The 72,089-nt window shown below is 41.1% G+C and overlaps 3 protein-coding genes and 1 pseudogene across 3 annotated transcripts in view; 2 read left to right on the forward strand and 2 right to left on the reverse strand.

Moving 5' to 3' along the window:
* Positions 1-9,685: 9,685 nt before the first annotated feature.
* On the forward strand, positions 9,686-10,066 carry LOC147882046 (lectin-like protein LEC). The gene has a single exon (XM_087401506.1). The coding sequence runs from the start codon at positions 9,686-9,688 to the stop codon at positions 10,064-10,066; it is 381 nt and encodes a 126-aa protein (XP_087257632.1).
* A 21-nt stretch (positions 10,067-10,087) lies between these two features.
* Positions 10,088-11,719, forward strand: LOC147882047 (L-type lectin-domain containing receptor kinase S.4-like). The gene is made up of 2 exons (XM_087401507.1): positions 10,088-10,407; positions 10,783-11,719. Exons 1-2 carry the CDS (start codon positions 10,088-10,090, stop codon positions 11,717-11,719), a joined length of 1,257 nt encoding a protein of 418 aa, XP_087257633.1.
* A 17,127-nt stretch (positions 11,720-28,846) lies between these two features.
* LOC147882048 (L-type lectin-domain containing receptor kinase S.4-like) lies at positions 28,847-31,086 on the reverse strand (annotated as a pseudogene).
* Positions 31,087-69,633: 38,547 nt separating this feature from the next.
* The window catches only part of LOC147882049 (putative L-type lectin-domain containing receptor kinase S.7), a 2,994-nt gene continuing 538 nt past the window's right edge, over positions 69,634-72,089 (reverse strand). Inside the window, exons 2-3 of the mRNA XM_087401508.1 lie at positions 71,221-72,089; positions 69,634-70,868 (exon numbers count right to left, since the gene is read on the reverse strand). The exon at positions 71,221-72,089 is cut by the window's right edge and continues 304 nt beyond it. Of these exons, the coding sequence (XP_087257634.1) occupies positions 69,634-70,868; positions 71,221-72,089 (2,104 nt within the window). The remainder of the gene's footprint in view (positions 70,869-71,220) is intronic.

Raw genomic sequence — 72,089 nt, forward strand, 5'->3', positions numbered from 1 at the left:
CGTGCCACCATGTGGCGGGTCATGCAATGGAGATGTGCGATGTGGCCGCACCCTAGTCCAAACCACCCTACGGTGTCAAACTCCTCATCGCAAAGGACGCAAGTGGTGGTAGGAAGCCTGGCTATGACTGTTGCATCTATGGGTGTCCTAGTCGGCACATCTACAGGAAGGAGGAGTGGGGTATAGGGCCACGCGGGGGTCGATCCTATGGCGAGATGGATCACGACTAATATGTCTTAACTGCAAAATATAGTGCTCCGCACGATGGTATGCTATGCGTGTCCAAATCCTCTGCTCCTCCAAATCTGCCTCCAACAGTCGTACACGAGACTCCATATCCTGTCGCAATAGATGTGCCTGCAATGCAAACATGTCGCGTACATGGTGAGAATTAACCAAAAAACTTCAGTTCAAAACACGCTACAAAAAAATAAACTAAAATAATCAGAATAACTAACCTCGTCCCTAGACTCGGCCAACAATGCCTCCAACTCTGCAATCCGTGCGTCTGAAGTCTCCAACTCGTGTTGAGGCGGTGTAGATGTGGGAGGTGGTGTAGATGTGGGAGGCTCCATCGATGATCGAGGTGGGGGAGGTGGAATCGAAAGTGATCTCGATAGGGCAGAGACCATGTGGTGCAAGGATGATGCCACTGAATGAACATCCCCCCTAATCTGTCCTCCAACAGCTCGCAATGCCGGTGCAGGGATAGTGTGCAACTCTGGTGCCTCGCATCGACGCCAGTCTGACGCTCCTGACGCCCCATCCTACCATGTCCCGCTCCTGATCCTGGACGGGTACTAAGGTAGTCTACCCGATGACCAAGCACAAACTCAGCATATAGCTACATGGCAAATGACCTGGCTATCTGACGGTTGTGAGGCAATCGACCACCATTCGCAGCGAGATATCTTGGATAAATGTGTGCTGCTATGATGGGGTGCCTACAACGTAAAATATGCAAGGGCAGCCCTGATCGTGGTCGCATCGCCTCAGTGTGACCATCCCAAAACATATCCTCTAAGGCCTGCCTGTGATGTGACTCACGCTCAAACAACTATCGAATGGCTCTCCAATCCAAGCCATGACCAGTGATCTCTGCCTCAGCCTGTGCCTGAAGGCTATCCACAACATCCTCAACTGTGTCCAATCGACCCAGAGCCTCAATAACTGAATCTAGACTCGCAACCAAGTGAGGGGGTGCCCTAGCATCCTGTAGTGCCCTCATCTCAGCTCTCAGAATCTCTATCTGCATACGAATATCTGCATACGAATAGTGGTGCCAGAACCTGTGCGCTAGCTAGCGCATGCACAAAAAAAACACATGGAAATTAATATTCTATTTGGGTAATGAAAATAATATTCTATTCAATATGACTTATAATCTATTTACGTAATGAAAACTATTTGTACGTACTCCTTGATGAGGTAGGATGTCGTTGGGATCATCCTATGCACCTACCGGTAGATGGGCCAAATGTGTGGCTCAATATTATGTTTATCAAACTCAATATTATTAAAAATTCTTAATTTTGATTAAAATTTTTTCAAACTCTAGTTGTTGCATTTTTAAACTTAGATGTCTCAAATATTTTTTCCTTATATGTTTCCCTTTTTTTACTTTTTATCCAATTGATGGAATTAACTGTATGGCTCAATTATTGATGGGACTTTTTAATCTAAGCACACACACACTTTTTGTGTGTGTGGAATCTCTCTCTCTCTCTCTCTCTCTCTCTCTCACATACACACACACACACACACACACACACACACACACACACACACACACACACACACACAACACACACACACACACACATGCAACACACTCTTGGTAACCCTTGTATTTCTTTGCATTTATCAGTACTTTGAGGACCCTAGTAAGAAGACTCATTATGATCTGTGTTTGTTAACTATACAGATTCTGACAAGACTGTAGGTTTAAGAGATGGTATTGAGGAGAATCTCTATATTTTATTCCCCAAGATAATACACATGGTTGGGGCAAGTATTATTATACTTGATTAACTTATTTTCCAAAATAAGGAGAATTGTATTTTTTTTAAATGCCTTTCTTGCTCTTTGGAAACTTTTCCACGTGGTGTAAGGACCACATTGTCCACTTATGGCCCCTATACTAAGGACAGATAGTGGAGAGGTTTGGTTAATAAGACCTTCTTTGAATGCTTTACTACCTTGGGTTTGCAATAGATATGGAGGAGATAGAAGGATATCTAATACATTACTTTGAACGATACACAAGCAAGGCGCATCTAGTATTTCTCGGACTCCACATTAAAAAAGAGAGCGGGTTGACACTACAGACCTTTTAAAGCGAGAACTTTGAGAAAATAATTAGGCCTTTTCAATATTATCTATTTTGGTTGGGCAATCCACCTCAACTAGTGGCCATTCCTATAGATCATCACTTGGTTCCCATGCCTGGGGAGAGAGGAGACCTTTGGACAATCATTTACGTATGTGTTTTCCATGCGCTGATGCATTTAGAAGATCTAATTAGCCATACGCTTATGCATCTAACCACTCTAGTGTTGGGGTCTTTGCCCATGTGGTGTGGTGTTTTAGGGATAATGCCCATGTGGTGTTTTATACAGCCTACTTACTCTACCTAAATTATGAAACAACTCTTAACCAACTATATAATCTATAATATTCCACATGAAGATTGATAAACGCACACCGCTACCTTAAACTCTTATTTTCTTTTTTTTTAAAAGATGATTTCGAAGACTAAAATTTAAACGTTTTTTTATTTAAATAAAAATAGCACCAATTTCAAAAATAACATAAAACCTACTTTAATCTCTCTTTTTTTAAATAGATGAATTTAGAAAACAAAATATATACATTTTCACATTTTAAATAAAAAATTACGTAATTAAAAAAATTATTTAAAAAAACTTTAAAATGCATTTGAAATTTTGAAATATTTTATAATTAGATTACATATTCCTATAAACTAAAATACTATAAAAGCTACTTTAAACTCTTATTTTCTTTTTCTTAATACATGATTTTAAAAAACAAAATTTAAACGTTATATTTAATTCAAAACTTCAGTAATTTATAAACTTCAGTTATAAATTTTTTTTAATAGATGATTTTAAAAAACAAATTATATACTTTTTGACATTTAAATAAAAACTTCACTAACTTAAATAACTTACATAACATAAAAGCTACCTTAAACTCTTATTTTCTTTTTTTTAAAAAGATCATTTTTAAAAATAAAATTTAAACGTTTTTTTATTTAAATAAAAATAACACTAATTTAAAAAATATCTTTAATTTCTTTTTTTAAAAAGATGATTTTAAAAAACAAAATATATATATTTTCACATTTTAAATAAAAAATTACGTAATTCTAAAAATAATTTTAAAAAACTTTAAAATGCATTTCAAATTTAGAAATATTTTATAATTATTCCTATAAACTAAAATTTAAACATTTTTTTTATTTAAATAAAAATAGCACTAATTTAAAAAATAACTTTAATCTCTTTTTTTTTAAAGATGATTTTAAAAACAAAATATTTACATTTTCACATTTTAAATAAAAAATTACGTAATTCCAAAAAAATTTTTAAAAAACTTTAAAATGCATTTCAAATTTAGAAATATTTTATAATTATTCCTATAAACTAAAATTTAAACTTTTTTTTATTTAAATAAAAATAGCTCTAATTTAAAAAATAACTTTAATCTCTTTTTTTTTAAAGATGATTTTAAAAAACAAAATTTTTACATTTTCACATTTTAAATTAAAAATGTCGTAATTCAAAAAAAAAACTTTAAAACGCATTTGAAATTTAGAAATATTTTATAATTATTCCTATAAACTAAAATTTAAATAAATTTTAGCAAAAAAAAAAAAGCTACATAAAAAAAACCTTACCTGGACTCTCCCGCTCCGTCCATCTCCGTCGTTGTCCGTCGGTCGCTCTCCGTCGCTGCCGTAATTCCGTCGACCTCCCACAAATTCGAAATCGGTCGATGAGGAGGAGCTCGATCGAGGTATGAAGAATGAGGGGGGTCACTCTCCTTTTATAAGAAAATTTAGGGTTTCCCTACCTCGATCGAGGTATTTCACATGCAACATACATATCGCTCCATCATACCTCGATCGAGGTATAGACATGCCACGATACCTCGATTGAGGTATTTTGACATGCCCATACACATCGGTACATGTACCTCGATCGAGGTATTGACCTGCCATGATACCTCGATCGAGGTATGTCAGCAGCAGCCGGATGCCACATGTCTCGATTGACGTATTCGACATGCAGCCAAGTCATCGGTCCAGCATACCTCGATCGAGGTATGTCAACTGCCCTGTCGGATGGCACATACCTCGATCGAGGTATAGCTGGACATGCCCCAATACCTCGATCGAGGTGAGATCGAGGTATAGTTGGATTGCCACGATACCTCGAACGAGGTATAGGTGGCATGCCAGCAGACCTCGATCGAGGTATAGGCTCGGTTCGGTGAAAAAAGCCCAGCACCTCGATCGAGGTATCGGCTTGGCTCGGTTGTCCTCGTGTGTGATTTTCATTGGAGATAATACCTCGATCGAGGTATTATAGACCGAAGCAAAACCTTTGTATTTTCACTCGAACGGGTGTCACACTCACCCGAAAGTGGTCCGGAAGTGGGCACCCTTAGCTTGCTACCACCCACGGATCATATCTCAACAAATAGAACTAGTAAAACTTGCCAAAATATGCACAAGGTAACACTAGATTCTAGGAGACCGGCCTTTAAAACCTTCTTGATAGGTGTTGACCTAGAAGATAAGGAGCTCTGTGAACTAGTAGAAGAAGCAAAGATGTTAGGTAGGAATCTCCAAATTATGGAAATTGGGCAAGATAGGTGCAATATGAAAAGCCTGACAAATCACAACAATCCAATAGATGAAATATAGACAACCAAAAAAGCATAGAAGGAGGGAAAGATTTAGTTGTCATTTGCAACCAAACATATACTTGCTACGATACCAATTGCAAAAAACATAGTAGCATTAGATTTCCTAGAGTAATGGGGCAAAAGAGATAGCGCCTTCACATAGAATACCTCTAAGAACCAAAAGCGGGACTTCATCACATTGCTTCCTGCTACTAGTCCAAGGTCAATCTTGCTCAAGATACACTTATCAAACTCAATTGATTAAAGACAAGGAAGAGGAGAGATGGAAGATCACTCAAAATAGGAGCCAACACATAAGAATAGTATTAGCTACCAGCCTTCATAACATAGAAGGCTAGGAATGATCCACATCGTACGAGGCGCTTGGGGGTTACATAAGGCCAAGTCCGTATCCAAATCCTATCTATAATCTACATGAACCAATCAAGCTAATGTAGATTTATACCCCTCTAGCCACCTAGATATATTAATCTCAACAATAATAGTCAACACCATGGGTGTAAAAGTAGTTTGGTGAAGAAGAATATGTATATCATGATGACGACAATAATTGAAATGGAGATGGAGATGGGTTTGAGAAGAAGATAAGAATTAAAACCAAGATGGTTACTCATTTCAAAATAAAAGTAGCTTAAAACTAGGAATAAGAGAAGAAAGAAGGTGCCTCTGAAGAATCCCATGATTAAGTACAAGTTAAAAGATACAAAAATGAAGATCACAGGCATGTTCATTGTCATTCTTTTTCCCTATGTGTGAACTTTACCAAACTAATCACCATCTTCTTTTTTATTTTTGTCTTCACAAATCACCACATAAAAGTAGATTGTCCAAGAAGGCAAAGACTCATTGGAGAAGAGAACAATAATAAAAAAGTTTGTGATTGGTTTAAAAGTATATATAGAGTGATCTTGATTAATCAAAGAAAGAGGTTGCAAAGGAATAGGCTCATGAATACAGAAGGAAAAAGAGCAAATGGATAATGTAGGCAACAAAAAATGCAAAGCTGAAAAGCACCCACCAAATCGATTACTCGAATTGATTCTTTTTTAGAGTAGGAGTTAGAGTAGTAGGGTGAATGGGTGTTGATGAAGAGTAAAAGGTTGATGAGGAAAAGGAAGGTGGCCTAAGAGAGAGTTACTTTATTTTATGAGGAAGAAATAGAGGCATACCATTGTTGAATTTGTTGAATAGTAGGGCATGAGTATCCCTAAGGAGATACCTTTTCAAATGAAAGAATGTTTTACGAGGGCCTTGATTGAATGTATTTCTAGTTAAAAAAGGAGACTACCTTTGGAATTAAAGAATGCGCGAGGTATTAGAAGAGGAGACTAGCTTTCGAATTCAAGAATCTTTTAGGTTGGCCTTTTATTACATGTATAACATAAAGGCACAACTAAGAGATCCTACATTTTCTAAAAGGTGGAGCCATGCATGAAAGGGCCATCTTAGTATCAATGAGAGACTCCGAGCCATCTTTATTAAATGTATGACATAAAGGCCCACCTAAGGCATCCTACAACCCACCCAGTCAGCCATTACTATTCAAAAATTTTCTCTACATGGGACACAAGAGAACGTGTGAAATCTAGTGTACCCATACGAGTGTGCTTTAGAGGCCTTTCCCATGATGGGCCAGCCCAGCAAATATGATGCCTTCCCAAGCACACAAGGGCATACCTAAGCGTTCATCCCCATCCTTTATTATAGCTTGATGTCAAAATAGTTTTCAAAAATGGGGCCCATGCAGTGCATCTAGTAGTTACCAAATGAAGCCACCAAGTTTGCTCTCACAATTGTTATGCCTAAGTGGAGAGAGATTTTCTCTGTCTCCAATGGGGCGATGGAATGCTAAGGCCTGGCAAAAAATTTTCAAAGGTTTGATGTGGAAATAGGCAGGGCAGTGGCATATTTGAGCATATGTGCCTTCGTAGAGTGTCATGGCCGAAGATGGATACCTGGGGAATTTCCTAATAAGGTTCTAGTTCAAAACGAGTAGAGCAATAACTAGAACCTTGTTAGGATATTTCATAGGTACATCCTTTAGCTAACAGCACTTACAAAGGTGCTACAACCCAAAGAAACCATAGTAGCCAATAAAAATGAATTCTTAGATGGTGCAATAGAGTTGGCGACAGAGAAAGAACATATTCTTTAGAAGCCCACTAACAAGAAATGTGTGGAGCAACACGAAACAAAGGAGACTCTTTTGGGAAAAACATCTTGTTGCAAGAGATTAGGGACACTACAACTAAATCTCATTACTTCTTGGAAGTTGGTGATAAGTCAGCCATTTGAACAGCACGAACCTTTGCTTATGGATCATACCTCTACAAATAGAACTAGTTGAACTTGCCAAAATATGCACAAGGAGCACTAGATTCTAGGAGACCGGCCTTTAAAACCTTCTTGATAGGTGTTGACCCAGAAAATAAGGAGCTCTATGAACTAGTAGAAGAAGCAGAGATGTTAGGTATGAATCTCCAAATGGAAGTCAGACAAGATAGGTGAAATATGAAAAGCCTAACAAATCACAACGATCCAGTAGATGAAATACAGACAACCAAAAAAGCATAGATGGAGGCAAAGCTTTATCTAGCATGTGCAACCAAACATATACGTGCTACACTCCCAATTGTAAAAAACACAGCAGCATAAGATTTTTTGGAGTAATAAGACAGAAGAGATAGGTCCTTCACGTAGAATACCTCTAAGAACCTCAAGCATGACTTCTTCACATTGCTTGTTGCTACTAGTACAAGGTCACTCCTGCTTAGGATACACTTATAAAACTCAGTTGATTAAAGACTTAGCATAAAAAGCTAGTATGAAGTCATTGTGAAAAACTTGCAATCAACTCCTAGAGAAACCCGTGAGCAAGCCGTAACAATGTAATAGCAACAACCCCTCCCACATACATGATTTTTGCTGAAATAGGTGCAACAAATGGTGGAGAAGCTTCATAAGGTTGAGGGATGCCGAAGTTGCAAATGGCAAGAAGGAAATGAAGAGGGAGAAGAGCAACCCAAATGCGCTGATACTAGGTTGCAAATTAGAGTGCACAAGGAGAAGCTCACAAGGAAGAGGAGAGATGGAAGATCACTCAAGATAGGAGCCGACACAAGAATAGTATTAACTACCAACCTTAATAACACAGAAGGCTAGGAATGATCCACACCATACAAGGGGCTCGGGGGCCATTACATAAGACCAAGTCCCTATCCATACTCTACACAAACCAATCAAGCTAATGTAGACTTCTACCCCTCTAGCCACCTAGATGTATTAATCTCAACAATAATAGTCAACACCATGGATGTAAAAGTAGTTTGGTGAAGAAGAATATGTATATCATGACGACAATAATTGAAATGGAGATGGACATGGATTGGAGAACAAGATAAGAATTAAAAACACGATGGTTACTCATTTCAAAATAAAAGTAGCTTAAAATTAGGAATAAGAGAAGAAAGAAGGTGCATCTGAAGAATCCCATGATTAAGTACATTGAGTTAAAAGATATGAAAATGAAGATCACAGGCGTGTTCATTGTCATTCTTTTTCCCAATGTGTGAACTCAACCAAACTAATCACCATGTACTTTTTTATTTTTGTATTCATGAATCACCACATAAAAGTAGATTGTCAAAGAAGGCAAAGACTGGTTGGAGAAGAGAACAATAATAAAAAAGATGGTCATTGGTTTAAAAGTATATATAGAGTGATCTCGATTAAGCAAAGGAAGAGGTTGCAAAGGAATACGCTCATGAATACACAAGGAAAAAGAGCAAATGGGTCATGTAGGCAACAAAATGCAAAGCTGAAAAGTACCCACAAAATCAATTACTCGAATTATTGATTCTTTTTTAGAGTAGGAGCTAGGGTAGTAGGGTGAATGGGTATTGATGAAGAGTAAAATATTGATGAGGAAAAGGAAGGTGGCCTAAGAGAGAGTTTCTTTATTATGAGTAAGAAGTAGAGGCATACCATTGTTGAATTTGTTGAATAGTAGGTCCAATAGGGCTCACAGACCGACAATGTTGTTTTCATACGGACAGACTGGCTGCTCATTGGACAAGTCTCCTGTTTTTTGGCCAGAAACTCTCACAATGGGAGTTTCCTGGAGCCATCTGCTCCAGGAAAGAGTTGGACGAATCGCTATCTTGATCGAATTTATCAGTCGGAGGGACGATCAAGAAATGATCAGTGTAGTGGAGGTCCGGGTGCATGGGGACAGTGAATGCGCTCTAAGACGCGTAGGTCAACAAGACTTCGGCACAGTGACGCCCTGCCGTTCAAACAATGGTGTGCCTCAGCTTCTTACTACGACGAATCCGTTATTCGATTGCAAGGTCCGTGTTTAACAACCGTGATCTCTTTGGGCTGCTGATGACGCTGCAGCCTTTCTGCAGCGGGTGTTCGAAGCCTGCTGCATGATGCGGTTCTTCCGTGTCACTGTTCTCTAACTCCATCAGTGCCGGTCCGGCTGCATGATTTGGTAATTGGTTCTCACGTTGCAGACGAGTTTGAATATCAATACATGGGGTTATAGGTGAACTAATTCGGCTTGGTGATTATGTGCAATGCAACAGATCCGATTAGAGCTGCTGCTACAGACTGCTAGCTCTCGCACCATTATGATCAAGTTGAGCTTCAAGCTGTTGAACCATTGGTCGATTTGTCGAGCTTGAAGCTGTTGCCACCATTGATGAGGAGCGAAAGTATATTAAGCAAGATGGGATCTCGGGTGGACGCTGCAGTACTGGTATTTCTGGCGGTGATTGGAAGCTCATCAGGAACTTTTGCCATAGAGTTCAGCTGGATGAGTGCTCCTTCTAGTTTCCTGAAGACCTTCGGGAACGCTTCGATTAGCAACCATGTCTCCCTCACTAACGACATAACCACAAGCAACGCACAGAGCGTCCATGTCAACACTGGCCAGCTTCTCTACCTCAATCCTGTCCGACTTCTCGACCCTTCTTCTAACGTCTCTGTCTCCTTCAGCACTTCCTTTACCTTCAAAATCACCACCGTACAGGGCTATGGATGCAGTGGGGATGGCCTCGCATTCATGATCATCCCCCACACTTTCTCAGATTCCACACTAGCCTTGTAATCTGGTCGTGACCTTGGTCTCATGCACGGCGATCCCCGACCGGATGCAAAGCGCCACTTCGTTGCTGTCGAGTTTGACACATACCAGAATCCCTCTCTGAACGATTCATCGTCCAGCCATGTTGGGATCGATATCAATACGGTGGTATCCTCAAACTCTACCGACACGGGAATCGATTTTGGTCTTCCCGATCTGGACCTGTATTCCAACTACACGTTCACTGCTTGGATTGATTACGAGAGCTCTTTGCAGCTGATCGAGCTCAGGATGGCTCGGCACACAACCTCTGCAGATCCAACTGAGCAAATCGCCAAGCCCGACTCTACAGTGGTCACGCTGCAGTACAGTGCTTAAATTTGCTGCGCAGATTGAGCTTCATTAGACTTTTGGGCTTCATATGACTCCCAAGAATTTCACCAGCGCAGCATTCATGAAGCTCAAGCATATCTCCAAGACTTCAACATATAATGTACATACATATAGTTAGTAGTTAGAATTTATCTACTATACTACTAATATGTATCCCAAATAATGTGAGTCTCCCTGCTCTAGAATCTCGAGGGCTTGGCATTAGTCTCGGAGTCTGTGCAATTGTCATCTTCAGCTTAAAATGGGATTTGTATGGAGTGTTATTTCATTTTGAAGCTTAAATTTTTTTCAAAGACTTCACGAAAAATTGCCTAGAGGTGTGCAGCAAATTTAAGCACTGCTTGCAGCCGCTTGCAGTGGGGTGGCCATCGCGTTCATACTACATTGGAAGAAATCACAGCGGCTCCAAAGGGAATTCATCTATTCAGATTGCATCCTCGTCGTTATAGCCACAGGGAGTTGAGCAGAGCAACTCGTGGCTTCAGCAAGGAGCTTCTTCTGGGCCGTGGCTCCTTTGGCTGTGTATATCGAGGTTCTTTCGGGTCAACAGCACTGGCAGTCAAGAGGCTGATGCAATTTACAGAGCATGGAGAAAAAGCGTTCCGCGCAGAAATCTCCATCATTAGCCGTGTTCGCCACAGGAATATTTTGCCGCTGCGTGGGTGGTGCTACGAGAAAGGGAAGGCGCTGTTGGTCTACGAGTATATGCACAATGGAAGCCTCGACAAACACCTCTTCGAACGCGGCCCAGAGATCAACATTCTAACCTGGAACGTGAGATACAACATCTTGGTAGGGATAGCGAGCGCTTTGGAGTACCTTCACGAGGGACCAGAATCGTGTGTTCTCCACAGGGACGTGAAGGCAGCAAACGTGCTGCTAGATGCGGAATTCAACGCTCGTTTGGGGGATTTGGGGCTGGCTCGGTTGATCAAGCACGATCAGAGTGCAAGCATGACAGCCGCAGGGACACCTGGGTACATGGCACCAGAGGTATCCGCCACTGGGAAGGCCACCGATCGAGCAGACGTGTATAGCTTTGGGGTGGTAGCCTTGGAAGTGGTGTGTGGGAGGAAAGTGCTGGCTTTCGAGCTCCAACCGCAGGAGTGGATGTTGCTACAGTGGGTATGGCTGCTACAAGAAAGCAACAAGCTGCTGGAAGGCATAGATCCGAGCCTGACAGGGACGGACGGTTGTGAAGAGGACGAGGTGAGGTGCGTTCTACATGCTGCCAACTCTGGAGCTTCACGTCTAAAGCTGGAAGATAACTTAAATAACTTCTAGTGCGCCTTTAACACAGTAGTAGGTTCAAAAGCTTCAACTCTGGAGCTTCATATCTAAAACTGCAAGATGATAACTTAAATAACTAAAATAGTAGTAGTAACTTAAGATGATAACTGCGCCCTCAACACAGTAGTAGCATGAGGACGAGTTAAAGAAGGGTTTCAACGTGGGATGTTAAAATGCCTTTGATTTCAACACCATAGATATAGATGTATGTGTGCGCGCTCTCACAAATGTATGTGCCAGCGGGTGCATGTGCACACAAAGAATGGGAGACATAATATGTATATAAAGTCCTATATCAAAACTATAGGCACCTAATTATATTTTCTAAGAATTTTCAGCTTTCTTAGTGCTCTAAAAAATCTTTTTGCCTCCTAAAATCCTCGATACTCTCTTTTTTTCTTGGACATGGAACTCCCCTTTCCCTGACACATGGTAAGTTTATAAGAAAATATATAAGATAGAAAAAAACTAAGAACACGAGTAACCTGACCCGTTCACAACGGGCTAGAGACCTGCTCGACTGGGTCTCAAAGTCGCGATCATAGATTGCTTTTAATAAAATTTAAGGTTTCATTTATAAATGTCAAACTTTGAGGAATTTTCAGAAAATTTGCAACCATAGATATAGATGTGTGTGTGTACACTCGCACACACAAAGAATGGGAGATAGAAATATGTATATAAACTCCATGGTATTCATATATGAAACTATAGGTACCTAATATTTTCTAAGAATTTCAAATTTCTATAGTGCTCCAAAAGAATTTTAAAAACTCTTTTTGCCTCCTAAAATCCTCTATACTCTTCTTTTCTTGGGACATGGAACTCCCCTTTCCCTGACACGTGGCAGGTTCAAAGTAAGAAAATATGTAAGATAGAAGAAAACTAAGAACATGCCCTAGAACTATTCAATGGATTTCAATCTATGCGACGAAGTGCTATCCTTCAAACATCCTCATCTAAGGAATGATGATTTTATTAGTGTGAGAATATTCCCTTGCATATCCATGTGGTATTGAGGCTACCCGACTTCTTGCATATTGTGAATATCATCCCCTCACAATCGGTGCTTTGCTAAATGTGTGTGGATTTGAGTCTCACTACTTGTGGCAACTTTGAGTTCACCTTCAATTCGATTTAGTGAGCATCCACCTCTGCTCTAGATTTCTGCCCACATCCCTTACTTCTCCTAGAGGCATGTCAACTGGAGCTATTGATTGTGGCAGCTTTCACCCTCAATTTGATTTAGCATGCGTCCTAACAGACAAAAGTGACCAATTGCTGCCACAATCATCATTTCCCATGAGGATCTATTGCCTTTTTTTTCCAACCCTCACCATTTACCTTCATCAGAGAAGGAGGGGTGCCTTGGAGTCCAACATCACAAATAAGGAACATAGAGATTTCCTCATTACCATAATTGCCTCTCAACCCCAGTCCATCCATATTTTATTCTCGCTTCTTCCATGGTTCTTGTCCGCCTATTGCCATCACTTTAGGAAATTCCCATTGTGCAAGCTCCACTACCTTAGAAACGTGCCTACATCACCTTTGTGGGCATTTTGGGCTAGCACTAATATATATTTTTTCACTTGTCTAATCTTTGTGAAAGACCTCGAAAGCAGTGAATGGTAGGCTTAAATGATATTCCTCCCTCCACTTTCCAACCTTTATAGTATCTATGTACTCATACTCTTACAAATATGTGCTCACTTGAAAATGCATTGTCTAGTTGGCCAAAACTCTTCACTCTTGTACATATCGCATTCGAGAGAAACAATCTATCAGACTCTCAAGTAATCCATCTAGATATTAAATGTTCGAAGCTATTTGAGGTCTCTGTTCTATAGTCCCCTTAATCCACCGCTTCACTCGTCATTGGAAATTACCTTTTCTTCCCCGCCGTGCTTTTAGTATATTATAATCTATATAATATATTATATTATAATACATATATCCTATATTATATATATTTTATTACATTCTCTCTCTCTCTCTCTCTATATATATATATATATATATATATCCCTCCTATTCATGTTCCCACGTGCTACATGTGTCGCGGGTAGCAACGTGTCCACTGCCATGCCACATGCGGGTCTGTGTGCCACAATGTGGCACATTGGCCGCACCACTACTGCATGCTACAGCAGTCTGCACAATACCCATTTCATGCCACATCATCCAATTGAAGCCTCCCATGATCGTCGCCTCCTGGTCCACAATCTACTTACGATGCCATAAAGAGCAAGCCATAAAGGCCCATAGTCTACTGCATTTGGCAAATGGGCATCACCTCTTGGTAGCTCCGCCTCATAGACTGCAGCTCCTTGTGCAACCAATATTGGCCACGTCATGAACTACTGTGCAGATCTCGTCCCTACTGGCAACTGCAGTGTGACTCTAGATTGCTTGTGTAGTGCAATGCCCTACGGGCCTTGCAATCGGAACCACATGCATTCTGCACCACACGTCGCCATCTGTTTGTCCATCTCTGCTCTATGCTTATGTGCCCCGTTGTCATGTGTCCTTGTCTCGCCTTCTTTTCTCTCCCTCCCTGAGCCTCCCTCTCTCCCCAAACCTCCCCTAAAGCTCTAGAAATCCTCTGTGCCAGGTTTGGTAGTAAGCATCTTAAGGAATATAAGAGATGCCCTAGAACTACTAAATGGTTTTCAATCTATGCAATGAAGTGCTATCCTTCAAACATCATCATCTTAGGAATGACAATTTTATTAGAGTGAGAATATCCCCTTGCATATCCATGTGGTATTGAGGCTGCCCGCCGACTTGCACATTGTGAAGCTCAGAGAATTCACTTCCAAAAAAATTTGTACCACATGCATTCAAAAGGAGGGGTATTTTAATCCCAGTTTTGGAAAAAATTTAACAGGATATAACATCAAAGTGCATGTGCTTGGGCGGGGTCTTGATCGAAGGCGCGGAGAGTAGCAGGGACTCGGCACGAAACAACCTACAGGATCTCCATAAGTTTTGGAGAGACCACCACGACCGTTGGACCTACAAAGATGAAACTATAAAGGAAATAATGGGTTGTGTCATGGACTGCAAGTACATAATCCATGAAGAGTATGACCTCATATTAGATTAAGAAGTGGAAGATGAGGTCCCGAGTGACTTGCCTAGTGGTGAGGAGGAAAGTACCTTGGACAGTAATGCAGAGCAGTAGACCTCCTCCACTATTTTGGCATTTTTGAAGAATATCTCTTTTGGAGATAGATTCTGCTTAACAATACTATTTTTTGCGATATTTTTTATATATGAGAACTCTTGTTTAACAATACTATTTTTTGTGACACTTTTTGTATATGAAAACCTTCTTTGATTCCACTTGTCTTAAGTAAATATTTGTCCTTTCATAATTGTCTTAAGTAATTAATTGTCTTTTCATAGTTTTATTAAATTGAATTTGAGTTTAAAGTAATAAATCATCTTTTAAGTAAATTGTCTTTCCGCTTCTTACCTACTCTTGTGCTTGTTTTTGTTTTCGTATTTGTGTTTGCATTTGTCCAATCCCCCCAAATTAGACATGGCATCACGTCGCACGTCCCCTCGTACGAGGAGACATCATGATCTGTATTCTCTAGAGGACTTTGATTCCCCTCAACCGACTCCTCACGGGCCTACCCCTGTAACTATCCTTGGGCCGACTCCTCTTAGGCCTAGCACTGCGACTACCCCTTAGAGAACTCCTTTGCTAGTAACCCATGTCTTCCTTGGGAGTCCCGACAAGTTTGTCGCACAGATGGCCGATACGGACATAGCGATACTCTTATCTCTGATGTCCCAGAGGAGCTCAGCTATTCCTACACCCTTCGGGAGTAGATCAGGGCCATCGATGGCTAGACCTACTCGACAGCTACCCCCTCTAGTCCCTTCAACCAAGGGATCATCACCTGGGCATACCCATCGTAAGGGAAGGAAGAGTAGGAAGGGTCAAGGCTATTGTCATGACTCGAGGGATGTCTAAATGAGTCAACGCACTCACATCCCTACTATAGATCTCCACTTGGTCATTAGACCCAATACCAGTCAAGTCCCTTGCCCTCTCCCACTCCCACTCCATTTGCTAGTCCTCGCTCCTTAAGCACTCGCAGTACCACCCCTCACTCTAGCTCTCCTACTGCCACTCCCACTCCCCCGCCCCCGCCGGTACACTGACACGATCAACCCCCCCATGCAAATACTTGCACCCACCGGTACACTAACACAATCAGCCCCCCATCTGTTGCCCATACTAGTAGTGCCCCTACAAATGCCCATTATCCTTCATGCCCCGAGTCACCCCATATCCTGTTAAGGATGGAGTAAATTATAGCTTGTTGCCTTGATGGAGCAAGGGCTTGTGCTCTCTCGCAATGGAAACTCTCTCTCACAAAAGAATAAACCTCACAAATCTCATGAGATGGAGAATGCCTCAAAGGGAGGGCTTGACACCTTGGCACAAGGGCTTGGAAGTACCATAGGCTTTGATACCACCATAAAGTGGGGAGTGAGAGAGAAAGAGAGAGAGGAGTAGTGCACATGATATATCTACCTGTACACTATGTTGTATTGAACATAAACATGAATATATACATGAGAACCCCTTAGGGTTATGGTTAGGGCTAATGCCCTATCTAGATGGTACAATTTACACCATCCTTAACAGGAACATACCCTAGACCCTACCCTTCTAATCCACATTAGAAAGCATTTCCAAGCCCTATGGTTTCCTACCTCACCACAACTAAGTTGAATGCTTCCATGATTATGGTTGACATAACAATAAGGAGAGACACTACCATATTGTCATTAGAAGAACTTGGTGATGATGGTCGAAACGTCCCTAGAGGGATTGCCATTGTTTTTTTTTTTTGCAACTGACTTTTGACCTAATGGATGACGATGAGTCAAAAAGTCCTAATGGATGATGGTGAGTCAGGCAAGGTTTTTACCAAGGACATGTTGCCATAGGGGCAATTTACACAAACAACCAGCACTCTATTCATCAAGGACCGAATTGGATGAGTAGTTAATGTTAGCCAACCAATAATCCTTGTATTTTTTGCGGGTGGAAGTATGCTCGTAGAGGCAGTGATGCATCACACTATAATCCTATGTCATGGAGGGGACAATCCAAGGGAAAATGAGAGACACTTATAAGGAAATTCCACATCAGTAGTAAAGAAGTGTCACATCAATGGTTCTCAAGGGTGTTTTTCCCTTGGTGCATGACATAACAATCTAAGGGAAAATGAAAGAGGGCTATGAAGAAATGTCACATCAATACTAGAGAAGTGTCACATCAATGCACCCTAAGGTCTAGACCATGGAGTGCTATTTTCCCATGGTCCCCTCTATGGGCCTTATGTCATGGAGGGGAAAAATAGGGGAAATAGCTATTTCCCTTATGCTATGCAAATGCAATGGGGAAATAGAGGAGACCATGGGAGATAGCACCCCATGCTCTAGACCTTATGGTGCTATTTTCGAGCACCATTGCTACCGATGTGACATTTCTTTATAGCCCTCTCTCCCTTTCCCTCGATCATCATTCATTCACCAAGGGAAAAATGTCCAAATATTCTTTTTAAAGGGAAAAACATCAAAAATAATAATCCTTATTTTACTCCATGGCATCAAACTCCTCTTTCCCCCATATTTTCCCTCTATTTCCCATGGTGCATTTTGCAAAACATACATGAATAGCTATTTCCTCTTGCTTTGCCTTCCATGACATAAGACATGTAGCCCTAATGGAATGCTTAGTTTGCAATTTTTAATGGGTCATCTTTCTAACCCTTGAAGATGGTGAAAGCCTTGGGAATGCCTTTTAGGGGTCTAATGATGGTTCTATTATAGACACATGGCACAACCTAAGGGATCCCTATGGCATAGGCATTGGGCATGGTGGGGTTTCATAATGATGGAGGTCCATTTGGAAGAGGATCCCACAAGAGGGAACTCGGGAGAGATATAGTTGGGGGCATTCTCTCCATAGTCCTCAACTCATTATTTCGAAGGAGGATCCCATGAGACCGGACTTGGGAGAGATATAGTTGGGCATTCTCTCCATGGTCTTCAACTTGTTATTTTGGAGGAGGGAGGGATGTAGTGCTGGTGAGCACCATGCATTGACCTCCCTCTCTCTTGATGGGTTCCTAGGTGGCATTCCTCCCCTTCTCTACTCTCATGATGGAACTTGCACTCTCTCTATAAGCTATCTCGACATGCTCCCTCCCTCTCTCTATTGGCACCGCATTGCCTCACACTAGACTGTGGCCTCTAAGTGGTGTGGGCATGCCAACACTCTGGCATAAGCTGTAAGGCATATGTTTGGTTCATTTGGTTAGTTATGCAACTAGCTACTCCACGTATCCCCCTTTCAGGAGAGCAAGCATCGACTTTGGTATCCCGAGTGTTGTCCTATTTTGATGGGGCATGCAGCCTAGGCAGATGTTTGGGTTTTCTCACACCCCCTTGAGCCACGTGTCATGAATCTAAGCCCTTGATCTGGTTTCATCTTATGCCCTTGATTTAGTTTGATGTTAAAGTTAAGCTTTTGATTAAAGCACTAAAAGCATATAGATGCTTTTCACAATAAAAAGACTATATAAACATTTCAAACCTATTCGATTTGAAGAGATGATCTACTTGATTTGCAAGTTTGGGTTGATTGGCATGTGGAGCTTTGGAGAGTCTTGCAAGGACCTTATGCTCGACTTAGTATAGTGATCAAACATCCATTTTCCCAACGTTGGTCCGAGAGGCACGTAACGCAGAGTGAGAATGTTACGTGCTCTACTTTGAACTTCCTCTAATGATAGTTGTCTTTTTGTGATGTCCAGAGTCTATTGAACGATCTCATCCTGCTCAAGGACACATGCAGATCCTCTCAGGGTCACATTGGCAACTTTTTTCGATATTGTCTCTCAGTGTTTGATCACGATTACGACTATTGACATTCAGGTAGTATACCAGTTTCTTATCCATTCAAGAGACTTATCCTCGATGCTAATATTCTAGGTGTTTATATTCTTGGCATTATCTCGGCACCCAAGGAAGGTCCCATTTCCTCAAATTATAACTCTTTGGGGAAGGAAGCGCGTCGCCTCCCTGCCCACACTGTGTGGTTATAATAATTATATATTATATATTATAATATAAATATTTTCAATTGCTGGTCCATTCAAAATTTCATGATTTTAATCTAAATTCTTACAACATTCTTCTCGTTTAATGCATGTTATTGATGCGAGGGAGCAAGGAAATCCAAGATAGATGCAAGATTGAAGGATGACCACCTTTATTCATATGGTTATAGTCCATGTGACAATATTGTAAAAACTACAACGAGGATCGATTATTGTATTGTCTTATTCATGTATTTGTTGGACTTCAGCTTCCAAAATATGGACATCACAAAATCAATAATAAATCACCACCCCTGACATTTGCAAGGAGGATCGGGTCCTAATGGACCATGTGTCGCATCTCATGTCCACTATTTTACTCATTCTCTTTTTTCCTTAAGTAACTGATAAAATACAAGGATTCATCTTCAATTTTGAGTTAGCGTGACTGTCGATCCGTTCAGCCTCATTTCTGAGAGTGAGACCCTAAATCATGTGGTTTACATGGTTGATAGCATTTTGTAATTCAGTCCTAAATGCAGACTTGTTTGTGTCGCCTTGATTGATTCATAAGTGCACTTCGTTTGCGACGTGCAAATGTCGATCTGGATTTCTGCTACATAGCACAATGGACTTAATATCTTGATTTTGTGTGTCATCTACAAAACTTTGACAAAGACTATGTGTCATTTGCTCAAAGCCAACCAACACTTTTGTAGTAGCTTCATTAACAAGGTGAATATATTCATTCATAAGGCCTACCCAAGATCAAAAAAGTAAACAAAAAGGAATCCACTGGGAATGGTGTGGAGGAAGACTTGAGGAGATAAAGGGAGAGAGAGAGAGAGAGAGAGAGAGAGAGAGAGAGAGAGAGAGAGAGAGAGAGAGAAGGGAGGGCGTGGGAGAAAAGGTGGAGATCCTGTGTAAGAAGACTTGAGGAGATAAAGAAGGGAAGAGAGAGAGAGAGAGAGAGAGAGAGAGAGAGAGAGAGAGAGAGAACTCAACCACTTTAAAGTGTGCATTGAAGTCTAATGAAGAAGAGCCAATAGGAAAAATGCACTTCCAAAAAATTCAAGAAATGCCTAATTTTTGCTTTCCCAAAATTGCATTGTTGTGCTAAGGCTACCAAGAGGGTAGGCCAAAAAGTGTTTGTCAAACCTAACTCGTAGTAGTTTGATTGTAATTTTCATATTAATCTTTGCTATTAAGGAGCATACACTCTTTCAAAACTTACACATTCCCTCATCGCTAGAATAGGGAGCATAGAAATGGAAAGTGTGGTCGAGCATAGGAAAAGGAGTTGCATATAAGATAAGCATGACTGTGAGAAGCTAGGGAGTTAGGGATAGGAGGCCTAAGCAGAACATTAACAAAAGAATCCCTCCTCATCACTTCACCGATAAGAATTACATGAGCCTCTATAGTCTCCTTGATAGGTCACCTATTAGGCTCTTATGGCAGAATTGTTGTATGGATATGCTAAATTAAAGACTACCATCCAATGAGGGGAGCATTTGAGAAGGGAATTAACGAAACTGTAGAGACACACGACTTGCACACAAAACAAATCATAAAGAAGAGGATTTCCACATCACTAAAGGTCTCAAACCTTTGAAAAAGCCATGCTAGCAAGTTATTTATTCCCCTCTTTAAATCCCCTCTCTTTCCAAAAGTCTTAAGGCCTGTTTCCTTCATTCCTTTCTTCAGGAGTTTAAGCTCTCACCTTTCATGATTTTTAGCTTCACCAACTTTAAAGAAAAGTACTGAAGCGCAAGATTCTGGAGACCAATATTGAGGAAAGCGAATTCAAAGCAAAACTAGAACGCAAGGTCATGAAAAAGGCATGACGACTTCAAACACAAATCCCAAGACGTCAAACAAATAACAGGGAAGTGGGAATCACATTTTTTTCTCTTTGTTATAAAGCTTTGTGCTTTATAATATTTGGGACATTTTCATTTTAAAAAAATATGAAAAATGAGAAGTCCAGATGGAGGTGAAATGATTAGAGAAAGTGAGGAAAGGGCTATAAGGGTAAGGCTATAGTTGAAGAAGAAATACATGAGCAAACTCATAAGAATACTATGGAAATGGAGAATATAGATTATGGGGATTATAGAATTTCATATTTGGGCTTCATCAAACTAGAAAATCAAGTACAAATTATAGAAAAATAATTAGGGTCTATTAATGATACATTGAAGACCCTAACTGAAGCCATATCCAAGATATCCGATTCTCAAGCAGTAACTCCCATGGCAAAATCATCGACTCCTCCAAGTCAAGTTTAGAGGTCTAGCTCTCGTGACTTAAGAAATTTTGAACATTCTTAAGGACTTAAAACCACCAATTTTCAATGAGGAAGAGAGACAATGAAACAAGGACATGATAAATGCATTCTTTAAAAAATCGCAAGACTTCCATCAACTCAAGAAAAACCCTCCTAAAAATCAAGTCGTGGAAGCGAGCCTTTCCCTTGGAAATAAGGCTTATAAATGGTCGATGAGGCTCAGAGAAAATGATAGAGTCCCTATGTATTGGGCTAAGTTTGAACAAGCTTTCTTAAAATAGTTTTTACCTGAAAATGAGCTAGAAAGGGCTTGGGAATCTTGGGACAATTGTAGCATGGGTAAGAACAATTTAGTTCAATACATAGTGACCATAGGGAGGCAATCCTTAAGTTGAAGGTAATCAATGAATTTCAAAAGATAAGGGGTTTCATGAGAGGTTTGAAAGACACCTATAAGGTTGAGGTGAGAAGAAATTCTCCCAAGACCTATAAGGAAACTATTAAATATGACCAACTATATGACGACACTATGGGAAAATCAAAAGCTAGAACTTCAAATCAACTAGTTTTGTTCCTAGGTTCAATAAATCTCCCAATCTTAAAAGGAATGGGAATTTCAAGAAGGAGGTTTCTCAGGCACCACCCAAGAAACCTGAAACACAAAGATATCCTCTTATGAAAAAGGATTATGAGAAGGCCAAGCAAGAAAATCTTTACTTAAGTGATTAGGCAAAGATCATGCTACTTGGAACTGCCCTAAAAAATCATTTTGTACTAGATACAGCATTATCAGTTTAAGATAATTCCATTTGGTTTAACTAATCCTCCAGTAACTTTTATGACACTCATGAATAGTGTCTTGAGGCCATATTTAAAAAAACTTGCTTTAGTATTCTTAGATGATATCCTCATTTATAGTAAAAGGAAGAAAAAGCATCTGGAACACTTTAGGAAAGTGTTCCAATTGCTTAGAATAATTATTTTTTTGCAAAAGAATTCAAGTGTGGATTCTTTGCAAAGGAACTGAAGTATGTGGGACGTATTATATCCCATGAAGGGGTTCGTATAGTTCTCAAGAAGGTAAGGGCCATATTGGAATGGCCACATCCTACAAACCTCTAAGAATTGTAGACATTCTTAGGTTTGTCTGGTTTTTATAGGAGATTCATCCAAGACTATGCTAAGATTGATGTAACCTATTCCAATGATGGACCATCTTAAAAGAAAGGGAAGTACCATCATATGGGAAGAATCTCAAAGGAATAGCTTTGAGAAGTTAAAAGTAGCTACAGCGTTTTCTTCTATCTTAAAGTTAGTGGATCCCTTAAACCATTTGTGGTTGAAACAAATTCCTGTGACTTTGCTATTGGGGCATACTTTTACAAAAGGGTCGACTAGTGGCTTTTCAAATGAAAAAGTTAGACCATGACCAACATAATTACTCGGCATAGGAACTATATGCAATAGTCCATGCTTTAAAGAAATGGAGGCACTATTTGTATGGTGCCAAATTTGAGATCATTTTTAATCAGGAAAGCATTAAATGGATTTGCAATTAGCCAAATCTTAAAGAAGAAAAGCTAAGGCTAAAATAACGCAAGAGTTTGATATCCAATTGACATATCGAAAGGGGAATTTGAACGTGGTCGCAGACTCCCTAAGCTAAATGCCAATTCTTACTGAATTGAGTTTTACTCAATTTCAAAATGATTTCCTTCAGCCCTTGAAAGGAGAATGTAAGTTTGATCCTTAATCTTTTGAAATATGGAAAGCAATAATGAGGAGGGCTCCAAATAATTGAGGGGAGTTCACAAAAGAGTCACATGGAAATGGTGACACACCACAAGTTGGTGATACAGGACTAAAGTGGACAAAGCATACTATTGATGCTATCAGCTCTACAAGGATAGAGTATTTGTCCCAGATAATAATGACATCAAGCACCAAATTCTTTTCGAGTGTCATGCTAGTCCAAGTGCCAGACACCCAAGAATGTAGAAGACGTATGCGCTTCTAAAGAGGCAACTCTTTTGCTCGGGGGGGTCACTGTATAGAAACCCTCTATACCACATGCATTCAAGGCCTATTTCTAAAATCCCTTATCTATAAATTTTTCAGTAATAAAATGTACCCCTTTTCTATACAAATCTGTAAATTTTTTCCAAAACTATTTTAAATAGTCCCTTATGTATATTTATTTCTGTAAATTTTAGAAATAAAAAATATCCTTCTGTTGAACTCACGTGATAGGGTTACATATGATGAGTGACCCCCCCGAGTTCTTTTGGCCTCACTACAAGGCATAGGCCATTTTTCGACGAAAATACCGACGCTTTTTACATTTAAAAAATTTTTTTTTCACAGGCGCAAACGTCGCTATAAGTGTCGCTAAAAGCATCGAAAAAGGACCGTCGCTATAAAGCATCGCTATATAGTGACACTGGTAATCGTCACTATATAGCGACGATGCAAACGTCGCTACATAGCGACACTGTTAATCGTCGCTATATAGCGACACTGGTAAACGTCGCTACATAGCGATGATTAACAGAAGTTAAAAAAAAGGGTTAGTGGGGCTAAACAGGGCTTCCTTTTGGCCCTGTTTAGCCCCACTAATCCTTTTTTTTTTGTAATTACAAAAGAAAGTTTTTTATAATAAAATTTCCCTTGCCTGCAGGGTGATACAAAATTTCCCTTGTTGCCTGCAGGGTGATACAAAATTGTTCTTGTGAAATGATGAGTAACAAAAGCATATACATGTCGGACATACACAACAGTGTTTGTAACAAAATTACCCTTTCAAAAGGGCGATACAAAATTGCTCAAACGAGCGGATATACAAAATGCTACTACCACTACTACTCATCCGAATCCGAATCATCCTCGTCTTGTTGGCCTGTTCCTTGGTCCTCGACACCTGTGTCTTCTCCCTCGTCCTCGCCACCTGCGTTTGATCCTTGGCCCTGTTGATCGCTCGCCTCCGATGATGTGACGCTTGAGCTTTGACCTTAAGAGTGAACCATATAAATCAAAAATTAGATTGGAACTTAAATTAAAAAGTGAGATTACAAGTAGAAGTAAACTTATACCGTGCGAGCAGCCACCTCAGCCCAATCGACCGTCGCTCCCATTGCCTCTTGCTCAATGAACCACGGCTTTGTTCCTATCCGAAATGCACGTCGCGTCTCTGCATCTGTAGGAAGATGACCCATCGCAGCTTGCTGCCCAGGTGATGATCCCTTGGTTGAAGGGACTAGAGGGGGTAGCTGTCGAGTAGGTCTAGCCATCGATGGCCCTGATCTACTCCCGAAGGGTGTAGGAATAGCTGAGCTCCTCTAGGACATCAGAGAGAAGAGTATCACTATGTCCGCATTGGTCATCTGTGCGACAAACTTCTCGGGACTCCCAAGGAAGACATGGGTTACTAGCAAAGGAGTTCCCTGAGGGGTAGTCGCAGTGCTAGGCCTGAGAGGAGTCGGCCCAGGGATAGTTGCAGGGGTAGGCCCCTAAGGAGTCGGTTGAGGGGAATCAAAGTCCTCTAGAGAATACAGATCATGATGTCTCCTCGTACGAGGGGACATGTGACGTGATGCCATGTCTAATTTGGGGGGATTGGACTTGAACGCAAACACAAATACGAAAACAAAAACAAGCACAAGAGTGGGTAAGAAGCGGAAAGACAATTTACTTAAAAGATGATTTATTACTTCAAACTCAAATTCAATTTAATAAAACTATGAAAAGACAATTAATTACTTAAGACAATTATGAAAGGACAATTATTTATTTAAGACAAGTGGAATCAAAGAAGGTTTTCATATACAAAAAGTGTCACAAAAAATAGTATTGTTAAACAAGAGTTCTCATATAAAAAAAATATCGCAAAAAATAGTATTGTTAAGTAGAATCTATCTCCAAAAGAGATTCTTCAAAAATGCCAAAACAGTGGAGGAGGTCTACTGCTCTGCATTACTGTCCAAGGTACTTTCCTCCTCACCACTAGGCAAGTCACTCGGGACCTCATCTTCCACTTCTTCTAATATGAGGTCATACTCTTCATGGATTATGTACTTGCAGTCCATGACACAACCCATTATTTCCTTTATAGTTTCATCTTTGTAGGTCCAGCGGTCGTGGTGGCCTCTCCAAAACTTATGGAGATCCTATAGGTTGTTTCGTGCTGAGTCCCTGCTACTCTACGCGCCTTCGGTCAAGACCCCGCCCAAGCACTCAGGGGGGTCACTATGTGTAAACCCTCTATATCACGTGCGTTCAAGGCCTATTTCTAAAATCCCTTATCTATAAAATTTTCATTAATAAAATGTACCCTTTTTCTATACAAATCTGTAAATTTTTTCCAAAACTCTTTTGAATAGTCCCTTATGTATATTTATTTATGTAAATTTCAAAAATAAAAAATATCCTTCTGTTGAACTCACGTGATAGGGTTACATATGCTGAGTGAACCCCCCGAGCCCAAGCACATGCACTTTGATGTTATATCCTGTTAAATTTTTTCCAAAACTGGGATTAAAATACCCCTCCTTTTGAATGCATGTGGTACAAATTTTTTTGGAAGTGAATTCTTCGAGCTTCACAATGTGCAAGTCAGGCAGCCTCAATACCACATGGATATGCAAGGGGATATTCTCACACTAATAAAATCGTCATTCCTAAGATGATGATGTTTGAAGGATAGCACTTCATTGCATAGATTGAAAACCATTTAGTAGTTCTAGGGAATCTCTTATATTCCTTAAGGTGCTTAATACCAAACCTGGCACAGAGGATTTCTAAAGCTTTAGGGGAGGTTTGGGGAGAGAGGGAGGCTCAGGGAGGGAGAGAAGAGAAGGCGAGACAAGGACACATGACAACGGGGCACATAAGCATAGAGCAGAGCTGGACAAACAGATGGCGACGTGTGGTGCAGAATGCATGTGGTTCTGATTGCAAGGCCCGCAGGGCATTGCGTGAATAGACTACACAAGCAATCTAGAGTCACACTGCAGTTGCCAGCAGGGACGAGATCTGCACAGCAGTTCATGACAAGGCCAATATTGGTTGCACAAGGAGCTACAGTCTATGAGGCGGAGCTACCAAGAGGTGATGCCCATTTGCCAAATGCAGTAGACTATGGGCCTTTATGGCTTGCTCTTTATGGCATCGTAAGCAGATTGTGGACCAGGAGGCGACGATCGTGGGAGGCTTCAATTGGATGATATGGCATGAAACGGGTATTGTGCAGACTGCTGTAGCATGCAGTAGTGGCACGGCCAATGTGCCACATTGTGGCACACAGACCCGCATGTGGCATGGCGGTGGACACGTTGCTACCCGCGACACATGTAGCACGTGGGAACATGAATAGGAGGGATATATATATATAGAGAGAGAGAGAGAGAGAGAGAGAGAGAGAGAGAGAGAGAAATATAGAGAGAGGGAGAAGTAGAGAGAGAGGGGGGAGAGAGAGAGAGAGAGAGAGAGAGAGAGAGAGAGAACAAAAAGATTGAGCGAGAGAAAGTGAGCGTGCAAGCGAGAGAGAGAGAGAGAGAGAGAGAGAGAGAGAGAACAAAAAGACTGAGTGAGAGAAAGTGAGCGTGGGAGTGAGAGAGAGAGAGAGAGAGGAGAGGACAAAGAGATAGAGAGAGAGAGAGAGAGAGAGAGAGAGGAGAAAGAGAGAGAGAGAAGCAAGAGAGAGGGAGGGAGAGAGAGAGGAGAGAGAAATAGAGAGAGAGAGAGAGAGAATGTAATAGAATATATATAATATAGGATATATGTATTATAATATAATATATTATATAGATTATAATATACTAAAAGCACGATGGGGAAGAAAAGGTCATTTCCAATGACGAGTGAAGCGGTGGATTAAGGGGACTGTAGAACAGAGACCTCAAATAGCTTCGAACATTTGATATCTAGATGGATTACTTGAGAGTCTGATAGATTGTTTCTCTCGAATGCGATATGTACAAGAGTGAAGAGTTTTGGTCAACTAGACAATGCATTTTCAAGTGAGCACATATTTGTAAGAGTATGAGTACATAGATACTATAAAGGTTGGAAAGTGGAGGGAGGAATATCATTTAAGCCTACCATTCACTGCTTTCAAGGTCTTTCACAAAGATTAGACAAGTGAAAAAATATATATTAGTGCTAGCCCAAAATGCCCACAAAGGTGATGTAGGCACGTTTCTAAGGTAGTGGAGCTTGCACGATGGGAATCTCCTAAAGTGATGGCGATAGGCGGACAAGAACCATGGAAGAATCGAGAATAAAATATGGATGGACTAGGGTTGAGAGGCAATTATGGTAATGAGGAAATCTCTATATTCCTTATTTGTGAGGTTGGACTCCAAGGCACCCCTCCTTTGATGAAGGTAAATGGTGAGGGTTGGAAAAAAAAGGCAATAGATCCTCATGGGAAATGATGATTGTGGCAGCAATTGTCACTTTTGTCTTTTAGGATGCATGCTAAATCAAATTGAGGGTGAAAGCTGCCACAATCAACAGCTCCAGTTGACATGCCTCTAGGAGAAGTAAGGGATGTGGGCAGAAATCTAGAGCAGAGGCGGATGCTCACTAAATCGAATTGAAGGTGAACTCAAAGTTGCCACAAGTAGTGAGACTCAAATCCACACACCTTTACCAAAGCAGCGATTGTGAGGGGATGATATTCACAATATGCAAGAAGTCGGGTAGCCTCAATACGACATGGATATGCAAGGGAATATTCTCACACTAATAAAATCATCATTCCTTAGATGAGGATGTTTGAAGGATAGCACTTCATCGCATAGATTGAAATCCATTCAATAGTTCTAGGGCATGTTCTTAGTTTTCTTCTATCTTACATATTTTCTTAATTACTTTGAACCTGCCACGTGTCAAGCAAAAGGGGAGTTCCATGTCCCAAGAAAAGAAGAGTATAGAGGATTTTAGGAGGCAAAAAGAGTTTTTAAAATTCTTTTGGAGCACTATAGAAATTTGAAATTCTTAGAAAATATTAGGTACCTATAGTTTCATATATGAATACCATGGAGTTTATATACATATTTCTATCTCCCATTCTTTGTGTGTGCGAGTGTACACACACACATCTATATCTATGGTTGTAAATTTTTTGAAAATTCCTCAAAGTTTGACATTTATAAATGAAACCTTAAATTTTATTAAAAGCAATCTATGATCGTGACTTTGAGACCCAGCCGAGCGGGTCTCTAGCCCGTTGTGAACGGGTCAGGTTACTCGTGTTCTTAGTTTTCTTCTATCTTACATATTTTCTTATAAACTTACCATGTGTCAGGGAAAGGGGAGTTCCATGTCTAAGAAAAAAAGAGAGTATCAAGGATTTTAGGAGGCAAAAAGATTTTTTAGAGCACTAAGAAAGCTGAAAATTCTTAGAAAATATAATTAGGTGCCTATAGTTTTGATATAGGACTTTATATACATATTATGTCTCCCATTCTTTGTGTGCACATGCACCCGCTGGCACATACATTTGTGAGAGCGCGCAAACACACATACATCTATATCTATGGTGTTGAAATCAAAGGCATTTTAACATCCCACGTCGAAACCCTTCTTTAACTCGTCCTCATGCTACTACTGTGTTGTTATTTAAGTTATCATCTTGCAGCTTTAGATATGAAGCTCCAGAGTTGAAGCTTTTGAACCTACTACTGTGTTAAAGGCGCACTAGAAGTTATTTAAGTTATCTTCCAGCTTTAGACGTGAAGCTCCAGAGTTGGCAGCAGAAGTTGAAGACGATGCAAATGGCGAAGACCCAGAAGCAGCAGGTGGAGAACTCGAAGAAATGGCAGAAGATGCCATCGTTCCGCTCGACGACCCATCCTCCTCGTTCATAGCCATAGCCACCACCTGATGGGGAGCTCCGGCCGACTGCAGCTCCAATTGCACTGGCCTCGACTTGGGTACCTCCACTATCTGCACATCCCTCAACCACTGATGCACTTGCCTCATGCTCGGTCGAGCTTCCGAAATCGGATGGCAGCACCAGAGTGCAGCATGTAGAACGCACCTCACCTCGTCCTCTTCACAACCGTCCGTCCCTGTCAGCCTCGGATCTATGCCTTCCAGCAGCTTGTTGCTTTCTTGCAGCAGCCATACCCACTGTAGCAACATCCACTCCTGCGGTTGGCGCTCGAAAGCCAGCACTTTCCTCCCACACACCACTTCCAAGGCTACCACTCCAAAGCTATACACGTCTGCTCGATCGGTGGCCTTCCCAGTGGCGGATACCTCTGGTGCCATGTACCCAGGTGTCCCTGCGGCTGTCATGCTTGCACTCTGATCGTGCTTGATCAACCGAGCCAGCCCAAAATCCCCCAAACGAGCGTTGAATTCCGCATCTAGCAGCACGTTTGCTGCCTTCACGTCCCTGTGGAGAACACACGATTCTGGTCCCTCGTGAAGGTACTCCAAAGCGCTCGCTATCCCTACCAAGATGTTGTATCTCACGTTCCAGGTTAGAATGTTGATCTCTGGGCCGCGTTCGAAGAGGTGTTTGTCGAGGCTTCCATTGGGCATATACTCGTAGACCAACAGCGCCTTCCCTCTCTCGTAGCACCACCCACGCAGCGGCAAAAGATTCCTGTGGCGAATACGGCTAATGATGGAGATTTCTGCGCGGAACGCTTCTTCTCCATGCTCTGTAAATTGCATCAGCCTCTTGACTGCCAGTGCTGTTGACCCGAAGGAACCTCGATATACACAGCCAAAGGAGCCACGGCCCAGAAGAAGCTCCTCGCTGAAGCCACGAGTTGCTCTGCTCAACTCCCTGTGGCTATAACGACGAGGACCGATATCGATGCAATCTAAATAGATGAATTCCCTTTGGAGCCGCTGTGATTTCTTCCAATGTAGTATGAACGCGATGGCCACCCCACTGCAAGCGCCTGCAAGGATGGTTGTGACGAGAGCTGCAATTAGGATGGCCTTTCGTTTACAAGATCTGCAACGAAGAGAAGCAATACTCGCCGCATTGAAAGCAGCGGGTGCTAGAAATTCATTGGGAACTCGCGAAGAAGACGGGCCGCTGTGTTGTTCATTGGGAGCTGGCGAAGGAGACGGGGTGATGTCTGGGCCACCTGTAGAAAAATTCCAAGCGTAGAGTGTATTCCCTTCAAATGACGAGCCAGTGCTTGCAGAAAATCCAAGTACATATTCTCCAGAAACACTGTCGAGAGGTCATACTGCAGCGTGACCACTGTAGAGTCGGGCTTGGCGATTTGCTCAGTTGGATCTGCAGAGGTTGTGTGCCGAGCCATCCTGACCTCGATCAGCTGCAAAGAGCTCTCGTAATCAATCCAAGCAGTGAAGGTGTAGTTGGAATACAGGTCCAGATCGGGAAGACCAAAATCGATTCCCGTGTCGGTAGAGTTTGAGGATACCACCGTATTGATATCGATCCCAACATGGCTGGACGATGAATCGTTCAGAGAGAGATTCTGGTATGTGTCAAACTCGACAGCAAAGAAGTGGCGCTTTGCATCGGGTCGGAGATCGCCGTGCATGAGACCAAGGTCACGACCAGATTGTAAGGCTAGTGTGGAATCTGAGAAAGTTTGGGGGATGATCATGAATGCGAGGCCATCCCCACTGTATCCATAGCCCTGTACCGTGGTGATTTTGAAGGTAAAGGAAGTGCTGAAGGAGACAGAGACGTTAGAAGAAGGGTCGAGGAGTCGGACAGGATTGAGGTAGAGAAGCTGGCCAGTGTTGACATGGACGCTCTGTGCGTTGCTTGTGGTTATGTCGTTAGTGAGGGAGACATGGTTGCTAATCGAAGCGTTCCCGAAGGTCTTCAGGAAACTAGAAGGAGCACTCATCCAGCTGAACTCTATGGCAAAAGTTCGTGATGAGCTTCCAATCACCGCCAGAAATACCAGTACTGCAGCGTCCACCCGAGATCCCATCTTGCTTAATATACTTTCGCTCCTCATCAATGGTGGCAACAGCTTCAAGCTCGACAAATCGACCAATGGTTCAACAGCTTGAAGCTCAACTCGATCATAATGGTGCGAGAGCTAGCAGTCTGTAGCAGAAGCTCTAATCGGATCTGTTGCATTGCACATAATCACCAAGCCGAATTAGTTCACCTATAACCCCATGTATTGATATTCAAACTCGTCTGCAACGTGAGAACCAATTACCAAATCATGCAGCCGGACCGGCACTGATGGAGTTAGAGAACAGTGACACGGAAGAACCGCATCATGCAGCAGGCTTCGAACACCCGCTGCAGAAAGGCTGCAGCGTCATCAGCAGCCCATAGCGATCGCGGTTGTTAAACACGGACCTTGCAATCGAATAACGGATTCGTCATAGAGTAGTTTCTTTCTTATTAGTAAGAAGCGGAGGAACACCATTGTTTGAACGGCAGGGCGTCACTGTCCCGAAGTCAAGGTCTTGTTGACCTACGCGTCGTAGAGCGCATTAACTGTCCCCATGCACCGGGACCTCCGACTGATGGCTCCAGGAAACTCCCATTGTGAGAGTTTCTGGCCAAAAAACAGGAGACTTGTCCAATGAGCAGCCAGTCTCTCCGTATGAAAACAACATTGTCGGTCTGTGAGCATCACTTTGTGGAGATTTCTGTCCAGTCATGGGGACCAGTGATCTTGAGCCACCATCCGGTGCAAGTCACTTGCATGGGGATCGGCTTTAAGCCTTAAGAGTGTTTAGAGATTTTAGAGTCCCATGCCAGCCCATGGTGCATTGAATGCATTTGGATCGTGGGTGTGGGAGGCCAATCTTGCCCGTCCATGTTCCATGGAAGATTGGTCGTCCATGTTCTATGGGCCATGCCCATGGTGCGCTAATTTTTGCCCACCCTAAGAGGCCATCCCCGTGACACTCTACAAAGGCAAAAATGCTCAACTATGCCACTGCCCAACTTATTTTTACATTAAATCTTTGAAAAATTTCTACCTGGCCTTAGCGTTCCATCGCCCCATTGGAGACGGATAAAAACTCTCTCCACTTGGACATTACACTTTTGAGAGAAAAATTGGTGGCTTCATTGGTGACTAGACTCGCTGCATGGTCCCCATTTTTGAAAACTATGTTGACATCAAGCTACAATGAAGGATGGGTACGAAGACTTTGGGTATGCCCATGTACACTTGGGAAGGCATCATATTTGTTGGGCTGCCCCGTCATGGGAAAGGCCTCTAAAGCACATTTGGAGGGGTACACTAGATTTTAGGCATTCTCTTGTGTCTCATGTAGAGCAAATTCCTAAATAGTAATGGCTGACTGACTCGGAAGGTTGTAGGATGCCTTAGGTGGGCCTTTATGTCATACATTTAATAAAGGTGGCTCGGAGTCCTCTTCTAACACCTCTCCCATTCTTTATTAGAAAGGAAGTCTTCTTTTCTAACTAGACATACATTCAATAAAAACCACCTAAATCATCCTTTTATTCAAAAAGGCATCTCCTTGACCCAAGGGGGATTCACTAGTAGTAATAAGGAGATGTCACCTGCAGGCAATAAATATATGAGAATTCCCCTTATCTACCCCCTCTTTACGAGACCTTACCTTATAAAATGTACCTTCCTTCCCTTATATAACCCCCCTCCCTTACACTCACATGGTACCATACGATAAACCCTATTGGACCCCCCAGGGCTTGACCTAGGGACACTCATGCCCTACTATTCAACAAATTCAACAATGGTATGCCTCTACTTCTTACTCATAATAAAGAAACTCTCTCTTAGGCCACCTTCCTTTTCCTCATCAATATTTTACTCTTCATCAATACCCATTCACCCTACTACCCTAGCTCCTACTCTAAAAAAGAATCAATAATTCGAGTAATTGATTTTGTGGGTACTTTTCAGCTTTGCATTTTGTTGCCTACATGACCCATTTGCTCTTTTTCCTTGTGTATTCATGAGCGTATTCCTTTGCAACCTCTTCCTTTGCTTAATCGAGATCACTCTATATATACTTTTAAACCAATGACCATCTTTTTTATTATTGTTCTCTTCTCCAACCAGTCTTTGCCTTCTTTGACAATCTACTTTTATGTGGTGATTCATGAATACAAAAATAAAAAAGTACATGGTGATTAGTTTGGTTGAGTTCACACATTGGGAAAAAGAATGACAATGAACACGCCTGTGATCTTCATTTTCATATCTTTTAACTCAATGTACTTAATCATGGGATTCTTCAGATGCACCTTCTTTCTTCTCTTATTCCTAATTTTAAGCTACTTTTATTTTGAAATGAGTAACCATCGTGTTTTTAATTCTTATCTTGTTCTCCAATCCATGTCCATCTCCATTTCAATTATTGTCGTCATGATATACATATTCTTCTTCACCAAACTACTTTTACATCCATGGTGTTGACTATTATTGTTGAGATTAATACATCTAGGTGGCTAGAGGGGTAGAAGTCTACATTAGCTTGATTGGTTTGTGTAGAGTATGGATAGGGACTTGGTCTTATGTAATGGCCCCCGAGCCCCTTGTATGGTGTGGATCATTCCTAGCCTTCTGTGTTATTAAGGTTGGTAGTTAATACTATTCTTGTGTCGGCTCCTATCTTGAGTGATCTTCCATCTCTCCTCTTCCTTGTGAGCTTCTCCTTGTGCACTCTAATTTGCAACCTAGTATCAGAGCATTTGGGTTGCTCTTCTCCCTCTTCATTTCCTTCTTGCCATTTGCAACTTCGGCATCCCTCAACCTTATGAAGCTTCTCCACCATTTGTTGCACCTATTTCAGCAAAAATCATGTATGTGGGAGGGGTTGTTGCTATTACATTGTTACGGCTTGCTCACGGGTTTCTCTAGGAGTTGATTGCAAGTTTTTCACAATGACTTCATACTAGCTTTTTATGCTAAGTCTTTAATCAACTGAGTTTTATAAGTGTATCCTAAGCAGGAGTGACCTTGTACTAGTAGCAACAAGCAATGTGAAGAAGTCATGCTTGAGGTTCTTAGAGGTATTCTACGTGAAGGACCTATCTCTTCTGTCTTATTATTCCAAAAAATCTTATGCTGCTGTGTTTTTTACAATTGGGAGTGTAGCACGTATATGTTTGGTTGCACACGCTATATAAAGCTTTGCCTCCATCTATGCTCTTTTGGTTGTCTGTATTTCATCTACTGGATTGTCGTAATTTGTTAGGCTTTTCATATTTCACCTATCTTGTCTGACTTCCATTTGGAGATTCATACCTAACATCTCTGCTTCTTCTACTAGTTCATAGAGCTCCTTATCTTCTTGGTCAACACCTATCAAGAAGGTTTTAAAGGCCGGTCTCCTAGAATCTAGTGCTCCTTGTGCATATTTTGGCAAGTTCAACTAGTTCTATTTGTTGAGGTATGATCCATAAGCAAAGGTTCGTGCTGTTCAAATGGCTGACTTATCACCAACTTCCAAGAAGTAATGAGATTTAGTTGTAGTGTCCCTAATCTCTTGCAACAAGATGTTTTTCCCAAAAGAGTCTCCTTTGTTTCGTGTTGCTCCACACATTTCTTGTTAGTGGGCTTCTAAAGAATATGTTCTTTCTCTGTCGCCAGCTCTATTGCACCATCTAAGAATTCATTTTTATTGGCTACTATGGTTTCTTTGGGTTGTAGTACCTTTGTAAGTGCTGTTAGCTAAAGGATGTACCTATGAAATATCCTAACAAGGTTCTAGTTATTGCTCTACTCGTTTTGAACTAGAACCTTATTAGGAAATTCCCCATGTATCCATCTTCGGCCATGACACTCTACGAAGGCACATATGCTCAAATATGCCACTGCCCTGCCTATTTCCACATCAAACCTTTGAAAATTTTTTGCTAGGCCTTAGCATTCCATCGCCCCATTGGAGACAGAGAAAATCTCTCTCCACTTGGGCATAACAATTGTGAGAGCAAACTTGGTGGCTTCATTTGGTAACTACTAGATGCACTGCATGGGCCCCATTTTTGAAAACTATTTTGACATCAAGCTACAATAAAGGATGGGGATGAACGCTTAGGTATGCCCTTGTGTGCTTGGGAAGGCATCATATTTGCTAGGCTGGCCAATCATGGGAAAGGCCTCTAAAGCACACTCATATGGGTACACTAGATTTCACACGTTCTCTTGTGTCCCATGTAGAGAAATTTTTTGAATAGTAATGGCTGACTGGGTGGGTTGTAGGATGCCTTAGGTGGGCCTTTATGTCATACATTTAATAAAGATGGCTCGGAGTCTCTCATTGATACTAAGATGGCCCTTTCATGCATGGCTCCACCTTTTAGAAAATGTAGGATCTCTTAGTTGTGCCTTTATGTTATACATGTAATAAAAGGCCAACCTAAAAGATTCTTGAATTCGAAAGCTAGTCTCCTCTTCTAATACCTCGCGCATTCTTTAATTCCAAAGGTAGTCTCCTTTTCTAACTAGAAATACATTCAATCAAGGCCCTCGTAAAACATTCTTTCATTTGAAAAGGTATCTCCCTAGGGATACTCATGCCCTACTATTCAACAAATTCAACAATGGTATGCCTCTATTTCTTCCTCATAAAATAAAGTAACTCTCTCTTAGGCCACCTTCCTTTTCCTCATCAACCTTTTACTCTTCATCAACACCCATTCACCCTACTACTCTCACTCCTACTCTAAAAAAGAATCAATTCGAGTAATCGATTTGGTGGGTGCTTTTCAGGTTTGCATTTTGTTGCCTACATTATCCAGTTGCTCTTTTTCCTTCTGTATTCATGAGCCTATTCCTTTGCAACCTCTTCCTTTGATTAATCAAGATCACTCTATATATACTTTTAAACCAATCACAAACTTTTTTATTATTGTTCTCTTCTCCAATGAGTCTTTGCCTTCTTGGACAATCTACTTTTATGTGGTGATTTGTGAAGACAAAAATAAAAAAGAAGATGGTGATTAGTTTGGTAAAGTTCACACATAGGGAAAAAGAATGACAATGAACATGCCCGTGATCTTCATTTTTGTATCTTTTAACTTGTACTTAATCATGGGATTCTTCAGAGGCACCTTCGTTCTTCTCTTATTCCTAGTTTTAAGCTACTTTTATTTTGAAATGAGTAACCATCTTGGTTTTAATTCTTATATTCTTCTCAAACCCATCTCCATCTCCATTTCAATTATTGTCGTCATCATGATATACATATTCTTCTTCACCAAACTACTTTTACACCCATGGTGCTGAATATTATTGTTGAGATTAATATATCTAAGTGGCTAGAGGGGTATAAATCTACATTAGCTTGATTGGTTCATGTAGATTATAGATAGGATTTGGATACGGACTTGGCCTTATGTAACCCCCAAGCCCCTGGTAGGATGTGGATCATTCCTAGCCTTCTATGTTATGAAGGCTGGTAGCTAATACTATTCTTATGTGTTGGCTCCTATTTTGAGTGATCTTCCATCTCTCCTCTTCCTTGTCTTTAATCGATAGAGTTTTATAAGTGTATCCTGAGCAAGAGTGACCTTGGACTAGTACCAGCAAGCAATGTGATGAAGTCTCGCTTTTGGTTCTTAGAGGTATTCTGTGTGAAGGCGCTATCTCTTTTGTCCCATTACTCTAGGAAATCTAATGCTACTATGTTTTTTGCAATTGGTATTGTAGCAAGTATATGTTTGGTTGCAAATGACAACTAAATCTTTCCCTCCTTCTATGCTTTTTTGGTTGTCTATATTTCATCTATTGGATTGTTGTGATTTGTCAGGCTTTTCATATTGCACCTATCTTGCCCAACTTCCATAATTTGGAGATTCCTACCTAACATCTTTGCCTCTTCTACTAGTTCACAGAGCTCCTTATCTTCTAGGTCAACACCTATCGAGAAGGTTTTAAAGGCCGGTCTCCTAGAATCTAGTGTTACCTTGTGCATATTTTGGCAAGTTTTACTAGTTCTATTTGTTGAGATATGATCCGTGGGTGGTAGCAAGCTAAGGGTGTCCACTTCCGGACCACTTTCGAGTGAGTGTGACGCCCGCTCGAGTGAAAATACAAAGGTTTTGCTTTGGTCTGTAATACCTCAATCGAGGTATTATCTCCAATGAAAATCACACACGAGGATAACCGAGCCAAGCCGATACCTCGATTGAGGTGCTGGGCTTTTTTCACCGAACCGAGCCTATACCTCGATCGAGGTCTGCTGGCATGCCACCTATACCTCGTTCGAGGTATCGTGGCAATCCAAGTATACCTCGATCGAGGTATTGTGGCATGTCCAGCTATACCTCGATCGAGGTATGTGCCATCCGACAGGGCAGTTGACATACCTCGATTGAGGTATGCTAGACCGATGACTTGGCTGCATGTTGAATACGTCAATCGAGACATGTGGCATCCGGCTGCTGCTGACATACCTCGATCGAGGTATCATGGCAGGTCAATACCTCGATCGAGGTACATGTACCGATGTGTATGGGCATGCCAAAATACCTCGATTGAGGTATCGTGGCATGTCTATACCTCGATCGAGGTATGATGGAGCGATATGTATGTTGCATGTGAAATACCTCGATCGAGGTAGGGAAATCCTAAATTTTCTTATAAAAGCAGAGTGACCCCCCTCATTCTTCATACCTCGATCGAGCTCCTCCTCATCGACTGATTTCGGATTTGCGGGAGGTCGACGGAATTGCGGCAGCAACGAAGAGCGACCGATGGACAATGATGGAGATGGACGGAGCGTGAGAGTCCAGGTAAGGTTTTTTTTATGTAGCCTTTTTTTTTCGCTAAAATTTATTTAAATTTTAGTTTATAGGAATAATTATAAAATATTTCTAAATTTCAAATGCATTTTAAAGTTTTTTTTTTGAATTACTACATTTTTTATTTAAAATGTGAAAATGTAAAAATTTTGTTTTTTAAAATCATCTTTTAAAAAAAAGAGATTAAAGTTATTTTTTAAACTAGAGCTATTTTTATTTAAATAAAAAAACGTTTAAATTTTAGTTTATAGGAATAATTATAAAATATTTCTAAATTTGAAATGCATTTTAAAGTTTTTTAAAATTATTTTTGGAATTACGTAATTTTTTATTTAAAATGTGAAAATGTAAATATTTTGTTTTTGAAATCATCTTTTAAAAAAAAGAGATTAAAGTTATTTTTTAAATTAGTGCTATTTTTATTTAAATAAAAAAATGTTTAAATTTTAGTTTATAGGAATAATTATAAAATATTTCGAAATTTGAAATGCATTTTAAAGTTTTTTAAAATTATTTTTGGAATTACGTAATTTTTTATTTAAAATGTGAAAATGTAAATATTTTGTTTCTGAAATCATCTTTTAAAAAAAAGAGATTAAAGTTATTTTTTAAATTAGTGCTATTTTTATTTAAATAAAAAAAATGTTTAAATTTTAGTTTATAGGAATAATTATAAAATATTTCGAAATCTGAAATGCATTTTAAAGTTTTTTAAAATTATTTTTGGAATTACGTAATTTTTTATTTAAAATGTGAAAATGTATATATTTTGTTTTCTAAAATCATCTTTAAAAAAAAAGAGATTAAAGATATTTTTTAAATTAGTGTTATTTTTATTTAAATAAAAAAACATTTAAATTTTATTTTTAAAAATGATCTTTAAAAAAAAAAGAAAATAAGAGTTTAAGGTAGCTTTTATGTTATGTAAGTTATTTAAGTTAGTGAAGTTTTTATTTAAATGTCAAAAAGTATATAATTTGTTTTTTAAAATCATCTATTAAAAAAAATTTATAACTGAAGTTTATAAATTACTGAAGTTTTGAATTAAATATAACGTTTAAATTTTGTTTTTAGAAATCATGTATTAAGAAAAAGAAAATAAGAGTTTAAAGTAGCTTTTATAGTATTTTAGTTTATAGGAATATGTAATCTAATTATAAAACATTTCAAAATTTCAAATGCATTTTAAAGTTTTTTTAAATAATTTTTTTAATTACGTAATTTTTTATTTAAAATGTGAAAATGTATATATTTTGTTTTCTAAATTCATCTATTTAAAAAAAGAGAGATTAAAGTAGGTTTTAGGTTATTTTTGAAATTGGTGCTATTTTTATTTAAATAAAAAAACGTTTAAATTTTAGTCTTCAAAATCATCTTTAAAAAAAAAAAAAAATAAGAGTTTGAGGTAGCGGTGTGCGTTTATCAATCTTTATGTGAAATATTATAGATTATATAGTTGGTTAAGAGTTGTTTCATAATTTAAGTAGAGTAAGTAGGCTGTTTAAAACACCACATGGGCATTATCCCTAAAACACCACACCACATGGGCAAAGACCCCAACACTAGAGTGGTTAGATGCATAAGCGTATGGCTAATTGGATCTTCTAAATGCATCAGCGCATGGAAAACACATACGTAAATGATTGTCCAAAGGTCTCCTCTCTCCCCAGTCATGGGAACCAAGTGATGATCTATAGGAATGGCCACTAGTTGAGGTGGATTGCCTAACCAAAATAGATAATATTGAAAAGGCCTAATTATTTTCTCAAAGTTCTCGCTTTAAAAGGTCTGTAGTGTCAACCCGCTCTCTTTTTTAATGTGGAGTCCCAGAAATACTAGATGCGCCTTGCTTGTGTATCGTTCAAAGTAATGTATTAGATATCCTTCTATCTCCTCCATATCTATTGCAAACCCAAGGCAGTAAAGCATTCAAAGAAGGTCTTATTAACCAAACCTCTCCACTATCTGTCCTTAGTATAGGGGCCATATGTGGACAATGTGGTCCTTACACCACGTGGAAAAGTTTCCAAAGAGCGAGAAAGGCATTTAAAAAAATACAATTCTCCTTTTTTTGGAAAATAAGTTAATCAAGTATAATAATACTTGTCCCAACCATGTGTATTATCTTGGGGAATAAAATATAGAGATTCTCCTCAATACCATCTCTTAAACCTACAGTCTTGTCAGAATCTGTATAGTTAACAAACACAGATCAGAATGAGTCTTCTTACTAGGGTCCTCAAAGTACTGATAAATGCAAAGAAATACAAGGGTTACCAAGAGTGTGTTGCATGTGTGTGTGTATGTGTGTGTGTGTGTGTGTGTGTGTGTGTGTGTGTGTGTGTTGTGTATGTGTGTGTGTGTGTGTGTGTATGAGAGAGAGAGAGAGAGAGAGAGAGAGAGAGAGATTCCACACACAAAAAAAGTGTGTGTGTGCTTAGATTAAAAAGTCCCATCAATAATTGAGCCATACAATTAATTCCATCAATTGGATAAAAAGAAAAAAAAGGGAAACATATAAGGAAAAAATATTTGAGACATCTAAGTTTAAAAATGCAACAACTAGAGTTTGAAAAAATTTTAATCAAAATTAAGAATTTTTAATAATATTGAGTTTGATAAACATAATATTGAGCCACACATTTGGCCCATCTACCGGTAGGTGCATACGATGATCCCAATGACATCTTACCTCATCAAGAAGTACGTACAAATAGTTTTCATTACGTAAATAGATTATAAGTCATATTGAATAGAATATTCTTTTCATTATCCAAATAGAATATTAATTTCCATGTGTTTTTTTTGTGCATGCGCTAGCCAGTGCACAGGTTCTGGCACCACTATTCGTATGTAGATAGAGATTCTGAGAGCTGAGATGAGGGCACTACAGGATGCTAGGGCACCCCCTCACTTGGTTGCGAGACTAGATTCAGTTATTGAGGCTCTGGGTCGATTGGACACAGTTGAGGACGTTGCGGATAGCTTTCAGGCACAGGCTGAGGCAGAGATCACTCTGGTCATGGCTTGGATTGGAGAGCCATTCGACAGTTATTTGAGCGTGAGTCACATCACAGGCAGGCCTTAAAGGATATGTTTTGGGATGGTCACACTGAGGCGATGCGACCACAATCAGGGCTGCCCTTGCATATTTTACGTTGTAGGCACCCCATCATAGCAGCACACATTTATCCGAGATATCTTGCTGCGAATGGTGGTCGATTGCCTCACAACCGTCAGATAGCCAGGTCATTTGCCATGTAGCTATACGCTGAGTTTGTGCTTAGTCATCGAGTAGACTACCTTAGTACCCGTCCAGGATCAGGAGTAGGACATGGTAGGATGGGGCGTCAGGAGCGTCAGAAAGCAGGTGTTCGGTGCCGATGCGAGGCACCAGAGTTGCACACTATCCCTGCACCGGCATTGCGAGCTGTTGGAGGACGGATTAGGGGGGATGTTCATTCAGTGGCATCATCCTTGCACCACATGGTCTCTGCCCTATCGAGATCACTTTCGATTCCACCTCCCCCACCTCGATCATCGATGGAGCCTCCCACATCTACACCACCTCCCACATCTACACCGCCTCAGCACGAGTTGGAGACTTGAGATGCACGGATTGCAGAGTTGGAGGCATTGTTGGCCAAGTCTAGGGACGAGGTTAGTTATTCTGATTATTTTAGTTTATTTTTTTGTAGCGTGTTTTGAACTGAAGTTTTTTGGTTAATTCTCACCATGTACACGACATGTTTGCATTGCAGGCACATCTATTGCGACAGGATATGGAGTCTCGTGTACGACTGTTGGAGGTAGATTTGGAGGAGCAGAGGATTCGGACACGCATAGCATACCATCGTGCAGAGCACTATATTTTGCAGTTAAAACATATTAGTCGTGATCCATCTCGCCATAGGATCGCGACCCTAGCGTGGCCGTATACCCCACTCCTCCTGTAGATGTGCCGACTAGGACACCCATAGATGCAGCAGTCATAGCCAGGCTTCCTACTGCCACTTGCGTCCTTTGCCACGAGGAGTTTGACACTGTAGGGTGGTTTGGACTAGGGTGCGGCCACATCGCACATCTCCATTGCATGACCCGCCACATGGTGGCACGATTAGTGTGCCCTGTATGCTTTGCTGACATTGATGTGGCCACATACAGAGGACTAGGCATGGATGATCTGTATCCTGGTCATCGTCAGGCCATTGATCCATTCGCCCGCGTGGTCTTGACAGAGCACTACAGGGAGGAGGCACAGAGAGCTTTGCTGATGTAGGAGGGTGCTGATACATCTGTGGTTGCAGCGTGTGTTTCATGCTTCTCATATGGTGATTTCATGCCAAGTGACGAGGCACGAGCAGAGCTGCAGACATCATTGCAGTAGTGGGTGGAGCAGCAGCTTGGGCGAGACCGGTGTCTTCTACATGTAGAGACGATTACTCGCACTGGATTTGAGGCACGAGTATTCGTAGATGCACGACTCCGGGTGCACCTCTACAAACTGAGTGTACAACTCAGTCTGGGTACACTCCAAAAAACATGCACCATACTCAATGTACACACAGCGTGACACCCTCTTCCACAATGCCTTCTTGAACATCGAGGATGCTCTACAATGCTCCTCCCAAAACTGCTGTATGAAGGACCTAGTGGAATCATCCAACAATTGATTGCTGCGAGGTGCACAACCACTCGAAGCCCAAAGAGCATCAGTCTCACTATCCTCTAGACTCTACCTCCTAATCATGCCTGCTCGCAATGTGCGCGGTGCAATCTGAAGAAGACGTGAAGCGGTACGCACATGGCCTATCATATGAGGTCTACTAATGGTAGCCACAATAGCATGACGTGCTGCCAAGGCATCATTGGAGTCTTTATGCTTAATAGAAGCATAGGAACGTCGAACACTGCTAAGGACCTCGCTAGATACAACCCTATCTCTACGTGCACCAAGACCAGCAAGCCTCCTACACTCTACCAAGTCAGGGTGATCAATCAGGGACGTGAGAAGAGAAGACTACGAAGCTGGCGTGAGGTCACAAAAAAAAGACTGCACAATCTTGCTAGTACGACGACGGATAGTGGACTTCGGCAAGTCACGTCGTGAAGCAACACTACTGCTGCAAGGTGGGGCAAGGGGATCAATGGGAGATGGTAGGGTGGACGGGGGAAGGGAGGCACCAAGGGGAACGGGGGGAGGGGGAGGGGGAGGGGGAGGGGGGAGGGTGGAGGGGGAAGAGGTAGAGGTGGAGGCCAAAATGTAGGTGGCTAGGGGAAGGGCGGAGGCTAGAGGTAGGGGAGCGAATGAGGATGGGGGGACAATGGAGGTGGGGGTGGGGGTGGGGGTGGAGGTGGAGGTGGTGGGATGTAGAGGTAGAGGTGGAGGTGGATCGGTGGTGGCAGCGCGAGCTCTAGCTCTAGAGGCTCTCTTGCGCTCACGAGCCTTCCGCTTGCGCTCCTCGTGAATGAGATTTGGGGGAGGTTCCTACATCTTTCACGTCTACTAGCTCTATGGCTTTGAGAACCCATTCTCAATGAAAGTAGGATGGAAGGTGTGACAAAGTGATGAGGAGGCAAGAATGGCTAAGAATGGGTGAAATGAACCAAAACGTGGTGTCTTATAGAGAGCCTTAATCATCCACTAGATTGCTCTTAGATTGCTCTTCATTATTATTGGTGGCGAAGGTGCTAAGATTGAAACTAATTGGCTGGAATCCAATGTTAATTTCGAATATTTGCATCGTTTGATTTTATTCCACTTTTGTACCTTCAAATACCTCGATTGAGGTATGCTATGCCTAGGTCATATACCTCGATTAAGGTATTCAATGCCTCACGTAGGTATAAACCTCGATCGAGGTACCCCTCGATCATAGCACATACCCCTCGGCCATATACCTCGATCGAGGTATTCTATGCCTCACGCAAGTCATATACCTCGATCGAGGTATTCTATGCCTCACGCAAGTCATATACCTCGATCGAGGTATTCTATGCCTCGCACATCGTGATGTGTATACATGTGGCTGATGTGGCACCATGCATGGTCATGATGTGGCAATATAGTCTCTTCCATGACATGGAAAGGTGATGTGGCATGATGAGTTGGCATTCATGAGGTGGTAGATTGACATGGCAAATTGAGGTGGAGGGATTGGTGACGTGGCAAGGTTGACGAGGTATGCCAAGGTGGCAAGGTGTGATGACATGGCTCATGATGTGCAATGATGAGGTGGCACATGTGGCAGCACGTGTGGCAATGTAAGGTGACATGGCAAGGAGTGATGTCACATCTCCTTGATGACATGGCACCACATGGTCTAACAACGTGGCATGGTTGCAAGGCAAAAATAGATGACTCATCCTTCCGCATGGGCAGCCATGCACACTCCAAAGGCTTGCCACTAGGGTCCGTGATGCTCCTAGCCTACCTCACCAAGCCTAATACCAAGCCTACCTTGTCTTGGTATTAGGCTTGGGTGGCCCTTTTTCCCCCACAAAAGGGAGATTTCACTCTTGGTGGCCATATCGTCGTACGTTTCCCTTACCCAAATTTTACCAAAATTTTTTCCTCTTATTCATCATGCGGAGGACTAAAAATATTGACATTTTTGAAATGTTTGGTCATGTTTGAGAATTACTAGATTTATTTTTAATATTCTTTGTTGATTCTCTAAGGAGTAAAAGTAAAAATTAAACTTCCATCTTCCTAAATCTAACCGTTGGATTTGGGATTTGATGATTCAACCACGCACCCTTATGTGCCTACTAACCTTCCACCGAATTGGATTTGCTTAATTATTCAAAATACTAAAAAAATGTGGTGTGCTACTAAAATGCATGTATTTTAAGACTTTATTTATTATAAATAATTATTTATAATTAGATAAATCATTCAAAAAATTACCAATAAATCAAGTTAAGCTCTACATAATGCAAAGAGACCACTTACAAAGTTTCAATAACATTTAATCTAAAATGAGTGAGAAATTTAGAATTTAATATGACACTCTCTGTTCATGACAAACGTGTGACCACTTTTTAAAAGAAATTTATTTTTAAAGCACTTTTAAAAAAAAAAAGGCTTCTCGAGCTCAAGTTCTTTTCTTTATGGGTACCAATGAATAGGCACGCGTGCACACACACACATGATTTTTAAAATAAAATTTTAAAAAGGCTTTCACATTATCTCTTGGATTTATTTTTAAAATCCATTCTTCATGGATAGGGGACCTTAGAGTGTTGAAATTTAACATTGTGCAAACTTTTAAAGAACTCTTTTCTTGAAGGGTAGCCATCACAACACACATTTTAATATGCCTACACACGTGTATCAATGACACACACACAATTATAAGCACTCTCTGTGCGAACTAAAGCATGCTTTTGGGCCTCCCTTCCTTGGCGATTATATGTTGGCATAATGCAGATCAACTCTGGTGAAGATCCTTTGTATTATGCAATAGAGTATATGAACAGCCTTGATCTTGGAGGTGGATATCCACCTTATTGATTGGTTTTGAAGATGAATTCTCCAATCATTTTGTTATGGAATCTGATCCTTGACAAGGAATTTGCAATGGGACCCAATTGATATGCAAAGAATTCCACACGAAGGTGGAAGCTGAAATTACAACTAGTGTGAACGCTGGAGGTAGAGTGTTCATTCCAAGGATTACTTTCCTTCCCAGTAGCTTGAAACTTCCATTTGAAATGAGGAGGAGGAAATTTCCCATTCGACTAGCATTTTCCATGACAATAAACAAATCACAAGGACAAATGATGTCTATTCTTAGCTTATATCTGGCAATGCCAATGTTTAGTCATGGTGGGCAGTTGTATGTGGCTTTCTCACGTGTCCGATCATCAAATTCTATTAAGGTATTCCTTCAAGGTGATGCATGTGAGGCCAATGCTGATGGTGGAGAAATGGTTTCTACTGCCAACGTTGTATACAAGGAAGTTTTGCAATTGGCAACAACAACAAGCTAAAGTATGCTCTTTGTTTCAAACCCTCTTTAGACTTTCTTTGGTGACCAAATTCCATTCATATTGCTTTATTGTATTATAAAGTGCATAGTACATTCTCTAAATATTTTGGTTTGGTGATTCTAGTGGTTTTCTCCTCTGTACATACTTTGACACTGTGTATCTTTATTGCAATATGGTAGGATGGATGAATCATTCACATTCACCACCGACTCAGGGACTAATATTAGAGGTACATGTTTGTTTAATAGCTAAATGCTAGCCTGACCTATTTAATAATATATATTTGTTGACATTTAGAAATATGCAAGTCCCTGGTATTGGTCAGCTCCAATGATACCATAGATGCTGCTCATTGACTTGCTAGAGTTTACATCTTATCTTGGGTGAATAAACTATCCTTTTTGTGGCTTTATTCTTTTCGCAATAAGTGACACTAATTTCGGCTATAGATTAGTGATATTATGTTTTCTTATAGATTCATTCCCAATTTGAGTTATGAAGAGTGTGTAGGATGGAATGCTTTCGTTCGTGGAGAAAATGAAGAATATATATATCAATTCTTACACCTCATCCATTCTCCTACACGTACGTATTCTAACTAATGAGTTGCAAAAAACTTTTTGGTTTGGTAATTGTAATTCTTTAACTTGATTTATTTGCCTTGCATAGGTGTGATATGGATTTCTGAGACTCCAGAGTACAACCATGAACGGCTCCCACGTGGGATTGTAGTAAATAGACGTAGGCTTTTTGGATTAGGGCAGTTCATTTTGTTGCCCCTTTATGGGTGGACGCCATATATGGCTATGTTTCTATGTTTATCTGTCCATATCTGCTACAACCTACTTTTTGGGGGACGGATACGCTTAGGATTTTGTGGTGTGGTTCCCCAAGGAGTTGCTGGGATCATTAGACCACATAGCACCTCTATGTTGTTTTTAGGATACAAGGATTATGTGGGCTTTAGGGTTTTGTCTCTGGGAAACTTATGCACATATTATATTCTCGCATATTTATACATTTCTCTCTGATGTATCGTTTGAAGTATGTTAAGTATACTTATTCATAGAACACGTTTTTTGTTAAAGTATGTCACTTGCATTTATTAGTATGTTAGGGCTTCATTGGGATTTGGCTTGAAAATTTGTAAGCATACAAATGTTGAGATTTGTAAATTTCAGATTGAGAGAGAGAGAGAGAGAGAGAGAGAGAGAGAGAGAGATGCAATGTTACTAAAAACATTTCCCCCCACTAAAGGTAGTGCTAAATTTCCAATTTGATAATTCTGTAAAAAGCATTCAAATACAAAGATTTGTAAATTAAAACCGAAAATTTTACTCCTTGAACTTCAAGGAACCTAAGGATCCCAACCTTGAGACCCAACAGAGCGGGTCTCTAACACATCATAGACGGGTCAGGTTACTCGTCATTTCTATATTGGATCCCCCCCTCCTGCCTCTCTGGTTCATTTGCATCCCTCAGGCAACCAATTGCCTTCCATCAGATATCCAATTGCCTTCCTTGCCTGAACATTGCCAAAAGTGTTGCATGTGCCCAGCGTAAGAGAGCACTACTATGATGTCTTGTTGAAGAGCACTACTCGGGCGTTTTGTTGAAGAGCCAGGTAAAAGGACCCAAACGGCATGATAGCTAAAAGGGTAAAGCACCACCCATTGAGCAGATGCTGCGAACTATGATATGATAGCTAGTACTGCGTACAGTCATGAAATGGCTTGTACGCACATCCATCCATTTGAGTGTGAAAAGAATGGATGGTCGGATAACCAACCTTAGGATCCTTACACACCGATGGTGCATTGAATGCATCTGGGCCATGGAGTAGACATGGGCAGGCAACCTTGCCTATCCATGATCCGTGGACATGCTCACGATGGGGCAATTCCTTAATGGGATTTTGGCAGAAAATTGATTCAAATGGGTGATTCAACCTGGGTCTTTGACTATTTACAAGCATGTAATCATTGTTTTAAGGATGGTGGGGTTTGGCCTTCAAGCCATCTGTTGTTTCCCTCCTCAAATAATGAAATGTTGGTGTAGTGGTTTGAATTTGTGGCAGGCAGTCTTTCCATTGTGGAGCAAGTAACTACTAACTCAAAATTGAAGATGAATCCTTCTATTTTATCAAAATTTTAAGGAAAAAAGAGAATGAGTAAAATAGTGGACATGAGACGCGACACAGGGTCCATTAGGACTCGATCCTCCCTGCAAATGTCAGGGGTGGTGATTTATTATTGATTTTGTGATGTCCATATTTTGGAAGTTGAAGTCCAACAAATACATGAATAAGGCGATACAATAACTGATCCTCATTGTAGTTTTTACAATATTGTCACATGGACTATAACCATATGAATAAAGGTATAGTCATCTTTCAATATTGCATCTATCTTGTATTTCCTTGCTCCCTCGCATCAATAATATGCATTAAACGAGAGGAATGTTGTAAGAATTTAGATTAAAATCATGAAATTTTGAATGGACCAGTAATTGAAAATATTTATATTATAATATATAATATATAATTATTATAACCATACATAGTGTGGGCAGGGAGGCAGCGTGCTTCCTTCCGCACCGAGGATAAGTCTCGTGAATGGATAAGAAACTGGCATACTATATGAGTGTCAATAGTTGTAATCCTAGTCAAACGCTATGAGACAATATCCAAAAAACTTGCCAATGTGACCCTGAGAAGATCTGCGTGTGTCCTTGTGCGGGATGAGATCATTCAATAGACTCTGGACATCACAAAAAGATAGCTATAATTAGAGCAAGTTTGAAGTAGAGAACGTAACATTCTCACTCTCCACTTAGCTAGCATTACATGCCTCTCGGACCAACCTCAGGAAAATGGAAGTTTTATTATTATAGTAAGTCGAGCATAAGGTCATTGCGAGGATCTCCAAAGCTTCACATGCCAATAAGCCCAAACTTGCAAATCAAGTGACCATCTCTTCAAATCGAATAGGTTTGAAACATTTATATAGTCTTTTTATTATGAAAAACATCTATATGCTTTTAGTGCGTTAGTCAAAAGCTTTGCTTTTACATCAAACTAAATCAAGGGCATAAGATAAAACCAGATCAATGGCTTAGATTCATGACACGTGTCTCAAGGGGGTGTGAGAAAACCCAAACATCTGCCTAGGCTGCCTGATGTAAAAATACGACAAGAGTCGGGGCTTGAGCAAGGTCGTTGTTTGCTCTACTGAAAGGGGAATGTGCAGAGTAGCTAGTTGCACAAGTAACCAAATGAAGCAAACATAATATGCCAACTCTAGTTGTCAGAGTGTTGGCATGCCCACACCACTTACAGGCCACTTTCACCAGTGTTTAGTAATGAGGTGCCAATAGAAAGAGGGAGGGAGCATGTCAAGTTAGCTTATAGAGAGAGTGCAAGTTCTATCATGAGAGTAAAGAAGGGGAGGGAAGCCACGTAGGAACCCATCAAGAGAGAGGGAGGTCCATGCATGGTGCTCACAAGGACTACATCCCTCCCTCCTTCAAAATAACGAATTGAAGACCATGCAGAGAATGCCCAACTATATCTCTCCCAAGTCTTGTCTCATGGGATCCTCCTCCAAAATAACAACTTGAAGACTATGGCGAGAATGCCCCCAACGAGCTCCCTCTCGTGGATCCTCTTGCAAATGGACCTCCATCATTATGGAACCCCCCCATGCCCAATTCCTACCATGTGGATCCCTTAGGTTGTGCCATGTGTCTATAATAGAACCTTCATTAGACCCCTAAAAGGCATTCCCAAGGCTTTCACCATCTTCAAGGGTTTGAAAGATGACCCATTAAAAATTGCAAACTAAGCATTCCATTAGAGCTACATGTCTTATGTCATGGAGGTATATCATGGAAGGCAAAGCAAGAGGAAATAGCTATTCGTATATGTTTTGCAAAATGCACCATGGGAAATAGAGGGGAAATTATTGGGGAAAGAGGGGTTTTATGCCATGGAGGGGAATAAGGATGATTAGTTTGGATATTTTTTCCCTTTAAAAAGCATATTTGGACATTATTCCCTTGGTGCATGAATGATGATCGAGGGAAAGGGAGAGAGGGCTATAAAGAAATATCACATCAGTAGTAGAGATGTGACATCAATGGTTCTCAAAAATAGCACCATGGGGTCTAGTGCATGGCGTGCTATCTCCCATGGTCCCCTCTATTTCCCCATTGCATTTGCATAGCATAAGGGAAATAGCTATTTCCCCTATTTTTCCCCTCCATGACATAAGGCCCATAGAGGGAACCATGGGAAAATAGCACTCCATGGTCTAGACCTTAGGGTGCATTGATGTAACACTTCTCTAGTATTGACGTGACATTTCTTCTTAGCCCTCTTTCATTTTCCCTTAGATTGTTACGTCATGCAGAGGTCATGCACCAAGGGAAAAACACCCTTGAGAACCATTGATGTGACACTTCTTTACTACTGATGTGGAATTTCTTTATAAGCATCTCTCATTTTCCCTTGGATTGTCCCCTCCATGACATAGGATGATAGTGTGATGCATCACTGCCTGCGAGCATACTTTCGCCCATAAAAAATACAAGGATTGGTTGGCGAACATTAACTACTCATCCAATTTGGTCCTTGACAAATAGAGTGCTGGTTGTTTGTGTAAATTTCACCTATGGCAACATCTTGCACTCTAGTGTCCTTGGTAAAAGCCTTGCCTAACTCACCATCATCCATTAGGACTTTTTGACTCACTATCATGCATTAGGTCAAAAGTCCGTTGCAAAAAAATTTAAACAATGGAAATCCCTCGTGGGATGTTTCGACCATCATCATCAACTTCTTCTAATGACAATGTGGTAGTGTCTCGCCTTAGTTACGTCAACCATAATCATGGAAGCATTCAACTTAGTTGTGGTGAGGTAGGAAACTAGAGGGCTTGGCAATGCTTTCAGATGTAGATTATAAGGGTAGGGTCTAGGGTATGTTCCTATTAAGGATGGTGTAAATTGTACCATCTAGATAGGGCATTAAAGGAAAACCCTAACCATAACCCTAAGGGGTTCTCATGATATATTCATGTTTATGTTCATTACAACATAGTGTACAGGTAGATATATTGTGTGCACTGCTCCTCTCTCTCTTTCTCTTTCACTCCCCACTTTTTGATGGTATCAAAGCCTATGGTGCTCCCAAGCCCTTGCTTGTGTCAAGGTGTCAAGCCCTTCCTTTGAGGCAGCATTCTCCATCTCGTGAGATTTGTGAGGTTTATTCTTTTGTGAGAGAGAGTTTCCATTGTGGGAGGGCACAAGCCCTTGCTCCATCAAGCCAACAAGCTACAATTTACACCATCCTTAATAGGATATGGGGTGACTCGGGACATGAAAGATAATGAGCATTTGTAGGGGCACTACTAGTATGGGCAACAGATGGGGGGGCTGATCGTGCCAGTGTACCGATGGGTGGAAGTGTTTGCATGGATGGTCAAAATGATATGTCTAGAGTAAAAGGAAAAAGTATGAAGTTAATGCATACGATTTCAATGTTGCAAATTCTAGAGTTTTAACCTCTTCATTGGTTGGAATAAAATGAGCTATTTTAGTCAGTTGATCCATAATTACCCACACAGAGTTCTGCCCCCTTTGTGTCCTAGGTAATCCAACAATAAAATGCATGAAGATGCTTTCCCTTTTTGCTAGATGGAATCTCCAATGGAGTCGTCCTCGTACCTTCAGGTGTTTAGCCTTATTGACCTGGCATTTTTGGTACTTTAATACATAATCTAGACGTCCTCGTTTATTTAGGCCAAAAGAGTTGCCTCTTTAGAAGCGCATACGTCTTCTACATTCTTGGGTGTCTGGCACTTGGACTAGCATGACACTCGAAAAGAATTTGGTGCTTAATGTCATTATTATCTGGGACAAATACTCTATCCTTGTAGAGCCGATAGCATCAATAGTATGCTTTGTCCACTTTAGTCCTGTATCGCCAACTTGTGGTGTGTCACCATTTCCATGTGACTCTTTTGTGAACTCCCCTCAATTATTTGGAGCCCTCCTCATTATTGCTTTCCATATTTCAAAAAATTAAGGATCAAACTTACATTCTCCTTTCAAGGGCTAAAGGAAATCATTTTGAAATTGAGTAAAACTCAATTCATTAAGAATTGGCATTTAGCTTAGGGAGTCTGCGACCACGTTCAAATTCCCCTTTTGATATGTCAATTGGATATCAAACTCTTGCGTTATTTTAGCCTTAGCTTTTCTTCTTTAAGATTTGGCTAATTGCAAATCCATTTAATGCTTTCCTGATTAAAAATGATCTCAAATTTGGCACCATACAAATAGTGCCTCCATTTCTTTAAAGGATGGACTATTGCATATAGTTCCTATGCCGAGTAATTATGTTGGTCATGGTCTAACTTTTTCATTTGAAAAGCCACTAGTCGACCCTTTTGTAAAAGTATGCCCCAATAGCAAAGTCACAGGAATTTGTTTCAACCACAAATGGTTTAAGGGACCCACTAACTTTAAGATAGAAGAAAACGTTGTAGCTACTTTTAACTTCTCAAAGCTATTCCTTTGAGATTCTTCCCATATGATGGTACTTCCCTTTCTTTTAAGATGGTCCATCATTGGAATAGGTTACATCAATCTTAGCATAGTCTTGGATGAATCTCCTATAAAACCCAGACAAACCTAAGAATGTTTACAATTCTTAGAGGTTTGTAGGATGTGGCCATTCCAATATGGCCCTTACCTTCTCGAGAACTATACGAACCCCTTCATGGGATATAATACATCCCACGTACTTCAGTTCCTTTGCAAAGAATCCACACTTGAATTCTTTTGCAAAAAAATAATTATTCTAAGCAATTGGAACACTTTCCTAAAGTGTTCCAGATGCTTTTTCTTCCTTTTACTATAAATGAGGATATCATCTAAGAATACTAAAGCAATTTTTTCTAAATATGGCCTCAAGACACTATTCATGAGTGTCATAAAAGTTACTAGAGGATTAGTCAAACCAAATGGAATTATCTTAAACTAATAATGTTGTATCTAGTACAAAATGATTTTTTAGGGCAGTTCCAAGTAGCATGATCTTTGCCTAAACACTTAAGTAAAGATTTTCCTGCTTGGCCTTCTCATAATCCTTCTTCATAAGAGGATATCTTTGTGTTTTAGGTTTCTTGGGTGGTGCCTGAGAAACCTCCTTGTTGAAATTCCCATTCCTTTTAAGATTGGGAGATTTATTGAACCTAGGAACAAAACTAGTTGATTTGAAGTTCTAGCTTTTGATTTTCCCATAGTGTCGTCATATAGTTGGTCATATTTAATAGTTTCCTTATAGGTCTTGGGAGAATTTCTTCTCACCTCAACCTTATAGGTGTCTTTCAAACCTCTCATGAAACCCCTTATCTTTTGAAATTCATTGATTACCTTCAACTTAAGGATTTCCTCCCTATGGTCTTTATGTATTGAACCAAATTGTTCTTACCCATGCTACAATTGTCCCGAGATTCCCAAGCCCTTTCTAGCTCATTTTCAGGTAAAAACTATCTTAAGAAAGCTTGTTCAAACTTAGCCCAATACATAGGGATTCTATCATTTTCTCTGAGCCTCATCGACCATTTATAAGCCTTATTTCCAAGGGAAAGGCTCGCTTCCATGACTTGATTTTTAGGAGGGTTTTTCTTGAGTTGATGGAAGTCTTGCCATTTTTTAAAGAATGCATTTATCATGTCCTTGTTTCATTGTCTCTCTTCCTCATTGAAAATTGGTGGTTTTAAGTCCTTAAGAATGTTCAAAATTTCTTAAGTCACGAGAGCTAGACCTCTAAACGTGACTTGGAGGAGTCGATGATTTTGCCATGGGAGTTACTGCTTGAGAATCAGATATCTTGGATATTGGTTCAGTTAGGGTCTTCAATGTATCATTAATAGACCCTAATTATTTTTCTATAATTTGTACTTGATTTTCTAGTTTGATGAAGCCCAAATATGAAATTCTATAATCCCCATAATCTATATCCTCCATTTCCATAGTATTCTTATGAGTTTGCTCATGTATATCTTCTTCAACTATAGCCTTACCCTTATAGCCCTTTCCTCACTTTCTCTAATCATTTCACCTCTTTCTCGACTTCTCATTTTTCATATTTTTTTAAAATGAAAATGTCCCAGATATTATAAAGCACAAAGCTTTATAACAAAGAGAAAAAAATGTGATGCCCACTTCCCTGTTATTTGTTTGATGTCTTGGGATTTTTGTTTGAAGTCGTCATGCCTTTTTCATGACCTTGCGTTCTAGTTTCGCTTTGAATTCGCTTTCCTCAATATTGGTCTCCACAATCTTGCTCTTCAATACTTTTCTTTAAAGTTGGTGAAGCTAAAAATCATGAAAGGTGAGAGCTTAAACTCCTGAAGAGAGGAATGAAGGAAACAAGCCTTAAGACTTTTGGAAAGAGAGGGGATTTGGAGAGGGGAATAAATAACTTGCTAGCATGACTTTTTCAAAGGTTTGAGACCTTTAGTGATGTGGAAATCCTCTTCTTTATGATTTGTTTTGTGTGCAGGTCGTGTGTCTCTATAGTTTCCCTTGTCAAATGCTCCCCTCATTGGATGGTAGGCACTTCTATCTATTACCCTCTAAAGTCTTTAATTTAGCACTCGGGGGGGTCACTATGTATAAACCCTCTATATCACGTGCGTTTAAGGCCTATTTCTAAAATCCCTTATCTGTAAATTTTTCTATAATAAAATGTACCCTTTTTCTATACAAATCTGTAAATTTTTCCCAAATTTATTTTAAATACTCCCTTATGTAAATTAACTTTTGTAAAATTTAGATATTAAAAATGTCCTTCAGTTGAACTCACGTGACAGGGTTACATATGATGAGTGACCCCCCCGAGATTTAGCATATCCATACAACAATTCTACCATAAGAGCTCAGCTTAGGCCTCTTATCCCTAACTCCCTAGCTTCTCACAGTCATGCTTATCTTATATGCATCTTCTTTTCCTATGCTCGACCACACTTTCCATTTCTATGCTCCCTATTCTAGCGATGAGGGAATGTGTAAGTTTTGAAAGAGTGTATGCTCCTTAATAGCAAAGATTAATATGAAAATTACAATCAAACTACTACGAGTTAGGTTTGACAAACACTTTTTGGCCTACCCTCTTGGTAGCCTTAGCACAACAATGCAATTTCGGGAAAGCAAAAATTAGGCATTTCTTGAATTTTTTGGAAGTGCATTTTTCCTATTGGCTCTTCTTCATTGGACTTCAATGCACACTTTAAAGTGGTTGAGTTCTCTCTCTCTCTCTCTCTCTCTCTCTCTCTCTTCCCTTCTTTATCTCCTCAAGTATTCTTACACAGGATCTCCACCTTTTCTCCCATGCCCTCCCTTCTCTCTCTCTCTCTCTCTCTCTCTCTCTCTCTCTCCCCTTTATCTCCTCAAGTCTTCCTCCACACCATTCCTAATGGATTCCTTTTTGTTTACTTTTTTGATCTTGGGTAGGCCTTATGAATGAATATATTCACCTTATTAATGAAGCTACTACAAAAGTGATGTTTGGCTTTGAGAAAATGACACAGTCTTTGTCAAAGTTTTGTAGATGACACACAAAATCAAGATATTAAGTCCATTGTGCTATGTAGTAAAAAACCCAACACCCTTATAAGCAATAAATCCAGATTGACATTTGCACGTCGCAAACGAAGTGCACTTATGAATCAATCAAGGCGACACAAACAAGTCTGCATTTAGGACTGAATTACAAAATGCTATCAACCATGTAAACCACATGATTTAGGGTCTCACTCTCAGAAATGAGGCTGAACGGATTGACAGTCATGCTAACTCAAAATTGAAGATGAATCCTTGTATTTTATCAGTTGCTTAAGGAAAAAAGAGAATGAGTAAAATAGTGTACATGAGATGCGACACATGGTCCATTAGGACCCGATCCTCCTTGCAAATGTCAGGGGTGGTGATTTATTATTGATTTTGTGATGTCCATATTTTGGAAGCTAAAGTCCAACAAATACATGAATAAGACAATACAATAATCGATCCTCGTTGTAGTTTTTACAATATTGTCACATGGACTATAACCATATGAATAAAGGTGGTCATCCTTCAATCTTGCATCTATCTTGGATTTCCTTGCTCCCTCGCATCAATAACATGCATTAAATGAGAGGAATGTTGTAAGAATTTAGATTAAAATCATGAAATTTTGAATGGACCAGCAATTGAAAATATTTATATTATAATATATAATATATAATTATTATAACCACACAGTGTGGGCAGGGAGGCGACGCGCTTCCTTCCCCAAAGAGTTATAATTTGAGGAAATGGGACCTTCCTTGGGTGCCGAGATAATGCCAAGAATATAAACACCTAGAATATTAGCACCGAGGATAAGTCTCTTGAATGGATAAGAAACTGGTATACTACCTGAATGTCAATAGTCGTAATCATGATCAAACGCTGAGAGACAATATCAAAAAAAGTTGCCAATGTGACCCTGAGAGGATCTGCATGTGTCCTTGAGCAGGATGAGATCGTTCAATAGACTCTGGACATCACAAAAAGACAACTATCATTAGAGGAAGTTCAAAGTAGAGCACGTAACATTCTCACTCTACGTTACGTGCCTCTCGGACCAACGTTGAGAAAATGGAAGTTTGATCACTATAGTAAGTCGAGCATAAGGTCATTGCGAGACTCTCCAAAGCTCCACATGCCAATAAGCCCAAACTTGCAAATCAAGTAGACCATCTCTTCAAATCGAATAGGTTTGAAATGTTTATATAGTCTTTTTATTGTGAAAAGCATCTATATGCTTTTAGTGCTTTAATCAAAAGCTTAGCTTTAACATCAAACTAAATCAAGGGCATAAGATGAAACCAGATCAAGGGCTTAGATTCATGACACGTGGCTCAAGGGGGTGTGAGAAAACCCAAACATCTACCTAGGCTGCATGCCCCATCAAAATAGGACAACACTCGGGATACCAAAGTCGATGCTTGCTCTCCTGAAAGGGGGATACGTGGAGTAGCTAGTTGCATAAGTAACCAAATGAACCAAACATATGCCTTATAGCTTATGCCAACACTAGCGTGCCAGAGTGTTGGCATGCCCACACCACTTAGAGGCCACAGTCTAGTGTGAGGCAATGCGGTGCCAATAGAGAGAGGGAGGGAGCATGTCGAGATAGCTTATAGAGAGAGTGCAAGTTCCATCATGAGAGTAGAGAAGGGGAGGGATGCCACTTAGGAACCCATCAAAAGAGAGGGAGGTCAATGCATGGTGCTCACCAGCACTACATCCCTCCCTCCTCCAAAATAACAAGTTGAAGACCATGGAGAGAATGCCCAACTATATCTCTCCCGAGTCCGGTCTCATGGGATCCTCCTCTGAAATAATGAGTTGAGGACTATGGAGAGAATGCCTCCAACTATATCTCTCCTGAGTTCCCTCTCGTGGGATCCTCTTCCAAATAGACCTCCATCATTATGAAACCCCACCATGCCTAATGCCTATGCCATGGGGATCCCTTAGGTTGTGCCATGTGTCTATAATAGAACCTTCATTAGACCCCTAAAAGGCATTCCCAAGGCTTTCACCATCTTCAAGGGTTAGAAAGATGACCCATTAAAAATTGCAAACTAAGCATTTCATTAGGGCTACATGTCTTATGTCATGGAAGGCAAAGCAAGAGGAAATAGCTATTCATGTATGTTTTGCAAAATGCACCATGGGAAATAGAGGGAAAATATGGGGGAAAGAGGAGTTTGATGCCATGGAGTAAAATAAGGATTATTATTTTTGATGTTTTTCTCTTTAAAAAGAATATTTGGACATTTTTCCCTTGGTGAATGAATGATGATCGAGGGAAAGGGAGAGAGGGCTATAAAGAAATGTCACATCAGTAGCAATGGTGCTCGAAAATAGCACCTTAAGGTCTAGAGCATGGGGTGCTATCTCCCATGGTCTCCTCTATTTCCCCATTGCATTTGCATAGCATAAGGGAAATAGCTATTTCCCCTATTTTTCCCCTCCATGACATAAGGCCCATAGAGGGGACCATGGGAAAGTAGCACTCCATGGTCTAGACATTAGGGTGCATTGATGTGACACTTCTCTAGTATTGACGTGACATTTCTTCATAGCCCTCTTTCATTTTCCCTTAGATTGTTATGTCATGCACCAAGGGAAAAACACCCTTGAGAACCATTGATGTGACACTTCTTTACTACCGACGTGAAATTTCCTTATAAGTGTCTCTCATTTTCCCTTGGATTGTCCCCTCCATGACATAGGATTATAGTGTGATGCATCACTGCCTCTACGAGCATACTTCCACCCACAAAAAATACAAGGATTGGTTGGCTAACATTAACTACTCATCCAATTCGGTCCTTGATGAATACAGTGCTGGTTGTTTGTGTAAATTGCCCCTATGGCAACATCTTGCAGTCTAGTGTCCTTGGTAAAAACCTTGCCTGACTCACCATCATCCATTAGGACTTTTTGACTCATCGTCATCCATTAGGTCAAAAGTCAGTTGCAAAAAAAAAAAAACAATGGCAATCCCTCTTGGGACGTTTCGACCATCATCACCATGTTCTTCTAATGACAATATGGTAGTCACAACAACACAAAGCAACTATAAATGCGCTTGGTAGACGCGCAAAGTAGCGGGCGCATCTATAAGCATTGCTTTAGTAGAGGAATTACGAGCGCGTCTAAATGCACGTCCAAAAGCTCGTATATTTGCACGTAAATTACCGCATCTACGTGCACGTCTAACCTGAGAAAATACGGGCCCGTCTAACATCGCGTTTATTAGCGCGTCTATTTGCGTGTGTATTAGCGCATTTATTGCCGCGTTTACACTGAGACTCAGACGCGCATTTAGACGCGTAGATAGACACAAACCAGAGAATACAGAAAGTGAGATTTTGGTATACATCATTGCTTTTCAAACATTGCCCATGATTACCAAAGCACATAATTTTTTGCAAGCCCACATATACAAGAATTAAGTGAGATAAGGAGAATGAGACAATATGTAAAATAGTTTTGCCAATATCAATTATGGGGCTACGGTTCAATCTCATCCTCAATGAGATCAACCCTTGCCAAACTATCTACTTCAAAATCCAAACAAGTGTTTAGATCTACAAATACATTCAACCCACTCCTACTTGTGCCACTCATGTGCTCATTGAAATCAGCATCTCGAGTGGTAGGCTCGTCCTCACAGGTAATGGCCTCAATATCTGTATCTCCTATCTCATGATCATCCTCCTCTCTCGTATCACGGTCATCATCACGTCCATGGCCATGATCATCCTCCATACGCTCCATATTAGTTAATGTACTATAAATCACTTTGGAACGTGGCATAATAGGTATGACATGCCACCATCTATTATTATCCACCATTGGTTGATAGACAACCTAATTCAAACACAAATACAATCATGTTACTTTTCTTGCATCAAATATTTAAAAGCGAGTATTTTTATATGTGTGCACGGTACCTGTTCACATTGTTGCGGTAGTACTAGTGTGTCCTTCCTACTTTGCCAAAACTTTGTGGAGTCAATAGTTACAAAGCCACTTGCATGGCATTTGATTGTTGCATTAGGGCCTCTTTCCACCATGTCCTTAAAACACTTTACATCCAAAACATACACAAAGAAGCGTCGAAAGTCAAGCATAATAATATCTTGGATTTTGCCACAATAATCATCCATGGCTCCATTGGCTCCCTCAAAGCTAGCAATGACGCCGCAATCTTGTGTGTTTCTCTTATCATCAATCCGTTGTGTTCGAAAATGCTTGCCCTCACACCATATAGCATTGAACATAGTGCACTACACCAAGAAAAAATCAATTAAATAAGCAATCTAAATTATTGAAAGCTCATAACTTATGCATAACATTATTCTATATACCGACCTTGCTCATGCATCCCCTAGCATACTCCCATTCTTCCATTGTGATATGCATCCCCTCGTCTTTCTCTGCTTTCTCCATTTCATCAAGTATCCAATCCACATGAATATCCTTTGGAAGTGCTCTTAGATACTGAGGGCATGGCACACGAGATCCGTGGTGTGTACGAAAGAGGGCCCTTTCTTCTTGTCTTCTTGCCTTTGCATCCTCGTATCTTGTCACCCATCTTTTCATCACATCACTATTAAGCACGCAAAAGAGGTTGATACTATTATGCAACTCCGTGTCTATTACTTTGTTGCGTCCTTTCCCTTGAGGCACAATAGAGGTCATCCTTAGGTCTTCATCATCTCTCCGTAGTCATGGGAGAGAGCGGTCCACATCAACAAGAAACTCAGAAATATATACAAGTGACTCTTGTACCAACCAACCCTCGGCCATGCTACCTTCGGGTCTTGCATTTTGTCTCACGAAGCCCTTCAAGGTCTTCATGAAGCGCTCCAGGAAGAACAACCATCGTGCATGTATAGTACCGCATATAGCAATCTCATCCACCAAATGCACTATGAGATGTAGTTGGCTTGTGAGAATAGAACGTGGAAATGTCTCCTCCACTAAACAAACCGCCTCCACTGACATAACTCGAGCATTCTCAAGTGTGGTGGGATCTAATTCCTTTGAGCTCACATACCTAGAAATGAAAAAGTACACCATATTAGCAATATGCATTCAAACTTGCACGGAGCATTGATACACATCGTATGTAGTATCATGTAAAGTACCTCACAAGCTCGCCCATCTTGTAAATACAATCCTTCACGTCCTTCGATGCACTACGTGAAATGCTAGTAGGTAGTATGAACTGAACCCATGAGGAGGTGGTTGATTAGTTGCTTATAACTATTCACTCAAAAATTTGAAAGGAAAAAGATATTATGCACATAAAATACTTGGAGCATCTTGCGCCAATCATGAGATTTCAAGCCATATAATTGCTCTACACCTCTTTTCTTGCTCTTTGTAAAGGCTCCCTTCAAACACCTCATGCATCCAGTGGGAGTACGAATTGTAGTAATAGCGGGCTTCACCGTCGCCATCTCTAGCTTTGATAACATCCATGGTGCACGAGGTAAAAAAACACGCCCATTTGGTCTCTCTTGAGGCCAAGCTTCACGCATCCTCCTTGTGGTACGTAAATCCTCCCTTATGCCTGCAGAATCTCGTGTCCCATTCAAATGCTCCCAAATTGTAGATGCCACATTCTTGAAGATATGCATGGGATCAAGCAGGTGATTGATCTTGAGGTGGGACCAATATGGTAAACGATAAAAGATGGAGTATCTAAACAAAATAAAGTGTTAGCGGGCAATCTTTACTTCTAGCTAATATAGCCAATCTTTACTTCCAGCCAATAGTTACAAACACTTACCGGCTCATGCCAAGTGGTGGAGTCGTCGTGGAACCGTCCCAAATTCTCATCCAATCTCCCGCGGTGAGTGATTGTGGGAGGAATTCATTCCAAGGGGCAACATATCTAGGATGATCAGGTGGGAGAAATCGATGGTGATTCTCATAGATGACCTTATTCAATACGTCCGCCCGTGAGGCAACTAGCGAAGGACCACAAACAGGACATGCATGGTAACCCGATGTAGTGAGACCTGAACAATAGACGCAATTAAGAGTTGAAGGTGGGTTTAGGGTGCCACATCCTTTGCCTATTCATAATTAAAAATGCAATGCTTACCTGAACACTCGCCATAGCCTGGGAAGTCATGCATCGTCCACATCAAGACTGCTTTGTAGTTGAAGTCTCGTGACGAGGGAGGCTTGCTCACATCATGCACCTTGATACCTCTCCAAAGTATCTCTAGCTCATCAATCAAAGTCTCCAAATAAACATCAGGGTTTTTGACTTTATGTTTCCCTAGAATTAGAAGGGACAGCATAACATGTCCTTTCTTAATAGCCATAGAGGGTGGAAGATTGTAATTCACCAATACCACTAGCCATACACTGTAAGACGTGCTTTTGAGACCAAATGGGTTCACACCGTCCATACCCAATCCAAGTCTCAAGCTCCTAGGTTCTTCCTTGAATCTTGGCCATGTGTCTTCAATATGCTTCCACGCAGGAGAGTCCACGGGAGTTCTCCACTTGCCATCAGTTGATCGATGGGAGGAATGCCATGACATGAGCTCTGCAATAGATTTGCACTTGAACATATGTTGGATACGAGGGATTATGGGAAAATGTCGCAATACCTTATGAGGCACGTCCAAGGTTTTGAGATCTGCTCTATATCTTGCCTCTCCACAAGTAGGACACTCTCTTGCATCCTTATGTAGTCTATGAAACAAAATGCAATCGTTGACACATGCATGGATGCGCTTGTAATCTAATCTGCCAAGAGAGGTCACGTCTTGCCTTGCCATATCTCTTGAGGTCGGTAGTTTATTCTCCCTTGGAAGCATTTTACACAATAGCCTGCACGTGAAGACCATAAATGAGGAAAAGCATTCAAGTAATTGACCCACTAGCATAATTCACCATGTTTGCAAAATAGACTTTAAAGCTTACTTGAGTAATGCATTCAAACTTGCATTGCTCCATCCATAGATGGCTTGCAAGTTTAGTAACTCAAGGGAGGCACGTAGAACAGAGAATGTGCACCCCTCAAACAGTGGAGTCGATGCTGTAGTAAAAAGATCATCCTGCTCCATGCTATCATCCCTCCCTTGATGGACATATAAATCTCGCACCATATCATCAAACACCTCCTCCTCCATGGCTTCATTAGGTAATGGCGGAGGGCTACTATAACCATCACTCCATGCATCCGTAACGGTCCCTCCTGAAGATCCCACCTCATATCGCCGACGCTTCGCCTCCTCACGGCGAGAGGGTAACATATGCGGGTGTGGCACTGCATCCTGTATCAAATTAAAACGGGATCATAACTCAAACATATGAACACCCATAGGTATCTCAATTAACCTTAACTTACAAATCCTTACCCTGTTTACGGTCACATCCCATTCGCCATACTTTGAGATATGATTGAGTGTAATCCTGCATGCACGATACATGTTTCCTCGACATCGATCACATAGACATTTGATTTTTTGCTCCAACCACATTTCGCGACGGTGGATACGGAGGGATTCATCCTCACTGGAGCTACTTGTTGAAGATGAAGACATCCTACAAACAAACAACCCACCAAATTTTCTCTTCTTCAAATGTTTAATTTAAACTCTGTGTCGCATCTAAAGGTGCATCTAAAAACGCGTCTAATATCGCGTGTAAATGCACATCTACACTGTGTCTTTAGACGCGCCTATAGACGCGCTATTAGACGCGAATATAGACGCGGCTTTTAAACATGCTTTTTAGTGCGCTCGCTTTTCTTTCCTTCACATTACTTATACTTCGCGCGGCTTGCTTGCTTCCTTCCTTATTAGCATATCCATAGTTTCGGCGCTTAACAGGAAGGCTCTCATACTTACTTCCAAGCTTACACTTAAGAGGAAGACATCCACACTTACTTCTAAGCTTAAAGGAGAGGAGGACGAACAAGGAGGAGAAGCAACTTTCAAAAAGAAAGAAGAACCTTCCATACCTCTATCCAAGTAAGTCTTTTTGCAGTTGATCTTGTTTGAAAGTTTGCTCTATTTAGATTTGTACTTTCTCGTATCCAAGAAGCGCATGATCTGGGTATTAGTGTCACGTTTGTGTGTCGGGCGCAATGTCCTTTTCTACTTTTGAGAAATCCCGTCTGTTGGAGCGCATCTATAGGCGCGTCTCAGAGCGCATCTAAAAGCGCATGTACAAGCGCGTCTAAACGCGTGTCTAGTTGTTTGCAGACACAGACAGACGCGCTGTTAGACACTCTGTTAGACGCTCTGTTAGACACTCTGTTAGACGTGTTTATAGACGCGCAAATTAGATGCTATGTTAGACGCTTTGTTAAATACACTGTTAAACGCTCTATTAGACGCTCTGTTAGACGCGTTACTAGACGCGTCTATAGACGCGCTCCGACAGTAAGCCTAATATCCCTTCCCTAATAGATTTTTTTCCTTTTTTCCAGTTCAACATGTGGGCAGGAAGCGCTTCCAACTCACCTGATCCCCGAGAATCTATTTGGAAGGACTTATATGATGACAGGTTGATTACTGAGGAGCAGTATACCCGAGCTACTGGAGCAGCCCCCGAGGTATTTGAAAGTAATTAAATAATGCCAAAATTATAAGTAAAGATTTGATTTTTCATACATTGATATATGTTGTCCCTTGTTTACAGGCCCGTGCACAAGACGATGAGGAAGAGGAGGAAGGAGGCGCAGCACAGAAGGGAGCGTGGAAGGGAGCGAGGACCTCGAGAACATAGATTAGTCGTACAAGTAGTGCTAGTTACTCTTTTTTGTACTTAAAGCCACTGGCTTGGCTTTGTGCCTCTTGTATATACACTCCTCTTATTTTTTGTACTTGAAACCACATGACGTGACTTAGCTTTGTGCTATCTGTATATACAAGCACTTTTTGAGCTTTCAATTTTATTGCGTTTTGGAGTTGTAATGTTTTATTTGGAATTGTAATTAAAATGCGTTGGCTGTCAGAATTGAATTACACAATGTGGATATGGGATTCTTGTAACTATATAGCATACACAACATACACAGCATTCTGTAAAATTTATTTTTAAAAAAATAAAGCGCATCTATCAGTGCGTCTATAAACGCGTCTATATACACGTCTGTCTGTTCGAGTTGCGTCTATATGTGCGTCTATAGGTGCGTTTATAGGCGCATCTATTTATGTGTCTAATTGCGCGTCTATACGCGCGTGTGTCTGATATATAGATGCGCAATTAGACGGGGTCTCTAGACGCGAAAATAGACGCGCAAATAGACGCACCCGTAAGTTTTTTATATAGTTCAGTAAACGCGTCTGTGCGCGTCTATGGGTGCTTTGTCTTGTTGTGAGTGTCTCTCCTTATTGTTATGTCAACCATAATCATGGAAGCATTCAACTTAGTTGTGGTGAGGTAGGAAACCATAGGGCTTGGAAATGCTTTCTAATGTGGATTAGAAGGGTAGGGTCTAGGGTATGTTCCTATTAAGGATGGCGTAAATTGTACCATCTAGATAGGGCATTAGCCCTAACCATAACCCTAAGGGGTTCTCATGTATATATTCATGTTTATGTTCAATACAACATAGTGTAGAGGTAGATATATCATGTGCACTACTCCTCTCTCTCTTTCTCTCTCACTCCCCACTTTATGGTGGTATCAAAGCCTATGGTACTTCCAAGCCCTTACTTGTGCCAAGGTGTCAAGCCCTCCCTTTGAGGCATTCTCCATCTCATGAGATTTGTGAGGTTTATTCTTTTGTGAGAGAGAGTTTCCATTGCGAGAGAGCACAAGCCCTTGCTCCATCAAGGCAACAAGCTACAATTTACACCATCCTTAACAGGATATGGGGTGACTCGGGGCATGAAGGATAATGGGAATTTGTAGGGGCACTACTAGTATGGGCAACAAATGGGGGGCTGATCGTGGTAGTGTACCGGTGGGTGCAAGTATTTGCATGGGGGGGTTGTTCGTGTCAGTGTACCGGCGGGGGCGGGGGAGTGGGAGTGGCAGTAGGAGAGCTAGAGTGAGGGGTGGTACTGCGAGTGCTTAAGGAGCGAGGAGTAGCAAATGCAGTGGGAGTGGGAGAGTGCAAGGGACCTGACTGGTATTGGGTCTGATGACCAAGTGGAGATCTATAGTAGGGATGTGAGTGTGTTGACTTGTCTACATCCCTCGAGTCATGACAATAGCCTTGACCCTTTCTATTCTTCCTTCCCTTATGATGGGTATGCCCAGGTGATAATCCCTTGGTTGAAGGGACTAGAGGGGGTAGCTGTCGAGTAGGTCTAGCCATCGATGGCCCTGATCTACTCCTGAAGGGTGTAGGAATAGCTGAGCTCCTCTAGGACATCAAAGAGAAGAGTATCGCTATGTCCGCATCGGTCATCTGTGCGACAAACTTGTTGGGACTCCCAAGGAAGACATGTGTTACTAGCAAAGGAGTTCCCTGAGGGGTAGTCGCAGTGCTAGGCCTGAGAGGAGTCAGCCCAGGGATAGTTGCAGGGGTAGGCCCCTGAGGAGTCGGTTGAGGGGAATCAAAGTCCTCTCGAGAATACAGATCATGATTTCTCCTCGTACGAGGGGACGTGCGATGTGATTCCATGTCTAATTTGGGGGGATTGGACAAATGCAAACACAAATACGAAAACAAAAACAAGCACAAGAGTGGGTAAGAAGCGGAAAGACAATTTACTTAAAAGATGATTTATTACTTCAAACTCAAATTCAATTTAATAAAACTATGAAAAGACAATTAATTACTTAAGACAATTATGAAAGGACAATTATTTACTTAAGACAAGTGGAATCAAAGAAGGTTTTCATATACAAAAAGTGTCACAAAAAATGGTATTGTCAAACAAGAGTTCTCATATATAAAAAATATCGCAAAAAATAGTATTGTTAAGCAGAATCTATCTCCAAAAGAGATATTCTTCAAAAATGCCAAAATAGTGGAGGAGGTCTACTGCTCTGCATTACTGTCCAAGGTACTTTCCTCCTCACCACTAGGCAAGTCACTCGGGACCTCATCTTCTACTTCTTCTAATATGAGGTCATACTCTTCATGGATTATGTACTTGCAGTCCATGACACAACCCATTATTTCCTTTATAGTTTCATCTTTGTAAGTCCACCGGTCGTGGTGGTCTCTCCAAAACTTATGGAGATCCTTTAGGTTGTTTCGTGCTGAGTCCCTGCTACTCTACGCGCCTTCGGTCAAGACCCCACCCAAGCACATGCACTTTGATGTTATATCCTGTTAAATTTTTTCCAAAACTGGGATTAAAATACCCCTCCTTTTGAATGCATGTGGTACAAATTTTTTTGGAAGTGAATTCTCCGAGCTTCACAATGTGCAAGTCGGGCAGCCTCAATACCACATGGATATGCAAGGGGATATTCTCACTCTAATAAAATCGTCATTCCTAAGATGATGATGTTTGAAGGATAGCACTTCATTGCATAGATTGAAAACCATTTAGTAGTTCTAGGGCATCTCTTATATTCCTTAAGATGCTTAATACCAAACCTGGCACAGAGGATTTCTAGAGCTTTAGGGGAGGTTTGGGGAGAGAGGGAGGCTCAGGGAGGGAGAGAAGAGAAGGCGAGACAAGGACACATGACAACGGGGCACATAAGCGTAGAGCAGAGATGGACAAACAGATGGCGACGTGTGGTGTAGAATGCATGTGGTTCCGATTGCAAGGCCCACAGGGCATTGCGTGAATAGACTACACAAGCAATCTGGAGTCACACTATAGTTGCCAGCAGGGACGAGATCTGCACAGCAGTTCATGACGTGGCCAATATTGGTTGCACAAGGAGCTGCAGTCTATGAGGCAGAGCTACCAAGAGGTGATGCCCATTTGCCAAATGCAGTAGACTTTGTGCCTTTATGGCTTGCTCTTTATGTCATCGTAAGCAGATTGTGGACCAGGAGGCGATGATCGTGGGAGGCTTCAATTGGATGATGTGGCATGAAATGGGTATTGTGCAGATTGTTGTAGCATGCAGTAGTGGTGCGGCCAATGTGCCACATTGTGGCACACAGACCCGCATGTGGCATGGCGGTGGACACATTGCTACCCGCGACACATGTAGCACGTGGGAACATGAATAGGAGGGATATATATATATATATATATATAGAGAGAGAGAGAGAGACAGACAGACAGAGAGAGAGAGAGAGAAGAGAGAGAGAGAGAGAGAGAGAGAGATAGAGAGAATGTAATAGAATATATATAATATAGGATATATGTATTATAATATAATATATTAAAAGCACGACGGGGAAGAAAAGGTCATTTCCAATGACGAGTGAAGTGGTGGATTAAGGGGACTATAGAACAGAGACCTCAAATAGCTTCGAACATTTAATATCTAGATGGATTACTTGAGAGTCTGATAGATTGTTTCTCTCGAATGCGATATGTACAAGAGTGAAGAGTTTTGGCCAACTAGATAATGCATTTTCAAGTGAGCACATATTTGTAAGAGTATGAGTACATAAATACTATAAAGGTTGGAAAGTGGAGGGAGGAATATCATTTAAGCCTACCATTCACTGCTTTCGAGGTCTTTCACAAAGATTAGACAAGTAAAAAAATATATATTAGTGCTAGCCCAAAATGCCCACAAAGGTGATATAGGCACGTTTCTAAGGTAGTGGAGCTTGCACGATGGGAATTTCCTAAAGTGATGGCAATAGGCAGACAAGAACCATGGAAGAATCGAGAGTAAAATATGGATGGACTGGGGTTGAGAGGCAATTATGGTAATGAGGAAATCTCTATGTTCCTTATTTGTGAGGTTGGACTCCAAGGCACCCCTCCTTCTCTGATGAAGGTAAACGGTGAGGGTTGGAAAAAAAAGGCAATAGATCCTCATGGAAATGATGATTGTGGCAGCAATTGGCCACTTTTGTCTTTTAGGACGCATGCTAAATCAAATTGAGGGTGAAAGCTACCACAATCAACAACTCCAGTTGACATGCCTCTACGAGAAGGGATGTGGGCAGAAATCTAGAGTAGAGGCGGATGCTCACTAAATCGAATTGAAGGTGAACTCAAAGTTGCCACAAGTAGTGAGACTCAAATCCACACACCTTTAGCAAAGCACCGATTGTGAGGGGATGATATTCACAATATGCAAGAAGTCGGGTAGCCTCAATACCACATGGATATGCAAGGGAATATTCTCACACTAATAAAATCATCATTCCTTAGATGAGGATGTTTGAAGGATAGCACTTCGTCGCATAGATTGAAATCCATTCAATAGTTCTAGGGCATGTTCTTAGTTTTCTTCTATCTTACATATTTTCTTACTTTGAACCTGCCACATGTCAGGGAAAGGGGAGTTCCATGTCCCAAGAAAAGAAGAGTATAGAGGATTTTAGGAGGCAAAAAGAGTTTTTAAAATTCTTTTGGAGCACTATAGAAATTTGAAATTCTTAGAAAATATTAGGTACCTATAGTTTCATATATGAATACCATGGAGTTTATATACATATTTCTATCTCCCATTCTTTGTGTATGCGAGTGTACAGACACACATCTATATCTATGGTTGCAAATTTTCTGAAAATTCCTCAAAGTTTGACATTTATAAATGAAACCTTAAATTTTATTAAAAGCAATCTATGATCGCGACTTTGAGACCCAGCCGAGCGGGTCTCTAGCCCGTTGTGAACGGGTCAGGTTACTCGTGTTCTTAGTTTTCTTCTATCTTACATATTTTCTTATAAACTTACCATGTGTCAGGGAAAGGGGAGTTCCATGTCCAAGAAAAAAAGAGAGTATCGAGGATTTTAGGAGGCAAAAAGATTTTTTAGAGCACTAAGAAAGCTGAAAATTCTTAGAAAATATAATTAGGTGCCTATAGTTTTGATATAGGACTTTATATACATATTATGTCTCCCATTCTTTGTGTGAACATGCACCCGCTGGCACATACATTTGTGAGAGCGCGCAAACACACATACATCTATATCTATGGTCTTGAAATCAAAGGCATTTTAACATCCCACGTCGAAACCCTTCTTTAACTCGTCCTCATGCTACTACTGTGTTGTTATTTAAGTTATCATCTTGCAGCTTTAGATATGAAGCTCCAGAGTTGAAGCTTTTGAACGTACTACTGTGTTAAAGGCGCACTAGAAGTTATTTAAGTTATCTTCCAGCTTTAGACGTGAAGCTCCAGAGTTGGCAGCAGAAGTTGAAGGCGATGCAAATGGCGAAGACCCAGAAGCAGCAGGTGGAGAACTCGAAGAAATGGCAAGCGAAGAAATGGCAGAAGATGCCATCGTTCCGCTCGACGACCCATCCTCCTCGTTCATAGCCATAGCCACCACCTGATGGGGAGCTCCGGCCGACTGCAGCTCCAATTGCACTGGCCTCGACTTGGGTACCTCCACTATCTGCACATCCCTCAACCACTGATGCACTTGCCTCATGCTCGGTCGAGCTTCCGAAATCGGATGGCAGCACCAGAGTGCAGCATGTAGAACGCACCTCACCTCGTCCTCTTCACAACCGTCCGTCCCTGTCAGCCTCGGATCTATGCCTTCCAGCAGCTTGTTGCTTTCTTGCAGCAGCCATACCCACTGTAGCAACATCCACTCCTGCGGTTGGAGCTCGAAAGCCAGCACTTTCCTCCCACACACCACTTCCAAGGCTACCACCCCAAAGCTATACACGTCTGCTCGATCGATGGCCTTCCCAGTGGCGGATACCTCTGGTGCCATGTACCCAGGTGTCCCTGCGGCTGTCATGCTTGCACTCTGATCGTGCTTGATCAACCGAGCCAGCCCCAAATCCCCCAAACGAGCGTTGAATTCCGCATCTAGCAGCACGTTTGCTGCCTTCACGGCCCTGTGGAGAACACACGATTCTGGTCCCTCGTGAAGGTACTCCAAAGCGCTCGCTATCCCTACCAAGATGTTGTATCTCACGTTCCAGGTTAGAATGTTGATCTCTGGGCCGCGTTCGAAGAGGTGTTTGTCGAGGCTTCCATTGTGCATATACTCGTAGACCAACAGCGCCTTCCCTTTCTCGTAGCACCACCCACGCAGCGGCAAAAGATTCCTGTGGCGAACACGGCTAATGATGGAGATTTCTGCGCGGAACGCTTCTTCTCCATGCTCTGTAAATTGCATCAGCCTCTTGACTGCCAGTGCTGTTGACCCGAAGGAACGTCGATATACACAGCAAAAGGAGCCACGGCCCAGAAGAAGCTCCTTGCTGAAGCCACGAGTTGCTCTGCTCAACTCCCTGTGGCCATAACGACGAGGACTGATATCGATGCAATCTGAATAGATGAATTCCCTTTGGAGCCGCTGTGATTTCTTCCAATGTAGTATGAACGCGATGGCCACCCCACTGCAAGCGGCTGCAAGCAGTGCATATAAAAATTTCCGTGAAGTCTTTGAAAAAAATTTAAGCTTCAAAATGAAGATAACACTCCATACAAATCCCATTTTAAGCTGAAGATGACAATTGCACAGACTCCGAGACTAATGCCAAGCCCTCTAGATTCTAGAGCAGGGAGACTCACATTATTTGGGATACATATTAGTAGTATTGTAGATAAATTCTAACTACTAACTATATGTATGTACATTATATGTTGAAGTCTTGGAGATATGCTTGAGCTTCATGAATGCTGCGCTGGTGAAATTCTTGGGAGTCATATGAAGCCCAAAAGTCTAATGAAGCTCAATCTGCTCAGCAAATTTAAGCACTGGCTGCAAGGATGGTTGTGACGAGAGCTGCAATTAGGATGGCCTTTCGTTTACAAGATCTGCAACGAAGAGAAGCAATACTCGCCGCATTGAAAGCAGCGGGTGCTAGAAATTCATTGGGAACTGGCGAAGAAGACGGGCCGCTGTGTTGTTCATTGGGAGCTGGCGAAGGAGACGGGGTGATGTCTGGGCCACCTGTAGAAAAATTCCAAGCGTAGAGTGTATTCCCTTCAAATGACGAGCCAGTGCTTGCAGAAAATCCAAAGTACATATTCTCCAGAAACACTGTCGAGAGGTCATACTGCAGCGTGACCACTGTAGAGTCGGGCTTGGCGATTTGCTCAGTTGGATCTGCAGAGGTTGTGTGCCGAGCCATCCTGACCTCGATCAGATGCAAAGAGCTCTCGTAATCAATCCAAGCAGTGAACGTGTAGTTGGAATACAGGTCCAGATCGGGAAGACCAAAATCGATTCCCGTGTCGGTAGAGTTTGAGGATACCACCGTATTGATATCGATCCCAACATGGCTGGACGATGAATCGTTCAGAGAGGGATTCTGGTATGTGTCAAACTCGACAGCAAAGAAGTGGCGCTTTGCATCCGGCCGGGGATCGCCGTGCATGAGACCAAGGTCACGACCAGATTGCAAGGCTAGTGTGGAATCTGAGAAAGTGTGGGGGATGATCATGAATGCGAGGCCATCCCCACTGTATCCATAGCCCTGTACGGTGGTGATTTTGAAGGTAAAGGAAGTGCTGAAGGACACAGAGACGTTAGAAGAAGGGTCGAGGAGTCGGACAGGATTGAGGTAGAGAAGCTGGCCGCAGTTGCTATGGACTCTCTGTGTGTTGTTTATGTTGTTAGTGAGG

The sequence above is a fragment of the Dipteris shenzhenensis genome, chromosome 30, assembly GCF_047967505.1.
Source record: "Dipteris shenzhenensis isolate YYH24624 ecotype China chromosome 30, Dip_SZ_1.0, whole genome shotgun sequence".
NCBI classification, from domain to species: Eukaryota; Viridiplantae; Streptophyta; class Polypodiopsida; order Gleicheniales; family Dipteridaceae; genus Dipteris; species Dipteris shenzhenensis.

Excerpts from the sequence above, each read along its gene's own strand:
- LOC147882046 (XM_087401506.1), top strand. The coding sequence starts at position 9,686 with ATGGGATCTCGGGTGGACGCTGCAGTACTGGTATTTCTGGCGGTGATT.
- LOC147882047 (XM_087401507.1), top strand. The coding sequence starts at position 10,088 with ATGCACGGCGATCCCCGACCGGATGCAAAGCGCCACTTCGTTGCTGTC. Across the intron at positions 10,408-10,782 it reads TCTACAGTGGTCACGCTGCA|CCGCTTGCAGTGGGGTGGCC; the intron begins GTACAGTGCTTA and ends CACTGCTTGCAG.